The following is a 72,089-nucleotide window of genomic DNA, read 5'->3' as shown; positions in this document are numbered from 1 at the left end:
CCATTGTGCACCTGGAAGTGCATTGGTTAACACAGTTGGAATGTAAGAAAAACAAGTAGTAGCCTTGGAATTAACCACGTCAGACCTTTGAGCTAATTGGTTCTTTCTTTGTTGTAACTCACTGCACCTTTGCTCCGTGAGAATGTAACTCTATTTAGCACTTTCTGAGGCTGACATAGATTAGAAATATAAAGAAAAAACATTTCAAGAGAAAATAAGTTTTCTGGTTGAACAGCCTTTATCAAAAAAGGGTCATAAAATGTCCACAGGCCTCCAAGGCCAGAAGATAATGTACACAACATTGTTTATGGGAAAGGTATGCAGAAAAAAATCCTGGTTTTGATAAAGACAAAACAGATGTAATGTTTGGGCTGACTTTGCATGACTTTGCATCTTTCATTTCCTTCTATGTACAAGTCAAGGTATAAAAAATCCTTTTGAAAATAAAGTTATGGTGAGCTTTGCTCACTGAAGCTTGGTCCCCCTGTGTCATTCTTTCTTTCTTTCCTTTTCTTTCTTTCTCTCTCTCTTCTTCTTTCAGGATGACTCCTTAGGGCACAGGGGCTCTCTGAATTCACTTTTTTGCCTGGGCTTCTAAGAGCTGATTGGGAAGGCACCCTGTGTCTTCACCGGGGAGAGGGCGTCCTGCGTCCTCACCCCACGGAGTGGGCGCCTGTGGCCTCCGTGAACAGAGCAAGTTCTGTGTCAGAAGCTCTATTGGCTTTCTGTGTAAACCAAGGAAGATCAAGCCTCTTTCTCTCCCCTTTTACTTTCCTTATCACCGACGCCGTCATCCCGAGGGATTCCCTGGATCCTGCCAGGGCTGGACGCCGGCACAGGGGGAATATTCTCACTCATTACAAAAGTTCTCAGTATATAAAACAAGACAAATAGAGATTCTCTTCTCATGGTTTTTCATCCTTATGACAAATGACAGAGACAAAGGAAAGCATGATTCTTTCTGGGAGGCTAAGAATCAATAACTATAGGTGTTGATTACCAAAAACAAATTCACAAGAGTCACAGTTTAAGATCTGTTTTCACAACTGTTTTTCTCCTGCCACTGTGAATTTGTAAAGGAAGGCACAAGGAGAAATTTTATCCTCCTCTCTTCACTGTGCACTACAGGCAGAGAGCTGGGAGATGGTTATTATTGTTGTTCAGTCGTTCAGTCATGTCCGACTCTTTGTGGCTGTTTATGGTTGGCAGCACGCCTGGCTTCCCTGTCCATCACCAACTCCCAGAGTTTGCTCAAACTCATGTCCAGTGAGTTGGTGATGCCATCCAACCATCTCATCCTCTGTCATCTACTTCTCCTCCTGCCTTCAATCTTTCTCAGAATCAGGGTCTTTACCAAGGAATGGCTCAATGCATCAGGTGACCAAAGTATCAGAGCTTCAACTTCAGCATCAGTCCTTCCAATGACTATTCAGAGTTGATTTCCTTTAATATTGAGTGGTTTGATCTCTTTGCTGTCTAAGGAACTCTCAAGTGTCTTCTCCACCATAGTTCAAAGGCATCAGTTCTTCGGCACTCAGCGTTTTTTATTGTCCATCTCTCACATCCGTACATGACTACTGGAAAAACCATAGCTTTGACTATAAGGACCTTTGTAAGCAAAGTAATGTCTCTGCTTTGTAATATGTTGTCTAGGTTTGTCTTGCTTTGCTTCCAAGGAGCAAGTGTTGGTTAATTTCATGGCTGCAGTCACCGTCCACAGTGATTTTGGAGCCCAGGAAAATAAGGTCAGTCACTGTTTCCATTGTTTCCCCACCTATTTGCCATGAAGTGATGGGACCAGATGCCATGATGTTAGTTTTTACAATGTTCAGTTTTAAGCCATCTTTTTCACTCTCCTCTTTATCCTTCATCAAGAGGTTCTGTGTTCCTCTTCACTTTCTGCCAAAAGGGTGGTGTCATTGCCATATCTGAAGTTATTGATATTTCTCCCTGCAACCTTGATTCCAGCTTGTACTTCATCCAGCCTGGCATTGCCGGGAGCCAGCGTGAGGAGCTCCACCCATGGCAAAGGTCATGAGGAAGGAGGCTCGGCATACACAAAGGCGGGATTGAGCCTCAGGAGTCCCCCTGGATATTCTCGAGCATCTACCCCCCAAAACCAGAGTCTGCCTACTTTACTGCTTTGTGCTCTTACCTCTGACTTTACTGGGGGCTGTCCCCCACCACCATCTCACTCTCTCTGATAAAGAGTTAACTTACAGCTCCAGTTAATAAGTTCCTGGGCATTAGGAGTGTTTAAATCCAAACCCCTCAGATAGCTCTCTAACTCGCCTGACAAGTTTACTCGGACTCCTACAGCTATGCATATGATTGTTTACAGTCTCTCAGTCTCGAGAGGCACGGGAAGCTTAAGATATTCAAATAGCTTAAAGCCTCTCAGAGAGTTAGAAACTGTCAGAATAAAACTAGTAAAAGATTTCATTGATGAGCCAATGCTTGCTGCCAAGTATCCACATCCCCTGTATTGTATCCTTGAATTAATTAATATAGTTGGTATGTAGAAAAAATAAGTAGTGGCCTTGGTGTTAGCAACTTTAAACCCTTAATGTAATAAATTATTTCCTTTGTTGTAAACCCACTGCACCTCTGCCCTATAGGAATGCAACTTTATCTAACACCTCCGGAGGATGGCACCAAACCTTAAAATAATTACTCTTAGAGAAAATAAGTCTTACGGTTGACAAACCTTTGTCAAGAGTCACAAAATGTTAATAGGCCTTCTGGCCAGAAGATGATGTAAATCACCTAAACCATTTGTATATGATATATTTGCAGGAAAGAAACCCTGGTTTTGATAAGTATCAAAGACTGCTGACTTTGCATGATTTCACGCCCCCTATTATCCTCTATGTACAACTTATGGTATAAAAGCCCCTGTTGAAAATAATGCTACGGGCCTTGCTCACCAAAGCTTGGTCTCCCCATGTCATTCTTTTTCTCAATTTCTGGCTGAGGTTTCCATCTGGAGCACGGAGGTCCTCTGCGACCATTTATTTGCCTGGGCTTCTAAGACCCACTCGAGAAGGTGCCTAAGGTGGGGCATCTTCTGCTATTAGAGAGGGCGCCAGCGGCCTCCGTGGTCAGAGCTAACCTGATGTCACAGGTTATACTGATTTTCTGTGTAAACCAAGCTACTCAGCCTCTTTTCTCCGCTGAATTTTCCTACTGAGCTATCCTCATTCTATTACTCTTTATATCTTTGATGAATATTTAAATAAAGCTATTGTATCCAGTGAACTCGCCGAAGCTGTCTCCCCTTTGAATACCCTGGTTCAGCCAGGGCTGGACCTCGGCATGGCATTTCACACGATGCACTGTGCATGTAAGTTAAATAAGCAGGGTGATAGTATACAGCCTTGACATACTCCTTTCCCAGTTTTGAACCAGTCCATTGTCCAAAACATGTCCACGAGACTAACATGGTTAGAATTCTTACTTTCTGCTGGTCTCTTGTCTGTTATCCTGTATCTCAACTGCAGTCTCCAGGGAGAGTGGAATGTTCCAGTCTTTCACTGTCTCATCCTCATCACTAGAAACTGTACAAGAGGAAACATTTGTTTCCTTTTACCTGGAATGTTAGATTCATGAATCAAGGCAAATTGGAAGTGGTCAAACAGGAGATGACAAGAGTGAACATCGACAGTCTAGGAATCAGCAAACTAAGATAGACTGGAATAAGTGAATTTAACTCAGATGACCATTATATCTACTACTGTGGACAGGAGTCCCTTAGAAGAAATGGAGTAGCCATCATGGTCAACAAAAGAGTCCTAAATGCAGTATTTGAATGCAATCTCAAAAACGACAGAATGCTCTCTGTTTGTTTCCAAGGCAAACCATTCAATATCATGGTAATCCAAGTCTTTGCCCTGACCAGTAACGCTGAAGGAGCTGAAGTTGAACAGTTCTATGAAGACCTACAAGACCTTCTAGAACTAATACCCAAAAAAGATGTCCTTTTCATTATAGGGGACTGGAATGCAAAAGTAGGAAGTCAAGAGATACCTGGAGTAACAGGCAAATTTGGCCTTGGAGTACAGAATGAAGCAGGGCAAAGGCTAATAGAGTTTTGCCAAGAGAACGCACTGGTCATAGCAAACACCCTCTTCCAACAACACAAGAGAAGACTCTATACATGGACATCACCAGATGGTCAACTCCGAAATCAGATTGATTATATTCTTTGCAGCCAAAGATGGAGAAGCTCTATACAGTCAGCAAAAACAAGACCGGGAGCTGACTGTGGCTCAGATCATGAACTCCTTATTGCCAAATTCAGACTGAAATTGAAGAAAGTAGGGAAAACCACTTGACCATTCTGGTATGACCTAAATCAAATCCCTTATGATTATACAATGGAAGTGAGAAATAGATTTAAGGGACTAGATCTGATAGACAGAGTGCCTGATAAACTATGGACGGAGGTTCATGACATTGTACAGGAGACAGGAATCAAGACCATCCCCAAGAAAAAGAAATGCAAAAAACCTAAATGGCTGCCTGAAGAGGCCTTACAAATAGCTGTGAAAAGAAGGAAAGTGAAAAGCAAAGGAGAAAAGGAAAGATATACCCATCTGAATGCAGAGTTCCAAAGAATAGCAAGGAGAGATAAGAAAGCCTTCCTCAGTGATCAATGCAAAGAAATAGAGGAAGACAATAGAATGAGAAAGACTAGAGATCTCTTCAAGAAAATTAGAGATACCAAGGGAACATTTCATGCAAAGATGGGCTCGATAAAGGACAGAAATCATAGGGACCTAACAGAAGCAGAAGATATTAAGAAGAGGTGGTAAGAATACACAGAAGAACTGTACAAAAAAGATCTTCACGACCCAGATAATCACGATGATGTGATTTCCCACCTAGAGCCAGACATCCTGGAATGTGAAGTCAAGTGGGCCTCAGGAAGCATCACTAAGAACAAAGCTAGTGGAGGTGATGGAATTCCAGTTGAGCTATTTCAAATCCTAAAAGATGATGCTGTGAAAGTGCTGCACTAATATGCCAGCAAATTTGGAAAACTCAGCAGTGGCCACAGGACTGGAAAATGTCAGTTTTCATTCCAATACCTAAGAAAGGCAATGCCAAAGAATGCTCAAACTACCGCACAATTGCACTTATCTCACATGCTAGTAAAGTAATGCTCAAAATTTTCCAAGCCAGGCTTCAGCACTACATGAACCATGAACTTCCAGATGTTCAAGCTGGATTTAGAAAAGGCAGAGGAACCAGAGATCAAATTGACAACATCCACTGGATCACAGAAAAAGCAAGAGAGTTACAGAAAAACATCTATTTCTGCTTTATTGACTATGCCAAAGCCTTTGACTGTGTGGATCATAATAAACTGTGGAAAATTCTGAAAGAGATGGGAATACCAGACCACCTGATCTGCCTCTTGAGAAACCTGTATGGAGGTCAGGAAGCAACAGTTAGAACTGGACATGGAACAACAGACTGGTTCCAAATAGGAAAAGGAGTACGTCAAGGCTGTATATTGTCACCCTGCTTATTTAACTTATATGCAGAGTACATCATGAGAAATGCTGGGCTGGAGGAAGCACAAGCTGGAATCAAGATTTCTGGGAGAAATATCAATAACCTCAGATATGCAGATGACACCACCCTTATGGCAGAAAGTGAAGATGAACTAAAGAGCCTCTTGATGAAAGTGAAAGAGGAGAGTGAAAAAGCTGGCTTAAAACTCAACATTCAGAAAACTAAGGTCACGGCATGCGGTCCCGTCACTTCATGGAAAATAGATGGGGAAACAGTGGCTTACTTCATCTTTCTGGGCTCCAAAATCACTGCAGATGGTGATCACAGCCATGAAATTAAAAGATGCTTGCTTCTTGGAAGGAAAGTTATGATCAACCTAGACAGCATATTAAAAAGCAGAGACATTACTTTGCCAACAAAGATCCGTCTAGTCAAGGCTATGGTTTTTCCAGTAGTCATTTATGGATGTGAGAGTTGGACTGTAAAGAAAGCTGAATGCCAAAGAATTGATGCTTTTGAACTGTGATGTTGGAGAAGACTCTTGAGAGTCCCTTGGACTGCAAGGACATCCAACCAGTCTATCCTAAAGGAACTCAGTCCTGGGTGTTCATTGGAAGGACTGATGCTGAAGCTGAAACTCCAACACTTTGGCCACGTGATGTGCAGAGTGAGTCATTGGAAAAGACCCTGATGCTGGGAAAGATTGAGGGCAGGAGGAGAAGGGGACAACAGAGGATAGGATGGTTGGATGGCATCACCGATGCAATGGACATGGGTTTGGGTGGACTCTGGGAGTTGGTGATGGACAGGGAGGCCTGGTATGCTGTGGTTTATGGGGTCACAAAGAGTCAGACATGACTGAGCAACTAAACTGAAACTGAAGCCCTTTTAGGGTTTTTGGCTGGGGCTCTGTAACAAAAAATTAAGAGAAAAGCAAACATGTTTGTTAACATGTACGTTTCATATATACTTATGTGAAATACAGGCAGCAGTAACTCAAAAACATGGCTAGAGCCGAGATTTACAGATTATCTTAAAAAACAATATATTTTTAGAGTAGCAACAAGACATAGGAAAAGAGTTCTAGCTTCAAGGGTGGCAGATTGTGGGACGATAAATACATTAGAAGCTAAGGAAAGATACTAGCTACTCAGTAAATGTTTTGTCAGTCCTCTAGTGCTGTTTTGGGGCTGATAAGTGTCAATAGTTGTTGGTGATTAATATCTGCACAAATTTATGTTCTGCTTTCAGGAAACTAGGGAGAGGGCAGAGAATTTTTCTTGGATCTTCTTCCTCTCAGTTGCCTTCAGCTCAAAATAATCCTTATGCCAAAGGGGAAGATTTTGGGTGGCATATTCTGATATCCCTCTGCAGGTTTTACTGTTAAGTTCTTTTGCTTTGCAATGACCTTTTATGTTCTAACATGGAAATGTGAAGTAAGGCATTGTCAGAAAGGAGTTAGGAATGTTGTTCTCATGAGCTTACTTATCATAGGAAAATATGGATTTATAAATGAAGAATTTACAATAGACACCAAAAAAGTTGGCAGAGGAATCTGGTTGAACAACATGGTGTGGTGCTACATACCTGTCAGAACACCAGGCAGTGTGTCATGTTGTTTTGTGGAAAATGTATATATATAACAATTTCAAGTGAAAAAATTGAAGACAACAGAGTGAAAGCACATAAAACAATGTAACGAAAAAAAACTTAGTGAAAGATTTGAGCTTATTTTCAGTTGTGTAAAATATTCCGTTTTTTTTTTTCTTTACAGTTGCTCAAATTTATATTTATATAGGAGGAAGTTCCTCTTTGGGCTATAGTGCTAATCCCAGTTCTTCCTGAGCAAGGTCGTTAAGCAACCTCATTTTATTATTTTCTTTCAGGTTAATACTTAGAATATCAGCATATTCCTTTATTTACAGTTGCTCAAATTTATATTTATATAGGAGGAAGTTCCTCTTTGGGCTATAGTGCTAATCCCAGTTCTTCCTGAGCAAGGTCGTTAAGCAATCTCATTTTATTATTTTCTTTCAGGTTAATACTTAGGATATCAGCATATTCCTTTAAACATAAGGAAGAAAACTTTTAAAGTCAGTGGACCAAAACACAGGCCCTGCCTTCCGCATGTCACCAAGGGTGGAGCCCCCAAACTCGTCAGAGAAGAGGGAAGTGAAAAGATGTTAAATACTAAGTCCAGCTCACCTGGTCAACTTGGACATTTGGCTTCTGTCAACATGAAGGCTCTCCTTATTGTGGGGCTTCTCCTCCTTTCTGTTGCTGTCCAGGGCAAGAAATTTCAGAGGTGTGAGCTTGCCAGAACTCTGAAGAAACTTGGATTGGATGGCTATCGAGGAGTCAGCCTGGCAAACTGTAAGTTAACTATTCTTCCTCCTTCCAAATAGTTAGCCAGGTGTGGAACAGATATTAATAGAGGATGAATAATAAGGGATATTGTATGAATGGACTTTTCTTATTTCTTGGCGGGTTTGTACATTTACAATGGTTAAAACACCAATGGTTCCTTTAGAATCAGATGTACTGGGTAAAGGATTGAAGTACAGGAGGGTTAAATTCTATACAATTAGAAGCATGCCAGGTACTGCTATACTCCTCTAGAGCCACTAAATTTGCCAGCTGGCATATGGAAGCGGACTATAAAATATATTTCAGCACCTGGGATATGTCTGTCAAGCCCTTGGTGTTTGACTCTAGCCATTTCCAGTTTGGAACTTGAGCTCTGCAAGCCTGAGTAAGGCAGTAATTTTCTCATTTTTAGTCCCCCTACCATGACACTGGGCAAAGTTTTTATACATTTCATTGAACTCTTAAAACAGGGACAGAAGGAACCTATTTCCCCTCAATCAGTATCTATATAAGGATCCCTGAAATGCAGCCTGAAAGACATTTTATTATTCTACATCCAGTTGATTAATTATTTTTAATTTTCTTCCACAAAATTAAAGATATGTCCTAAGGAAAAGTGACTGTATTTTAGTCCATATTTGTCAGTGTCATTACTGTATTTTTCAGACTGAATTCAGACATTTCCCCTCCATAACTATTTATGAATGAATGAGTGGATAGATGGATGGATGTCTTTCCTATTCTATAACTCTTTTCAGGACTCTAATTTGATATCCAAATTCAACTTTAGGTGTCGTAAGAATTTTTTTTTCCTCTCAAAACCTCCTTATTTTTCCAGGTAAAAGTATTTTTCCATTAGCGTAAGCAGATACTGCTAATTCGGAGAAGGCAGTGGCACCCCACTCCAGTACTCTTGCCTGGAAAATCCCATGGGCGGAGCTTGGTGGGCTGCAGTCCATGGGGTTGCTAAGAGTCAGACATGACTGAGCGACTTCACTTTCACTTTTCACTTTCATGCATTGGAGAAGGAAATGGCAACCCACTCCAGTGTTCTTGCCTGGAGAATCCCAGAGACGGGGGAGCCTGATGGGCTGCCGTCTATAGGGTTGCACAGAGTCGGACATGACTGAAGCGACTTAGCAGCAGCAGCAGCAGCATACTACTAATTGGGCTTCCCAGGTGGTGCAGTGTAAAGAATCCAACTGCTGATGCAGGAGACACAAGAGACATAGATTTAAGACCTGAGTTGAGAAGATCCCCTGGAAGAGGGCATGGCCACCCACTCCAGTATTCTTGTGTGGGAAAATCCCGTGGACAGAAGAGCCTGGCAGGCTACAGTCCATGGCGTTGCATAGAGTCGGACATGACTAAAGCGACTTACTTCACACATATGCAGCTAATGACTGAATCCACTCAACTCTGCTGATTTTTCTATTCTAGGCTGAAATTTACGTGAGCGATGGGACCAGGGGAAGGGTAATAGCAATGAAGGAAACATCTATTTTAATATCTTTTAAAATATGTTAGTTGTTTTATTAGTATTAACAAATGTTTTGCTAACAAAAGAATTCTCTTAAGGGCCCTTTAATACAAAAGTGTTAAAATATTTTACAAGTAAGATACATCTTTATACTTATAAAACAAGTTGTTAGTAAAGTAGAATTAAAAAGAACTAATTATGCTGTTAAGTATAAGTTATGTCATGTTGCTGTTTATTACTAATTTTTTTTCAGGGGTGTGTTTGGCCAGATGGGAAAGCAATTACAACACACGTGCTACAAACTACAATCGTGGAGACAAAAGCACTGATTATGGGATATTTCAAATCAATAGCCGCTGGTGGTGCAATGATGGCAAAACCCCAAAAGCAGTTAACGCCTGTCGTATACCCTGCAGCGGTAAGACAAGATAATGTGGAGTCATGGCACAGGACTCACCTGGTTATACTTGTTGGGTTATCCAAAAAGTTCGTTCAGGTTTTTCTGTAAACATCTTATGGGAAAACTGGAATGATCCTTTAGGTCAAGAGTCAATAGAAATAAAAAGGTCTTGAAGGGCTCATCAGGGACCTTGAAAAATTCCATATTAACTTCCTAAAACTCCTTATTTTGCTCTTCATAATTCCTCAAGTAAAAAATTAAAGAGCTGGTATCATAAAAGATCTGGAGTGACCTATCACTTCATCATAACTGGACATGTTGATGCTTTGTAGAGAACAATGCCATTCCTCCTACTTTCCTTGTTTGTAGAGGTTTAGGGGTAATTTGGTTATAGGGGTTTTTCATTTTTTTTAATCTACACTCCTTTATTGGAAAATGAAAGGATTAGTGGTTAACCAAAGAAGAGAAATATGTGTGGTTTTTTTAAAATATAATTTTTGCTTTTTATTATGAAATGTTTTAATATATGGAAAATTAGAAACATTAGCATAATAAACATCAGTATGCTCATCGTGTACTTTTACAGTTATTTACATTTTATCATATTTACTTCTTTTATGTATATGGGGTTTTTTTTGCTGAGTGATTTTAAACTGATTTAGAAACATTATGACATTTCATTTCTAAATTCTTTGGTTTGCATCTCCAAAAAATACAGTGCCTTTATAAGCATAATCATTCTAACAAGCTAATTTAAGATTTAATTGGGATGAAATAAATAATCTATTGAGTTCCTTTTAAAGTAGAGATAACATATGAATCTTTAGTGCATAAAATATTGAAAAAATATTGAAAAACTGATAGTTATATTTTTAAATATTCAAAATCCTATAGTCTTTAGAATATTATTTTGTATCCAGTTAATTTATTTTAAAAAATATTTTTAAATAATACTTTAAAAATAAAAAATAATATATTTTTTATTTTTTAATAAAGTCTTTATTGAATTTTTGAATATCACTTTTGTTGAATTTGTTAAAATATTGCTTCTATTGTTTCTTATGTTCTGGTTTTTTGGCCATGTGAAGTCTCAGTTGCCAACAGGCAGGATCTTCATTGTGCCAGGCAGGCTTCTCTCCAGTTGGGATGTGCAGGCTTAGCTGCCCTGCAGCATTTGGCATCTTCCTTCCCCACCAGGGATTGAACCAGCATCCCCTGCACTGGAAGGTGCACTCTTAATCACTGGGCCACCAGGGAGTCCCTCGGTCTATCTCTCAGGGTTAAGCACTTAGGCTGTTTCCATTTTCTCCTTTTATATAAACTGCTATGAAACATTTTGTATATACATCTTTGGGTACATACCATGATTTCTTTAGGATAAATTTCCATTAGGAGAATTGCTAAGTAAAAAACTCCTAGACTGTTTCTGCTTGTTTGTTTTGTTTTTACACTGCCTAGTAAAAAGAAACCCTTGTATCACATTAGTTAATAGCTCCTGAACATCCACTGACTTTGGTAAATGAGAAGCAGAATGTTTTATTTCATACCAAATGGGATGGAATGAAGAAAGAGTTTTCCTCCAAAATTCATACAGATATAAGGACTCTTAAAAAATAATATTAGTTGTTCTTTCCTCAGTATAAGAGAATAAAGCTGACTGAACCTAAACTTAAAATGAAATTTCTATGAAGATTGTTTTCATTTCTCACCACTTCTTTTTCAGCTTTGCTGAAAGATGACATCACTCAAGCTGTAGCATGTGCAAAGAGGGTTGTCAGAGATCCACAAGGCATTAAAGCATGGTATGTTTTTTTCCCCCTTCCAGTTTTATTGAGATGTAATTGACATAGAGCACGGTAAAAGTTTAGGGTGTATAGCATAATGATTTGATTTATATGCATCATGAAATGATTATCACAATAAGTTTAGTAAGCATCCTTTATCTCATATAGATACAAAATTAGAGAAAGAGAAGAAAAAAAATTTTGTGTGGAATGAAAAGTCTTATTAAAGTTTAATCTCAGCATCCTTTGTATATGTATAACATATATCAATGTTAATTATATTTATCATGTTGTATATTGTACTGTTGTTGTTTAGTTGCTAAGCTGCATCCAACTCTTTAACGACTCCATGGACTGTTGCCTACCAAGCTCCTCTGTCCATGGGATTTCCCAGGCAACAATACTGGAGTAGGTTGTCATTTACTCCTCCAGAGGGTCTTCCCCACCCAGGGATTGAACCCGCATCTCCTGCATTGCAGGCGGATTCTTTACCACTGAGCCACCAGCATAGGCCTGTGGTACATTGCATCCCTACTGTTATAACTACAAGTCTATAGTACCTTCCACTGCCTTTGTCCAGTTCCTTACCTCTCACCCCACCTACAAGCCCCACACCAGGTAACCACAAATCTGACCACTTTCCTATGAGGTTGTTTGTATGTTTGTGTTTTAAGTATAATGGACCTACAACAGGTGTAGATGAGTCTTTAGGATAAGACTAATCTTATGAGTCTTTAGTTTCTGTTAAGAGCACGGTATGTATTAAACATTAAAGAAGAGGGCTGATTTATCCTGCTGATGTGAGAGAAGTGAGAGAATATTCCAAAGACTACAGTATGCTACTGAAAATTGAAAATTGCAGCTTTAGATTTATGCTAAACAGTGTATTACATAGAAACCATCTATTTTACCTGATTCAGAATCTTTTACTCTTTTACTACTCAGTTTATTTTAGGGAATTTCTAGAGGTTTTGAATTCTCTACACAATACCTTGAAACTATTTTTGGATTTAAGTAAATGTGGAATGCACTTTGCAGTGCTGTTGGGGACTTCACAAGACTCAACATTTGTGTCCAGCATTCTGTGCTATAGTCCAGGCTTGTGGAGATGTGATGTCCCTGTATACGCATCTCCAGTTAATAAATAGCAACATTTGCATCTGTCTGTAGCTTGTATTTCATGTACTGATTAACTATTTTGTTCTCGCAAAGGATTTGAAGTATGTATAACGCAATGAAGATATGTTTCAATCTTACTATCATTTGTTTCATCTTTTTCTACAGGGTGGCATGGAGAAAAAAGTGTCAAAACCGAGATCTCAGGAGTTATGTTCAGGGTTGCGGAGTGTAACTGTGGAGTTTTCGTCTTCAGCTCATTTTGTCTCTTTTTCATATTAAGGAAGTAATCGTTGAGTAAAAGATTATACTATCACTCTTTCAAACAAATAATGTTTTTACCGAAGCAGGAGCATATGGTCTTTCTTCTAAGAGGCTGACGTTTACCTCACGTGTTTATTGTTTGATATTAGGCCTACATTTTTCAGCTTGCTAACAGAACTAATGCTGGTGAATATTTGTCTAAAATTTTCATTATCAAATGTATCTCTGATACATTTAGTTCTTCAAAGAGATAACCCAGACTTAATCTTGAATGATATAAGTACTCCCTAATATTCAACAAAATATAACAAAAGAATATCTCTAAGCAAATTGATCTTAGGCAAAGCCCCACCTGTGTAGGCATGTGAACTCTCATCTGTTCAGTCAAAAAAAGCAGAACGTCAAATGGCCAAAAATGGAAACAGCCCAAATCAATGAATTTTGTTTTCATAACTGTGACATTTGGTTTAAATGTTTTCATAGAAATGTTGCATGAACACAGAATTTTAAAAATAAACTTACAATTTATACATCAACCTATTTTAGCCTTTGCAAAGAACTCATTTATGCATCTTGCTGATCCTGAAGGAATATAAAGAAGGATTAGATGAGCTGTTGATTTTCCTTAGTTTTATTAGCTTAAATTCATCCATTATGACTAAATTCAGAGGCAGATAAGTTTGTAAGCATTGAATTAATTGCTATTAAACCGATGTGAATTTATGCATGTTGTAAAAGAAAAACATTTTCATTAAAAGCTTTGCAATTCATACCTTGTCTTCCTTTGTTTAGAGCCATTTAATGTCTCTGAAGAAATACATATGTGTATATTTGGGAAATAATGATCTGACAATTAGTATTTCCTACATCCTCACCTGTACTGAAACAGGTGGATACTGCTAGAGAAATCCATAAGCATGCTGATTCTCATTGTTTTAAATTTTTAATCTGTTTTTGGCTATGCCACACAGCTTCTGGGACCTTAGTTTCCCACTTCAGTTCAGTTCAGTCACTCAGTCGTGTCTGACTCTTTGCGACCCCATGAACCGCAGCACGCCAGGCCTCCCTGTCCATCACCAACTCCGGGAGTTTACTCAAACTCATGTCCATCAATTCGGTGATGCCATCCAGCCATCTCATCCTCTATCGTCCCCTTCTCCTCCTGCCCCTAATCCCTCCCAGCATCAGGGTCTTTTCCAATGAGTCAACTCTTCATATGAGGTAGCCAAAATATTGGAGTTTCAGCCTTAGCATCAGTCCTTCCAATGAACACCCAGGACTCATCTCCTTTAGGATGGACTGGTTGGATCTCCTTGCAGTCCAAGGAACTCTCAAGAGTCTTCTCGAACTCCCAAGAGGGCTTGAATTCTTACTCTTAACAGTGAAAGCAAGGAGTCCTAACCATGGAACCACCAAGGAATTCCCCTCACTTTACTTTCATAAACATAAATCTCAAATGGGCCCTCAAGTCAGCCTAATCATCTTAGTCACTTCTCTTCAATCCTTCTGTATTGGTGTCCCCACTCTCCAAAATGACTGTCACTATTTACTTCTCCAATCTTTTCAAACTCCCAGTAAACATGCCCAACCACTGGTATTTGACATGTGCTCTCAGTAGATGACCTGGCCTCATACTACAAAGACAGAACAGAAGCAACTCATACAAAATTTTCCTCTGCTGGCCATCAAAACAGAATTCACATCTTTCCCTGGGCCCACCTTCCCTTCCTTCCCCTTTATTACTAGGATGCAGGGCCTCTGCTCCAGCCAGTGGCAGTGTCTCCACATGCAGTCCATCACCATACTGCCCTGGCAACCTGGCTTATTCTATAGAACTCTCCGGGGGCTCTACAGAACCCTCCAACTACAACATCATTCTCTGCTCCCTTTCCAGTAACACTTCTGGGGTGAGATATCTATGTTAACCCACTCCATGCTCTCACCTCCCTTTGTCTTTTCATCTCTTCTTAATCTGACTGCTGTCCTCACTCAGCTGAAAACGGCTCAAACATGACTCCTCCCAGGATGCACTGGGGCCAGTTCTAGTGATCACCTGATTTCTGTTCAATCTACTTGATCTCTCAGCAGCATTTGACAGAGTGAACCACTTGCTACTTCTGAAAACTTTTTCTTCCTCAGCTCTCCTCCTTTATATTGTGTCATTGATGGCTCCTTCTCAGTCCTTCTTGGCTGACTGTTTCTCTGCTGATTGATTTTTTAAGTGTTGGAGTGTCCCAGGACTCAAACCTGTAACCATTTGATAGACATGTTTTAATTATTCTTTTAGATGAAGTATAACTTTCAAAAGAATAGAGTTTTTCCCACTTTTTAAAGAGATTGAAATAATCTAAATCTTTCCCCCAATTTGTAAGTACAGTACAGCCTTTTATGTTTTCGGAACAGTTTGAGAAACTGGTGCCCATGGCTCCGAATCCTTCAGTGTGTAATTTCTATAGAACCTTGAAACATCATCCATATCAGGAGATAAACACTGACAAAATTAGGACCACCTAGTCATCAGATCTATACAATTTCATCAAGTATCCCACAAATTCTAATTAAAAGGTCTAATTCAGAATCACATTATATTTGGTTGTTACATTTTTCAGTTTCCTTCAATCTAGGTAACTTCTTCATGTTTCCATGACTTTTATGATTTTAACCCATTTGAAGACCTCAACCACCTATGGTGTAAAATGCCTAAGGTTTTTCTGATGTTCCCTGGAGTAGATCAGGTTACGCATCTCTGGCAGGGATGCCACGGACGTGATATTGTCCTCTTCTCATTGTGTATTTTCAGCTGACATGCAGTTTTGAAATGTTCTGTTATGGGTGATGTTCACATTGATCGTTTGATTAATGTGATATCTGTAAGTCACCTCCACTGTGAGGTATTTGGGACAGGATGAGATACTTTGAGAAATTTTCTTCCTCATCAAAATGTCAATTTTTGCATGCACTTATTATATCAGTATGGACCCCTAGCTTCCTACTTGATTCTAATTATAATGAGTCATAATCCATTGCTATCATTTATTTTTATGTTCTCATTGTCCCTGATTTTTCTCCTTTCAGAGAGACTCTGCAAGCTAGCTTCTGTGTCATCTTGACATGACCTCATCATTCTTTGGGTACTTTTTTGTTTTCTGGCACAAGCTGTCCTAATGCTCACCTTGTTCGTTTTCTGCTTCAGCCTAGAATCAGCTATTTCTCCAAAAGCTCTTAGCCCTCACAGTGGATAATAGTATTTAAAAAAACAATTCTGGGCAGTAGAGTGGAACTGTTCCCATGTCCCATCAAAGGACAGAGCTAGAGGATGTATGTATTTACCTAACATTTATCTACTCAAATTGAGTTCATAGAATACCTCCAATTCCAATCCCATACCACAAGGTTAATGGTAGGGTTTTTTTTTTTTTTTCTTATGTTGATAACTTCCTTGTTATACAGTCAGAAAGCAGGTACCCATTTTCCTAAACATTCTTAAAATGTGTCCTGAGCACATGCACATACTTGATCAGTTTGCCTGTATGTAACCAGTCTCCCAACACTGCCACACAATGGAATAGATGGTCTCCACTCAGGCTTTGATACCCCTCAGGCAGTCAGCTCTTCTTCCACATCGGGACATCTTTACTGCATTTCATCTCTGACATACCATGCTGGGACACTGTTTTTACAGCAAGGAGGGAAGAAAGTTTTTCCTCTTGTTTTATGCCCACATTCCCAATACCTAGAACAGTGCCTGTAACATGATATATGGTCAATAAAAACCAGCTGCTTGAATGAATCTCCCTGAGGATTTAGTATATTCCCCCACGCTGGGCATTCTGAGAGTTTTTTACTCTCCAATCTCACATAATTCTAGTACAGCAGCTTCTGTGGCTCCAAGGGTCAGGTCTCAAATCTATGTGACCAGTCCCCTGGAGGACAGCAGAGGGGCGCAACTCAGGTGCCTCCTCAGATTTCAAGATTCTGGGGCCATTTTGATATGAATCAACAGGAAAGAATGTGGGGTTATTCATAACAGGATATCCAGAGGTGTACAAAGAATGAGTCAAGGTAGGGGAGAGAGGCTTGAAGAGTAAGAGCTCAGATGCAGAGATTGGATATATCTAAGAAGCACCAGGACTGATGCATAACAATGGCTGACTGAAGAAACAACCAGAGATTAGCAAAAGTTGGCCTAAGAGAGAAAGCAATTCTTGTTGGAGATTTTGCTGTGTTTTTGATAAATGTCATGTCTTACTTATACCTGTTATTTTAATACAATCAAGTTCCCAAACCAAATTTTCACCCTTATTCAGAGGACAAAGTAAAAATCAATATGAAAGTTTCATCATTTTTAAAAGAAGTTCAATTCCAATGTTGCTTACCTTCACATCAGGATATTATTTGAAACACAGAGTGATATTCCAGATTAAAACTGGGCTTTCATGTGGCACTAATTATAACTGAGCCCTGAGCATATTTCTTCCATTTGTATTTAGCAGACTTACTTAAAAAAAATTTTTTTTTAAGTTGTTAAGGGGCATCCCGGAGAGGGCAATGGCACCCCACTCCGGTACTCTTACCTGGAAAATCCCAAGGATGGAGGAGCCTGGTGGACTGCAGTCCATGGGGTCGCTAAGAGTCGGACACGACTGAGCGACTTCACTTTCACTTTTCACTTTCACTTTTCACTTTCATGCATCGGAGAAGGAAATGGCAACCACTCCAGTGTTCTTGCCTGGAGAATCCCAGGGGACGGCGGAGCCTGTTGGGCTGCCGTCTATGGGGTTGCACAGAGTCAGACACGACTGAAGCGACTTAGCAGGAGCAGCAGCAAGGGGCATCCCAGGTGGCGCTACTGCTTAAGAAACTGTCTGCCAGTGCAGGAGATGTAAGAGATTCAGGGTCAATCCCTGGATTGGGAAGATCCCCTGGAGGAGAACATGGCAACCCACTCCAGTATTCTTACCCAGAGAACCTCATGGATAGAGAAGCCTGGCAGGCTACAGTCCATAGTGTCGCACAGAGTCAGACATGACTGAAGCGACTTAGCAGGCACAAAGGGAATTATGAAAAGTTATAGTCATGAGTACCCATTCCAGTGTTCTTGCCTGGAGAATCCCAGGGACGGGGGAGCCTGGTGGGCTGCCGTCTATGGGGTCGCACAGAGTTGGACACGACTGAAGCGACTTAGCAGCAGCAGCAGCATAGTCATGAGTTAATAATTATCATTCATAGATAAAATATTTTTCATTTAAATACATGTTTATTATACAAATTAATTTTAAATCATTTAAAATTTTTACGAGGTTATAAATTCTCAATGTTTACAGTCAATACTTCTACAAGATTTTTTTGTAACTCCCCATTTTTCCCTCTTCACATGCAGCTGTTTTCTACTTTTTTAGCTTAATGTTAGGAATTCTAGGCAGCAGGCACCACAACTACTGAACGCCACAGCTGTAACCACTGAAGCCCATGTGCCCTAGAGCCCATGCTCTTCAACAAGAGAAGCCACCGAAATGAGAAGCCTGAGCACAATTAGAGTGTAGTCCCCGCTTGCTGCAACCAGAGAAAGCCCCTGCGCAGCTCCAAGACCCAGTGCAGCCAATAAAGAAATTTAATTAAATTTAAAAACGAATCCTAGGAAGTTCCCTGGTGGCCTACCTTTTAGGTCGGTACTTTCAGTGCCATTGCCTGGATTCAATCCCTGGTCTGGAAACTGAGGTCTCAGAAGCTATGAGATATGACCGAAAAAAGAAAAAATTTATATTTTCTCCCATGGTTTAAAGTGTCAGACTTGTATTGTTCCTGATGTTGCTTCCTACAGTGGAAGTTAAGGATTAAGTTCTATCTCCTCCTTCTGTATCTCATCACACATGGCACCTTTCCCTAAAACCCATCCTTCCAATGTAATTACATATACTTTTTAAGATCAATACTCAGTATTTACATAGCAATGGCACCCCACTCCAGTACTCTTGCTTGGAAAATCCCATGGATGGAGGAGCCTGGTAGGCTGCAGTCCATGGGGTTGCTAAGAGTCTGACACAACTGAGCGACTTCACTTTCACTTTTCACTTTCATGCATTGGAGAAGGAAATGGCAACCCACTCCAGTGTTCTTGCCTGGAGAATCCCAGGGACAGGGGAGCCTGGTGGGCTGCCGTCTATGGGATCGCACAGAGTCAGACACGACTGAAGTGGCTTAGCAGTAGCAGCAGCAAATACAATTACTTTCTTCTCTTATGCAAGATTTTATTTTCCCTAGAGCCAGTAACTACATAATTGTTATACTAGCTTACCTTTATTTGTATCTATCATTAGTTCAATTCCCAAACTCTAGGTCTCTTTTTTCTTTATTGAGGTATGGCTCATGTACAATACTACTAAGTTTGAGGTGTACGACACAGTGATTCACATTTTTATGGGTTATATTTCATTTAATTATAAAATATTGGGTATATTCCCTGTATGGTACAATATATCCTTGTAACTTATTTATTTTGGACTGTGCTGCATGGCTTGTGAGATCTTAGTTCCCAAAGCAGGGATCAAACACAGGCACCCTGCTGTAGAAGTGATGAGTCCTAGCCACTGGATGGCCAAGGAAGTCTCAGTTTATTTTATACATGCTAGTTTGTACCTCGAAATCCCCACTGCTCTATGTCTTCCATTTAAATCTCCTCCCAGGTCTTCAGAGGCAGTGAGAACTTCATTAGTCTAACCTTGCTCTGAGGTTTTTTTTTCCATTTCTGTTATATTTTTAATTTCCAACAACTCCTTTTCATTTTTGAATACTCTTTTCTCCTTGTTTTGTGTCATGCTTGCTATTTCTTATTCTGTATATAGTATTAATATATTTACTATATAGTAATAATATGTAATAAATATATTTACTCTATTTTGGATATAGTATGATAAAGGCTTCCCTGGGAGCTCAGCTGGTAAAGAATCCACCTGCAATGCAGGAGACCCTGGTTCGATTCCTGAGTCAGGATGATCCCCTGGAGAAGGGATAGGCCACCCACTGCAGTATTCTTGGGCTTCCTTGGTGGCCTGGATGGTAAAGAATCTGCCTGCAATGTGGAAGACCTGGATTCAATCCCTGGGTTAGGAAGATTCCCTGGCGGAGGGTATGGCAGCCCACTCCAGTATACTTGCCTGGAGAATCCCCATGGACAGAGGAGCCTAGTGGGCCACAGTCCATGGGGTCAAAGAATTGGACATGACTGAGCAACTAAGCACAGCACACAGCATATTAATAATAACAGTTTGATTGATTTTGATTTTAGTTGACTTCTCTGTTTCCTCTAATCTGCCATTTTGCTTGTTTACTTTGGATTATATCTTTCATACTAGAGGAGTTTCTCTGTTATTTGGCAATCCTTGGTTATCTACTTAAATTTATGATTGGGAAACTTTAAAAGTCCTTTGAGGTTCTGAGGGCCTATGTGGATTTGACCATATGTACTTCACTGAAGGATGACCTGGTGGGTTGAGTCAGTTTCACTGAGGCTCCTTAGATCTCTCCTCTTGGACTGGACACATCCCCCAGGGCAGCCTCTCCCTATTCTCTACTAGAAAAAAAAAGGCCTGGTTGCCAGTATTTTAGAGTTAACTGACAGATGAAGTCTTGGTACTGCCTATTTTCTGTAGGATATTTCTCAGGTCAAGAAGCAACATATAGAACTGGACATCGAACAATGGACTAGTTCAGAATTGGGAAAGGAGTACATCAAGGCTGTATATTGTCACCCTGCTTATTTAACTTATAGGCAGAATACATCATATGAAATGCCAGATTGGATGAAACTCAAGCTGAAATCAAGATTGCAGGGAGATACATCAATAACCTCAGATATGCAGATGATACTACCCTTAAGGCAGAAAGTGAAGAGGAACTAAAGAGTTTCTTGATGAAGGTGAAAGAAGAGAGTGAAAGAGAAGGCTTAAAACTCAACATTCAAAAAACTAAGAACATGGCATCCGGTCTATCACTTCATGGCAAATAGATGGGGAAAAAATGGAAACAGTAACAGACTTTGTTTTCTTGGACTCCAAAATCATTGTGGATGGTGACTGCAGCCACGAATTAAAGATGCTTGCTCCTTGGAAGAACAGCTAGGACAAAGCTAGACAGCATATTAAAAAGCAGAGACAAAACTTTGCTGACAAAGGTACGCCTAGTCAAAACTATGGTTTTTCCAGTAGTCACGTACAGATGTGAGAGTTGGACCATAAAGAAATCTAAGCACCGAAGAACTGATGCTTTTGAACTGTGGTGCTGGAGAAGACTCTTGAGAGTCCCTTCAACAGCAGGGAAATCAAACCAGTCAATCCTATAGGAAATCAACCCTGAATATTCATTGGAAGGACTGATGCGGAAGCTGAAGCCCAATACTTTGGCCACATGATGCAAAGAACTGACTCACTGGAAAAGACCCTGATGCTGGGAAAGATTGAGGGCAGGAGGAAAAGAGGGCAACAGAGGACGAGATGGTTGGATGGCATCATCGATTCAATGGACAGACGTTTGAGCAAACTCCAGGAAATAGTAAAGGACAGGGAAACCTGGTGTATGCCACCCCATGCCATGGCATAGAGTCAGACATGACTGAGCGACTGAACAACAAACAACAAAACTTGCCAAGTAGTTAGTACCACAGGAGGGACAAAGGAGGGGAGGTCTGTTGTCACGTTAGGGATCTTAGAATCGAACCTGAGCAGAAAAAGGAAGGAAAGAGATGAAGAAGGCAGTAAATAAATTATAATAAACAAATAATAAAAATAAATAAATTTAAATAAATAATAAATAAAATATAATAATAAATAAATTATCGATGCAACCATGGAAGTCTGAGACTGCTCAGTTCAGTTGCTCAGTCGTGTCCGACTCTTTGCGACCCCAAGAACTGCAGCACGCCAGGCCTCCCTGTCCATCACCAACTCCTGGAGTTTACTCAAACTGATATCCATTGAGTCGGTGATGCCATCCAACCATCTCATCCTCTGTCGTCCCCTGAGACGCTTGCTGCAGCTGCTAAGTCGCTTCAGTCGTGTCGGACTCTGTGCGACCCCATAGACGGCCGCCCACCAGGCTCCCCGGTCCCTGGATTCTCCAGGCAAGAACACTGGAGTAGGTTGCCATTTCCTTCTCCAATGCATGAAAGTGAAAAGTGAAAGTGAAGTCGCTCAGTTGTGTCCGACTCTTAGCGACCCCATGGACTGCAGCCCACCAGGCTCCTCCGTCCATGGGATTTTCCAAGCAAGAGTACCATTGGAGTGGGGTGCCATTGCCTTCTCCCCTGAGACGGCTAGTTGAACGCAAAGAAAAGTGGTGAGTAGACGAGATTCCATGAACATAATTTCAGAACTGTAATGCTTTGGCGATGGCAATATATCACCTCCAACAGCCAGTTTTTCTGTCATTGCGAAGCCAAGTGGTCTGGGCCGGCGACATTTTGATTAGAAATTCCCGGCTTTCTCTGACACTGGCAACAGGGATTGGTCCAGCGACACCCCACCGCAACGGCCCTGCGCGTGCGCAGTGTAAGAGAGCTCGTCGCGCCTGCGCACAACGTCGCCGCTGCCGCCCACTCCAGATCTGACCTCACCGAGAGCGGAGCTGAATGGGCTTCCGGGACGCCGTCAGCGGCGAGGAGTTGGCGCTTCCTAGGCGATCGGAGTCCCGCTGACTCGTCCTCCTTCGACTAGAAACCCTCCTCCTGGGCCCGCGCGGGAGGAGTGGGGTCTCTGAGGGAGCGGCGAGCCCGCCGGCCCCGGTCTCTTTCCCTGGCGGCGGCGGCTTCTACCGTAAGACAATATGTTCAAGAGAATGGCCGAATTTGGGCCTGACTCCGGCGGGAGAGTGAAGGTCAGTGCGCGGCCGGTGCCTCCCCTCACGGAATATCTTTCTCGTCCCGGCTCTTTCTAGCGCGGCCTGGGGAGGGTCAGCTTGTTCCCTCTCGCTCCTTCTTGCCTCAGGCTGAAACCGGGGTTTTTAGGAGGACGGCGACTCAGAGCCCCAAAGGGAAAATCGTGGTTTCATTGGGCCCCAACTTCAGGTGTAACCCCCTTCCTTCCATCCCAGCCAAAATAAACTGACATAATCCTTGGTGCCTGGGGGAGAGATGGACGTCGTCGCCAAGGAAGAAGCCACTTGGAGGGCTGGCAGATCCTGGCTTGGTGTTCATCCGCTGCCAACCCAGGTCACCTGTAAATCGGGGTCGGGGGGCACCCACCTATTGTGGGATAACAACAGCCGATTCCGTGCTAAGGAAGCACGTGGGTGAATGCTTTACCGGATTCTCTCAGCCCCTATTGCAGCCTTAAAAAGCAATGTTACTCCCAGTATTTACGAGTGTGATAACGATAGAGCTGGCGGATAGAAAAGTTCCGAAGACTTCCCCAAGTTAGTAGTGTTCATAAAGCTTCAAGGCTACGGCCAGGATACTAATTAATCAAGCAAAGAAGATGCCTGGCACATAGGCAACATTAAGTACGTTAGTTTCTTAGTTGGTAATTAAAGTTATAATCGAGCTTAACATGATGTTTGACACCGTGACAAATTTCCCTCCCACTTTAATGTGTTACCTGGCACATTAACTTTTTATGTCATGACTGGCTGGTTCCTGATATAACATTGGTTTTTACCCCCTTCAGATTTTTATTTACCACAGAAAGAAAAATTTTTTCAAAAAGAAACCACCCAATTTTTGCACCAATCTAGTTGCTCTAGGTTTTAAGAATCCTTCTCCATATCATATTGTTCATATAAATTTATGCTGTATATGCAGTTGTCATACACAGTGCTTTAATGTTTCTTATAATGTGAGAGCTCTTTGAAAGTTTCAAAAGCTACTGAAATTAAATGGAAGGGGAAAGAGATGGCCAGGTAAAATTTATAGTAGCAGGAGTTTCATAAACATATTTTCTCTCTGCTTTGGGGCCAGATTTTGGAATGATAAGAAAGTACTACAGAAAGGAGGATTATAAAAAGATTGAAAAATAATAATAAAAAATAAGGGAAAAAAGAGAAAACAGAAAAGAGGATTATAAGATTAGCTTTCAGAGAACTTACAGAGCTTTCTCAATTTGTAATCATGTTAGGTTCTAAAAGTCTTTTTAAGTCCAAAATGAAGTGAGGAGATTAGACTTGTAGTCCTCAAATGCTTTTCCACCAAAAATGGATGTGAGTTAGTCATTTAAAACTTAAAATTAGGGACTTGTTTCTTCTCCTTGCTGATTATTACCTGATCTTGTAAGCACCTTTTTCCAATTTAGATAAATTTCATCCTAGTAGAAAGTCCACTGGCAAATGAAAGCCCTTTAAATATTTTAAGAACTCTACAAGTTCCTGTCAGCACTGGCGCTGTGGAATCTGTTACCTACTCACCTTGTCAGTGTTCCTTTGTGTTTATTCGTTCAGTCCTTAAAGGTGAGGCCCTATCTTTGTGTGCCCCAAAAGTGCACTTGCTGTGAGTTTTTTTTAATTCCCATACAAACTGCTTGCCTTCTGAATTAATTTTAGGCTAATAGGTATTGAATTTATTTGAGGATTACCTAGTCACAATGATGTTTTTCTCTTTATGACCAACCTACTGTATAGCAGGTGCCACTTTTGCAGCCTGGATAGGAGGGGAATTTGGGGGAGAATGGATACATGTGTATGTATGGCTGAGTCCCTTTGCTGTTCACCTGAAACTATCACAACATTGTTAATTGGCTATACAATACAGAATAACAAGTTTGAAAAAAAAAACGAAAGAAAAAGGTTTTCTATTTGTTCAGCGCTCTTCCTCTTCTTATTACTTCTTGATTACATTGGCCCAACACTTTTCACATATGATATATCTTGGTCTTGACCTTCAGGTACATTCCTACTATTCAACAGTTAGTCTCAAATTCATGTGCAACATTCAGCATTTTCTCCTGAAATTTTTTTCTCTTTCCTTTTCATCAGAATCTGCCTTTATAGTTCTAAGATGTGCGCAGAAACATGTACATGTATCACAGAACTGTGCACAAATGTAGCAAACATGCCATCAGTCAAGTGTTTATCAAGCTTGAGTCCTCCAAGTGCCTCTGCCATTATCTGAATTCAAATGTAATATTTAACTTGTTTGTTTAAATCTGATTTTTAAAGTCCCTTCCTAAGCATTATTGTTCTTGAAATTGTGATTTGAATTGCTAGTTGTAGTTTTGGTTTTTCTAATATAGATTAAGCACAAGTAATAAAAAGAAAATGCTTCCCTTATTCTACCAAAAAATTCTCTTCCAAACTGCCTTTAATTTTTGTACTGTGCTTTGGAAAACCCTGCTGTAAGCTGATTAATAAGGACATTACCATCAGGTGATGACAATCAAAGATAGTGACTATTAATTGCTGGTTGTTCTTTAAAGTTTGTAAATAAAGAACCTTTTCTGTTTCTTTATTTTAAAAAAAAAGCAAAAATAGAAACTCTCAAAGTAATATGAATTGAATAGATGTTTTCAAAGTGGGAACATTGTAATTACTGTGATGTTTAGTTCAGTTCAGTTCAGTCACTCAGTCCTGTCTGACTCTTTGAGACCCCGTGAATTACAGCACACCAGGCCTCCCTGTCCATCACCAACTCCTGGAGTTCACTCAGACTCAAGTCCATTGAGTCCGTGATGCCATCCAGCCATCTCATCCTCTGTCGTCCCCTTCTCCTCCTGCCCCCAATCCCTCCCAGCATCAGGGTCTTTTCCAATGAGTCAACTCTTTGCATGAGGTGGCCAAAGTACTGGAGTTTCAGCTTTAGCATCATTCCTTCCAAAGAAATCCCAGGGCTGATCTTCAGAATGGACTGGTTGGATCTCTTTGCAGTCCAAGGGACTCTGAAGAGTCTTCTCCAACACCACAGTTCAAAAGCATCAATTCTTCGGTGCTCAGCTTTCTTCACAGTCCAACTCTCACATCCATACATGACCACAGGAAAAACCATAGCCTTGACTAGACGAACCTTTGTTGGCAAAATAATGTCTCTGCTTTTTTTTTTTTTTTTTAATAGGTGCTTAAAACTTAGCTCAAAGGACACGGTCAAAAGCAAAAAGCACGCTAGGTATAGACGGAAATGCAAAGATACCCATCTGTCTCTGCTTTTTAATATGCTATCTAGGTTGGTCATAACTTTCCTTCCAAGGAGTAAGTGTCTTTTAATTTCATGCCTGCAGTCACCATCTGCAGTGATTTTGGAGCCCAGAAAAATAAAGTCTGACACTGTTTCCACTATTTCCCCATCTATTTCCCATGAAGTGATGGGACCAGATGAGGCTAATTGTCTGGAATTGATTTTTAAGGGAAATCCATGGTATATGCAAACCTAGGTTGTTAGGCTGCCTGCCATTTCTTTAATCAGGCTTTCAAAGCTTTCCTTCTGTTTATTTAGGTAATGATACAATGTTAATTTATGTTGAAATTGTTTTTCTTTTAGGGTGTTACTATCGTTAAACCAATAGTTTATGGTAATGTTGCTCGATATTTTGGAAAGAAAAGAGAAGAAGATGGGCACACCCATCAGTGGACAGTATATGTAAAACCATATAGAAATGAGGTAAATATTTATTTTTCCTAAAACCTTTTTGAAGCTATGGTTTGTTTTGCTTGAAGATAAATTGTAGTATCATTTTATAGTAACATAATAAAATTGTCCCATTGTAGGATAACCAGGGTCCTACTGTGTAGTGCATGGAACTCTGCTGAATGTTATTGGGAGGGGAGTTTGAGGAGAATGGGTACACGTATATGTATGGCTGAGTCCTTTCACTATTCACCTGAAACTGTCATAGTATTGCTAGTCAGCTTTACTGCAGTAGAGAATAAAAAGTTTTTTTTAAAAAAAAGGTAAAAAAAATTGCCCATTATAGAAATGTTACCCCAAAAGTTGAAAGAATAAAGTAAGAGCTGTCATCTTTGTATACTTGTTAGTAGAACTCAATTTTCCAAAACTGTTTTCTAATTAAAATTAAGTTATGAGCTTCCCTGCTGGCTCAGTGGTTAAGAATTCACCTGCTAATGCAGAGGAGATGGGTTCAGTCCCTGGGTCGGGAAGATTCCCTGGGAAAGAATTGGCAACCCACTCCAGTATTCTTGCCTAGGAAAGCCCATGGATAGAGGAGCCTGGCAAGCTGTGGTCTGTAGGGTCGCAAAAGAGCTGGACACAACTTAGCGACTAAACAACAACAATGGTAGCAAGAACTGTCCTGTAAACATAGTATACATAGTATGTCTTCTAATCACCACCTCTTAAGGTAGCCTAGTGTATAATCACATGTTTCAGGAATGACAAATTTAAGTTATAATTTGATAATCAGAGAAGGTGAAAGACAAAACTGCTACATAATCTGGCTGCTGGTAGTTTGGTTTTGTGGCTGAATCTCTAATGCCTGGAATGTAGTCACTACATAGTAGGTATTCAGTAGGTACTGAATGAATAAATATTCCTCTGTTTAAAACCCTTCATTCTGTATGTCAGCTGTTACTGATCCAATATAGTGGAAGCAATAAGGCAAGTGAGAATTTATGTTATCATTCTAATCATTTGTTACCATCTGGAAACATCTGAAAAAGCATTTAGAGGCATCATGAAGAGATGTTAACTTCTGAAAAGTTGAAAATGGTGCCCAAAACCACAGGATAGATTCATAGCTTGATAATGATAAAGATATCCTGCTTCAAATATTTTTACCACATGTAATCGAGAAGAATTTTGGACTTATACTTTATCAAGGAGAGGGCACATTTTGTGAAGTAATCTAGTAACTATTCAAAATAACTTTATAGAGTCAGTTTTAAGGGTAGTCTTCCCATGTAACCCCACACTGTGTTCAGTCATGTTTAATAAATTAAGAGATGACCAATTTAGAAGTAAATAAAACACAATATGCCACACATTAAACTGCCATGTAGGACAGTTTATAGTGACTCAGCTCAGCGCGTGCATGCTAACTTAATTCTGTCATGTCCGACTCTTTGCAGCCCTATGGACTGTAGCTGTCCAGGCTCCTCTGTCTGTGGGATTCTTCAGGCAAGAATACCAGAGTGGGTCGCCATGTCCTTCTCCAGGGGATCTTCTGCACAAGGATCAAACCCACATCTCTTATCTCCTGCACTGGCAGGCAGGTTCTTTACCACTAGCGCCACCAGGGACGCCCACATAGAACTCAGTGCAGCCACAATTTAAAGGTGACTAGTTGAATGTAGGCCGCTGGAGCTGAAATTGAGCAAAATACAGCACAGCAAGTAGTGATGCCACCCAAAGTTATCTTAATTTCAAGGGCAAAGAAGATTCTAGTTGACCTTTGATTTCTGTTTATCTTTTCTTGGTATATTTCACCAAAAGACTGAATTAAAATAGTGAAACCAACTAAGCTTGATAATGTTTCTTCTTCAGCATTTATACTATCATGTATTAAACAAAATTAAAAGACAAAAAACTTTGAAAGTCCACACAAAAACTTGTGTGTAAATATTCAGTGACATTATTCATAATTGCCCAAATGTCTCCAAACTGATAAGTGAATAAATAAAATGTGGTGTATTCATACAGTGAAATATTATTAAGCAATAAAATGAAGTAATGATACATTCTACTACCACATGGAAAAAATGTATTTGCTTTTATGGAAAAATCAGAATCGATTTTGGATGTTGTCAGCAGAGATATATCAAACAATACTCAGAGGTACATAAACATAAGATTTGCAACACAAGTGAATAGAGACATATATATTTATATATATGATGAATTATGAAAGAATCTGGCACAAGCTTCCTTTGTTTAAAATAAAAAACAAACCTCCAGGTTGTAATTCATATTTCTTAGGCATTTCTTGTCTATAAAATTAGTACATATGTTCAATATATTTCCCTCCTAATTTTTATATGTAGATGGCAGAACTAATTAATTCTCTGTGTTTTAGGATATGTCAGCATATGTGAAGAAAATCCAATTTAAATTACATGAAAGCTATGGCAATCCTTTAAGAGGTACAGTAGTTCTGTGATTCATAACATACAAAATATAAAAGAACTAGGAAACTGTATCAGCAATTTAAAATTCCTAATTGTTTTCTTTTTTCTTTCTTTTAGTTGTTACTAAGCCTCCATATGAGATTACTGAAACAGGATGGGGTGAATTTGAAATAATCATCAAAATATTTTTCATTGATCCTAATGAAAGACCTGTGAGTAATGTTACTCTTTGTAGATATAAAATTGATTTTTTTTAGTAATTGTGAAAATGTAATAGTACATTAGACAACATATACAAGCTGTATGTTGACATTTTTTTATTCAGGTATAGTTTATATAAGTTTATGTCTTGCTATATCTTGCCATGCATTAATGTTTTTCTTTTTTAAATGAAGTGCCTTTCAAAAATCTTTTATTTTCTAAGTATAAAAAGAAGGAATACAATACAAACAGTTATTTGAAAGAAATCATGGAAATTATATGATTACTACAGCAAAAAAATGTCTAAAATTCATTAGTATTTTTTGGTTATTAGTAATGAACAAGTTGAGTCCATACAGTCTCTGAAATGGGAGTGTCCCGTTTTTTTAGTTAAAAACCCTAGAATGCCTTTTTACTTTTCATACTGTCATCAGTACTAGCAGCTTTATCTTATTCATGATTCCTTATTATAACTACTGACTTTTTCATCATTTGCTCTCTTCCGATTGTTGCTAGCTAATGTAAAAAGTCCCAAAAGTTTTCACTTTGAGCCCTCAGCAACTTGGTGAGGTTGGTGAGATCCTTTTTTTTAGAGATAAGGATACTAAGGCTCAGAGATAAAGTCTTATGCTCAAAAATACAGTTAATTGTGGTAGAGCTAGTTTTTGAACCTGTATATTTGCATTCAGATGTCATACTCTTTCCTTTACTCTTTTGACTAAAACCACTAAGCCTGTTTTATTGTTAAACACAAAGAGTTACAACTCAGGCTATTTCATTGCACATTTGTATGGTCAGTGTTTAACTCCACTTTCAGGGTTTTAACATTCATCATCATCAATTTTCTTCTTGACAGATTGAGTTCATTCCTTCAGCACCAAACATTTACACTTTAATTATCTGATTACATTTGTAAAACTGTGCTTTTAAAGGAGTTGAATAGCACCTGGGCCAGTGATAGAATTAGTTCCTAACTAACTATGCCAGAAATGCCTGAGGTATTTTTTAGAAGTTCAGATACCTAGTCCCCATTCTCTGGATGGTGATCCATAGGTTTGGAGAGAGGCCAGCACCCCCAGGTAATTTTGATGCACAGTAAGATTTAGGACCAGTTGACGAAGACCACTCCATAGAAGTTTCCTTTAGCCCCTCCAGCATAGTAAGAAAAGAAGACTAGCTTCCATCATGAAGTGAAACATCCTGTTCAGATTTGGAGAAGTTCTGGTTTTCAGAAAGTTCTACTTTATATTAAGCTTCCTTGAACTTTTTCCTGATAACTATTCATAGATTAGTTTGTTTTTATTTTCCTCCTGAAGAGCCATCTAAATGGTTACTTAAATATCTTCCATGTGGTAATGTTTTGGTATCTCCTACCAGTCTTGTCTTTCTGAGATACTCTCACAGATACTCTATTTGGCAAAAAATTATTAAATATATTTGCAACATACTTCTCAGAGGGCAGGATACAAAGATTAGACACTACCTATCCTTGATCAAAATAGTCTATTTGGGAATATAGAGCACAGAATATGGCAGATACTGAGATAGGGGAGAGGGAGAAATTGTTAATGTTATTAGAGCTGAGGTTCTTGTTAACTTTGTAAGGTTGCTTTGAATTCATTTTATTTTGAGAATGTGCTGCTTTAAACTGTCTGCCGCCTCATCTGTCTCCCCCATCTCACCTCCCTGCCCCTCCTTGGAAAATACATCTCTGAAAGAAATCATTATATCATGTAACCTCATTATGAGACAGTTCTCAAAGTCTACTCTTGGGAAGGGAAGGTAATACATTCTTTTGCACTTCTGCAGTGATTGATGTATTGATAGGTTTTCATGTAGATCTACATGAACCTGAATTTTATCCACTCCAAACTATTCTCGTGTTCTTTCAGTGTAATGAAACTATTATAGTTTTTCAGTTGACTCTTATAGAAAATAAGTCATATGAAGATTTACTTAAATTATAAAAGAAAGACATGGGTAACTTGTGATTTGCTTCCATTATCTGGTAAGCTATTACAGGTCAAGCCACTATGTAAAAGGAATGATTGTGTGTAAAAATAAAATACTAATATTAGAGTTTTATTCCTAGAAATATTGCCAGCAGGTATAGGCATTTTCATTGCTCTAAGAATCTTCAAGCATCAGTGTAAATTAGAGACATATGTCTAGAAATTTTTCATTGTCTGTATCTGCATGCTGCTAAGTTGCTTCAGTCATGCCAGACTCTGTGTGACCCCATAGACAGCATCCCACCAGGTTCCCCCATCCCTGGGATTCTCCAGGCAAGAACACTGGAGTGGGTTGCCATTTCCTCCTCCAATGCATGAAAGTGAAAAGTGAAGTCTCTCAGTCATATCCGACTCTTAGCGACCCCATGGACTACAGCCTACCAGGCTCCTCCGTCCATGGGATTTTCCAGGCAAGAGTACTGGAGTGGGGTGCCATCGCCTTCTCCGTGGTATCTGCATGAATGCCTTGCAAAATCTGAATAAGTTTGGGAAAGGACAGTTTTATGATGTAGTTTTCAATACTGCTCAAATTATAAAACACATAATATATAGTTTTTAAAAAGATTAAAAAATAAAATGTGCAAGCTTCCTGTATTGGGTTTCTATGGCTGCCATAACAGTATCACAAACTGAATGGGTGAAAACAACAGTTTATTCTCTTGTTCTGGAGACTAGAAGTCCAGTTTGAAAGTGTTGGCCATGCTCTCTCCAAAGCCTCTAGGGGAGGATCTTTTCTTGCCTCCTCTAATTTGTGGTAGCGCCAGGCGTTCCTTGGCTATGGCAGCATAACTCCAGTCTCTGCCTCCACTGTCACATGGCCGTCTCTCCCTCCCCATCTTTGCGTCTCTTGCCTTTTTATGAGGATATCAGTCATATTGGGCTAGGGGGCACACCTCGCCCCGTGACTTCATCTTAACTTGATTACATCTGCAAAGACTCTGTTTGCAAATATGGTCACATTCACAGGTACTGAGGATAAGTATAGATTCTTCACTATCTTTGGGGGGATATAATTTAACCCCATAACATAGAAGTTACCCCATTTCTGACCCCTTCTTGAGGAAAATGACAGTTACTGTTTTCAGTTCCTCTAGGAATTAACTCCCATGTATCTGATGTATTTAAATCCCTAAGTTTGGATTTTTCAATTTTAGATAGTGCCTCCCAGCTCCTGAGGATGGCACATGATCCTTTATCTTCATATTTCTTTTCTTTTTTCATTTTGCTGGAGGAATTTCTTCAGAAAGGATGCCTAAGAAATAATTTTCAGAGTAAATGCTCTCTAAAAATATCTTTATTTTTACTTCATACTTGATTGATTGGGTGAAGAATTCTAGGATCCACAGGAGGATATGCTATCTTGTCTGTGAGTAAAAGGAGAAGAAGGAAGATTAACCAACCCAGCCACCCAAAGCATTCTTGATTTCTACACCTGCCATCTTTGAGCTTCCAGTCTCTCTTGGGCTCCACTGGGGCCACCGTCTCTCACCTCTGATGTAGTTTTCTTCCCTAAGTTTTTAGGTTATAGATTTCCCCATTATGGTTTATCTATTGGTGTAGTCTCATCTGCTTTCTGTCATCCTAGAAATTTGTCAAATTATCTGCTTTAAATATGATGCCTGCTTTTTATGATGATTTTAGCTGACTTTTTGGGAAAATTCTTCAAGTCCTCTCAGTTGCTTCTCCAACTTCAGCATGAACCCTTGATGTTTTACCTGCTAGAATTTGTTTTGTTCAAATAATCATACCTTGTGCTGCAAAGCTTTTCCATTGATGTCTTATTATATGTTTCCAAGTATTTTGAAGAGAGGTTGCTCTTGCCGAAGTGAATTATCAGTGGCTAACTTTTCGTTTATTATGCTACTTATGCTATAATCTTATTATTAATATTACACCAGAGAAATTAACTTGTCCTCTAAAACTTGAGTATTTTAGGATTGATCATTCCTTTTGAAATAAAATCTTTTTTCCTCACAGTGAATTTGTAAACTTTATCTGTCACAGTTAAGCAAATTTCATATGTATCAGTAAAAGACTTTTTGTCTTGGTGATTTCCCAGTTTAATTTGCATAGCTGTATCTTGTATTGTTTTTATATATGGTCACTCTCTGGAATGGTTTGTAGCCAGTCTTTACTTACCCTCTTTGTAGCATACATATTGAATAGATGTGGATAGATGTTAATACCTAATAGGAAAATAAAAGTACAGTCAGAGTTTGGATGATCTGCCACTGTAAGTTGTATTTGTGACAGGATCCTGAATTTGATAGGTTTATTGCTTTACTTTAGTAGTTATTTCTGTAACTGTAAATCAGTTAGAGAAATGATAATCTCACATGATGATGATAAAAACCATCCACGGATGTCGTATCTGTTTTTGTTTCACAGGTAACACTGTATCATTTATTAAAGCTGTTTCAGTCAGACACCAATGCAATGCTGGGGAAAAAAACAGTGGTTTCAGAGTTTTATGATGAAATGGTAAGATTTTTATAATGAGAGTTTTTAAAGCATTTTCAGTTTGTAGATTTTGAAGTTACAGGGCTTTTTTTTCCATTCTGTCCCATTAGATATTTCAAGACCCAACAGCAATGATGCAACAATTATTGACAACATCTCGTCAGCTTACCTTAGGAGCCTATAAGCATGAAACAGAATGTAAGTGCCATGAGTTTATAATTAATCCTGAATAATAATACTTTGGAAGGAATGATGCTAAAGCTGAAACTCCAGTACTTTGGCCACCTCATGCGAAGAGTTGACTCATTGGAAAAGACTCTGATGCTGGGAGGGATTGGGGGCAGGAGGAGAAGGGGACGACAGAGGATGAGATGGCTGGATGGCATCACTGACTCGATGGACGTGAGTTTGGGTGAACTCTGGGAGTTGGTGATGGACAGGGAGGCCTGGCGTGCTGCGATTCATGAGGTCGCAAAGAGTTGGACACACTGAGCGATTGAACTGAACTGAAAAATGTATTCAGTGATGGTGAAAGGATTGTATGATAAGTGACTATTAAATTTTTTTATTATGTATAGGTAAAATTTTTAGGAGGAAACAAAATATGTATTACTAAAGAACAAATAAGAAGGATGTTTTAAATAGTTCTCAGAATAGGCCAACTTTCAAAAAGGTAAAAGACAGCTGCTCACACACTCTGAAATATTGGTTGTCTTTTATTCACTAATTCCATTTAAGTGTAGCTTGTCATTAATCTCGCTTAACCTATCACTCAATCGTTTTCTGTGTGTACTAGTCTTTGCTAACAATTGGTGTGAAGAACCTTACAGAACATTATACTTTAGTGTACTGTGGTTAGTGTCTCTCTGTCTCTACACAGCATTTCATGCAGCTGTATCAGTCATTTGCATTTGTCATTCAAGATGAAACCTATTTACCAACCCCATGTTGACATTTATTCAGTTGTTCCTTTGATCTTTCATTTATTTGCTTCCAATATATATTGAGCATCTGTACTATGCCAAGCATTGTTCTAGGTTCAGAAGATAAAGCAGTGTCTAAACCAGACAAAAGCCCTGTCCTCATGGAGCTTACATTCTAGTGGAAGGAAGAGAAATATTCAATAAATAGAACAATAAAACGTTAGGTAGTGATTGGATGGCATGGAGAAACCTAGAGCAGGTGAGGGAGTGCTTCTGGTGCAAGGAGATTGTTAGAGTTTTAAGTATCAGGTCAGAGAATGCTTCCTGAAATTGTGGCGTTCCAGCAAATACCAAAAGGAGTGGGGAAATGAGCCATGAGCTGCATAAGGGAGGGATGTTATGTGTGGAGGGGCAGCAAGGGCAGGAGCCCTGAGGTAAGGGCAGGAGCCCTGAGGTAAGAGCAGGCTTGGCGTATCCAAGGAACAACAGAAAAGCCAGTGTGACTGGAGTAGAGGGAACACGGAGTGGGAGACGAGGCCAAAGAAGTAAGTTAATAGAGGACCAGGTCAAACAGGGTCTTAGGGGTAACTTATAGGACTTTAGATTTTTAAACTGAAGGAGATGTGAAGTTTTTTTGTGGGTTTTGAGCAGCAGAGTGACATTATAAGAGTAACATTTACAAAAGGTCAATCACCCTGGTTACTATGTTGAGTGTAGACTATAAAGCAGAAAGAGTAGAAGCAGAGTAGTTAGGAGGTTGTTGCAATTGTCCACCTGTGATAGAGTTGTGAGTAGTACCAATGGGACAGCAATGGAGGTTCTGTTTTAAAGATAGGTACAATAGGATTGCTGATGGTTTAGTAAGATGTGAGAGAAGGAGGTGTGTTAATACAAAGCATGACTCTTAAGGTTTGGAGCCCGAAAAAGGAAACAAACAAACAAAAAATTATTGTTGCTTTTCATAGAGATAGGAAGTCTGGGAGGGGCAGCTTTGAGGGGAATGATTAGGAGTAAGTTTGGACATGATGGGTATGAAATGCCTGTAAGACATGTAAGTGGAGATGTTGAGAAGGGAATTGTACTCAAAGTCTGGTATTCAAGGAAGGGTCTGGGCATATAGGTGGGTTTATAAATTGTGAGGCCATATGGTATCATTGATAGGGTAAGTGAAGATAAACAGAGGTTCAAGGACTGAGCCCTAGGCTTTCCCAAAATTTAGAGATTAAGGAGATAAACGGCTAAGGAAATTAGTTAAAAAAAAAAAAAGATAAACATGAATGTGGAGGGAGTAAAGCTAGGTGCACATAATACCCTAGAGCCAAGTGAAGAAGGTTCATCAGGAAATAGTCGTTAGCTGTGTACCTCTTATAGAGCAAGTAAGATAAGAGCCAAGAAATAGGCGATGGCAACATGAAATTCCTTTTCACGGACCTCAGCGGGGCAGTTGAAGGAGAATAGTAAGAACAGAATATCAGTTGAAGTGGATCCAGAGAGAATGAGATGAGACACTGGAGACAGGTGCTATGGATAAGCCTGTCTTGGAGTTTGACCTGTAAAGGGAAAGTAGCTCTAGAAGCAGTAGGAAAAGCAGGATTTGGGGTCCAGAGACCAGTGTTTTCCGGGGGAAGTAGACCAGTAAGTGTAGGTGTAGGCTGAAAGAAGTAATCCAGTAAAAGAAAAGGGTGAGGGGGTGAAAATGCCCTGCTGGGGAAAGAGATGGCTGTTTAACCATTAATGGTTATAGGAGTGTTTTGTTTGTGTTTTCATGAAACCCATGACTGGGAGTTAAATGATCTGAATACTGATTAAAATTGCCACTTGGTAGTCGTTATGGCAACCCTCTCCAGTGTTCTTGCCTGGAGAATCCCAGGGACGGGGAAGCCTGGTGGGCTGCCGTCTATGGGGTCGCACAGAGTCGGACACGACTGAAGCGACTTAGCAGCAGCAGCAGCAGCAGTCGTTTAAAATTTCAAATCACACTCATTAAAAGGATTTATGCTTCATTTTCTACATCTGAAAATATGGCCTACTTTTTTGTGAACATAAAACAGAAATGTATATGATCACTTCGAAAAGGTAAAAATCACAGTAATATGCTGTTTTAATTTGTTAATGGTCATTTTCTCTTCATTATAAATCTCTCCCATTTCATATTCATAGAGGAAAATTCTCTTTTAAAATTCAAGTGCCTGCATTTCTGTGTTTTCAACAAGACTAATATCATTAATTCATATGTGTGTAATGGTAAAAACAAATGTGTTTTATAAAAAGACTTTTCCACAAACTACTTTTGCTATATTAAAGCTTATATGTGGAGCTTTATAACCTTGGAAAGTTTCTTTTTTTAATTTATTTAGTTTATTTTTTCAAGGCGGTGGGTGGCCAACATTATCACCGCTCACCCTGTGCACTTGGTTCGCCAACTGGCGTGCCCTGAAACCCCCCAGGCATAATCCGCTCCAACCCCCACCTCCCCGCACGCCTGGCTTTTGTGCAGAGCCCCTGACTCGCGCACATGTTAGACTCCTTGGTCCATGTTTCAAATTTATTTTTGGCTGCACTGGGTCTTTGTTGCTGCAGGAAGTCCTTCTCTAATTCCAGCAAGTGGAGGTTACTTTTCATTGCAGTGCATGGACTTCTCATTGCAGTGGCTTCTCTTGTTGGGGAGCAGAGGCTCTAGAGCACAGCCTCAGTAGTTGTGGAGCATGTGCTTAGTTGCCCCACTGCATGTGGACTCTTCCCATACTAGGGGTCTACATGTGTCCCCTGCATCGGCAGCTGAATTAACCACTGGGCCACCAGGGAAGCCCCAACCTTAGGAAGTTTTTATTAGTAAACTGCACCTGGACTGGCGATTCGTTTCATATATGATATTATACATGTTTCAGTGCCATTCTCCCAAATCATCCCACCCTCTCCCTCTTCCACAGAGTCCAAAAGACTGTTCTATACATCTGTGTCTCTTTTGCTGTCTCGCATAGAGGGTTACTGTTACCATCTTTCTAAATTCCATATATATGTGTTAGTGTATTGGTGTTTTTCTTTCTAGCTTCACTCTGTATTATAGGCTCCAGTTTCATCCACCTCATCAGAACTGATTCAAATGTATTCTTTTTAATGGCTGAATAATACTCCATTGTGTATATGTACCACAGCTTTCTTATCCATTCATCTGCTGATGGACATTTAGGTTGCTTCCATGTCCTGGCTATTATAAACAGTGCTGTGATGAACATTGGGGTACATGTGTCTCTTTCAATTCTGGTTTCCTTGGTGTATATGCCCAGTAGTGGGATTGCTAGGTCATAAGGCAGTTCTATTTCCAGTTTTTTAAGGAATCTCCACACTCTTCTCCATAGTGGCTGTACTAGTTTGCATTCCCACCAACAGTGTAGGAGGGTTCCCTTTTCTTCACACCCTCTCCAGCATTTATTGCTTGTAGACTTTTGGATCGCAGCCATTCTGACTGGCGTGAAATGGTACCTCATGGTGGTTTTGATTTGCATTTCTCTGATAATGAGTGATGTTGAACATCTTTTCATGTGTTTGTTAGCCATCTGTATGTCTTCTTTGGAGAAATGTCTATTTAGTTCTTTGGCCCATTTTTTGATTGGGTCGTTTATTTTTCTGGAATTGAGCTGCAGGAGTTGCTTGTATATTTTTGAGATTAGTTGTTTGTCAGTTGCTTCATTTGCTATTATTTTCTCCCATTCTGAAGGCTGTCTTTTCACCTATCTTGAGGTTATTTTCTTAACAGCATCAAATCTATAAGGAATAAAAAGATAATTCTGTAAATGGTATTGGCACAGTTGATAACTTTTGAGAAGAAAACTTAATTTAGATCATTGCTTCATGGCACTTAATCAATTCCATGTTAATTAATGGTAGTTAATTGTTTTTTGAGTTTTTTTTCCATACCATATGCATATGGCCAAGCAAGGATCACACCTGTGCCCCTTGTATTGGAAGTGCAGAGTCTTAACAATTGGACCACCAAGGAAGTCCCTAAATTTTTTTTATATCAATTAACCTGTTTAAAAAATTAGAGAAATGACTGTCTATCCTGGCTATGGAAGACTTTGTAAATTTGAAGTGTTAGAAGAAATTACATTGAAAGACAAAAAGATTTTTTTGCAAAAGATATGTAACTTATGCATTTCAAAAGGGCAAAAAAACAAAAAATAGATTTTTGGAAAATATGACGAAGGATTAAAAGCTGTAAAACTCTAAAATAAAAAAAATAGAATATAGTTTTAAACTTCAGTTGATAAATGGACAATGGAGTGGACAGACAGAAGAAACATGGTTAGTAAATAAAAAGTAAAATATTTGACCCTGCTAGTAATTTTTAAAATGCAAACCAGTAATAATGGATGGCTATATTTGTATCAAATATGCAAAAGAAATCTTTCATAGTTGTACCTAGTAAGGATGTGGTGAACACTGTGTTCTCATGAATTGTTTATGTGAATAGGCCTTTTAGGAAAGCAATTTGGTAATATTAATCAAAGGTGTAAAAAAAGATAGATGCACTTTTACCAGTTTGAGAACATTATACTCAATATTTGGTAATAATATCAGATTTGTTGAGTACTTACCATTTGTACTTTTCTAATCTGTACATGTAAAAGCTCATTTATATCTATAATAACTTTGTTAGGTAATCCGTTTAGAAAAGGAAACTGAGGCACACATTGGTAAGAAACTTGCCCAATTAATATGAGTTAGTGGTACAGCCCAGTCTCCTAGGCAGTCCTCAGAACTTAGGGTCTAAAAGCATTGTAGATAAGAGTAATAGGATAGAGGTTGCTCATTATAAAGCACATTAAAAGTTTATAAAGGTATTTGCGAAGAGTTGACTCATTGGAAAAGACTCTGATGTTGGGAGGGATTGGGGGCAGGAGGGGAAGGGGACAACAGAGGATGAGATGGCTGGATGGCATCACTGACTCGATGGACGTGAGTCTGGGTGAACTCTGGAAGTTGGTGATGGACAGGGAGGCCTGGTGTGCTGCGATTGATGGGGTCGCAAAGAGTCAGACACGACTGAGCGACTGAACTGAACTGAAACCTGCAGAAATTGACTTAAGCACTAATGGTCTAGCTTTTAATAGAAGTTGCTTCTACAAGGAATGACTAAACTGATATTGGATACTTAATAGAGCTTACATGTACTAGATAAGTGCTTTACATTTCTAAAGTGAAGTGAAAGTTGCTCAGTCATGTCTGACTCTTTGCAACCTCATGGACTATACAGTCCATGCAATTCTCCAGGCCAGAATAATGGAGTGGGTAGCCTTTCCCTTCTCCAGGGGATCTTCCCAACCTAGGGATTGAACCCAGGTCTCCTGCATTGCAGGCAGATTCTTCACCAGCTGAGCCACAAAGGAAGACCTTAGGAATTCCCTTGATAGCCCTCAGAGGGAGGTACTACTGTTAACCCCATTTTGCATAGAGAGTTTTGATCTTGCCCCAAATCACTCAGCAGAGCCAGGATTTAAACCCACACAGAGTCTGTGCTGTTAACCAATAAGTTGTTTCTCTTTGTAAAAAGCCTGTGCTTCTAACTGGTGCATTACATTTGCTTTGCAAAACTAATAATTCTTCTTTGGATTAGTTTACTGTAAATTAAGGCTTCATTTGGAATTTAAAATAGAAATTTTATGTATATTTATATATGCTATAGCCCATGGAATTTCAAAGAGTCGGACACGACTGAACACACACACACACGTACATACATACACACACATGTGTACATACATACATATACACACGGACACATATATGCACATATATATCTTAAATGTGTGTGTAAACATTTAATATATAGGAAGCAGAAAACTAGAACAGGCTAAAACAAGTTTTTAAATGTTTTCTTCTAGGATCTCCTCATTAATTAACCCATTTCACCAATATATGGTACCCTTGGCAGTTTTATGATTTGTCAAAAATACAGTATGGTGACTAAATCAAAGAACAAAGATCTATATCTACAATGAATGCTGTCCTCTAACAGATGAGTTAAATTAAGTCTTCCTGACTAGATGTACAACTACCTGTTACAGTCATAAAGTCCTTGTTGTTTCCCAAATCTTTCTGTACTGTTTCCAAAGCCTGCTGTATCCCACTTCATCTAATTCTTATCTTATTCTTTAAAACTCAGTTCAGATTTTACTTCTGCCAAGAAGCATTCCTTGATATATATATATATACACACACACACACACACGCGTACTCTTTCCCCTTGTTATGAATCCTGTCTGCTTTATAGCTCCCTAATTACCTCATGACACTGTAATGCATTTTCTTTCTTGTCTATTTCCTACGTCTGTGTCCCAGCCTCTGTCAATGTGCCTTTTACTCTGCTGTTGTTTAGTCGCTCGGTCGTGTCCAACTCTTTGTGGTTCCATGGACTTTAGCCCGCCAGGCTTCTCTGGAAATCCATGTATGTGCTCAGTCACTTCAGTTGTGTCTGATTCTTTGCAGTCCCATGGACTAGCCCACCAGGTTTTTCTGTCCACGCGGGTTCTCTAGACAGGAATACTAGAGTGAGTTGCCATGCCCTCCTCCAGAGGATCTTCCCAACACAGGGATAGAACCCAGATCTCCCTCATTGCAGGCAGATTCTTTGCCGTCTGAGCCACCAGGGAAGCTCAGAAGTCCATGGGATTTCACAGGCAAGAATATTGGAGTGGATTGCCATTTCCTTCTCGAAGGGATCTTCCCAGTCCAGGGATTGAACCTACCTGTCTTACATCTGCTGCATTGCAGACAGAGCCTTTACCATTGAGCCACCAGGAAAGCTTGCTTTCACTCTGTGTATGTCTTTTAATTGATATGAAGAGAGAAGGGGAGCAAGGGGGTAAAAATTTCTGCATTGTCAACCAAGTCTAAAGACAAGCCATGAAAAGAAATATTGTACTTCTATCACAGATGACTTGTTTCTTTTGTATATAAAGAGCTCCTGCACATCATTTTAAAAGGCCAATAACCAGTAATTAAAAAGCTTCAGAGCAAAAGAAACCAACCACAAAATTAAAAGGAAACCTACTGAATGGGAGAAAATATTTGCAAATCATGTATCTGATAAAGAGTTAATTTCCAAAATATATACAGAACTCATACAGCTCAATGACCAAACAAAGCATACAATTCAATTAAAACTGGACAGAAGAGCTAAATAGATATTTTTTCAAAGAAGACATGCAGATGGCTAACAGATATCAAAAATATGTTCAATATCACTTATCATCCGGGAAATGCAAATCAAAACCACAAAGTATTATTTGATGTCTGTTAGAATGGCTGATCGGAGAAGGCACTGGCACCCCACTCCAGTACTCTTGCCTGGAAAATCCATGGACGGAGGAGCCTGGTAGGCTGTAGTCCATGGGGTCACGAAGAGTCAGACACGACTGAGCGACTTCACTTTCACTTTTCACTTTCATGCATTGGAGAAGGAAATGGCAACCCACTCCAGTGTTCTTGCCTGGAGAATCCCAGGGATGGGGGAGCCTGGTGGGCTGCCATCTGTGGGGTCACACAGAGTTGAACATGACTGAAACGACTTAGCAGCAGCAGCAGAATGGCTGATATCAAGAAGACTAGAAATAACAAGTGTTGGCAAGGATGTGGAGAAAAGAAAACCATTACTCAATGTTGACTGGTGTAGCCACTATGGAAAACAGTGTGGAGTTTCGTCAAAAAAATAAAAGTAGAACTACCATATGATCCATCAATTCCACTCCTGGATATGGCTCTGAAGGAAAACAAAAACATTAACTTGAAAAGATAATATACACCCCATTTTCATTACAGCTGCTGCTGCTGCTGCTAAGTCACTGCAGTTGTGTCTGACTCTCTGTGACCCCAGAGACGGCACCCCACCAGGCTCCACCATCCTTGGGATTCTCCAGGCAAGAATACTGGAGTGGGTTGCCATTTCCTTCTCCAATGAATGAAAGTGAAAAGTGAAAGTGAAGTCGCTCAGTCATGTCTGACTCCTAGCGACCCCATGGACTGCAGCCCACCAGGCTTCTAGGTCCATGGGATTCTCCAGGCAAGAGTACTGGAGTGGGTTGACATTGCCTTCTCTGGTTCATTTCAGCATTATTTACAATAACCAAGATAGGAAAACAACGTAAGTGTCCATCAATAGACGACTGGATAAAGAAGTGTTTTTTATACACACACACATACATACATACATACATACATACATATGTACACATGCACACACAAACATAATGGAATAATATTCAGCCATTAAAAAGAAATCTTTCCATTTGTATCAACATGGATGGACCACAAGGGCATTATGCTAAGTGAAATGAATCAGAAAAAAACAAATACAGTGTAATCTTATTTATGTGTAGACGCTTAAAAACAAAAGCTCAAAAATAACAGAGAACAGATTAGTGGTTGCCAGAGGTTGGGGTTGTGGCAGGCGTGGCCAAAAAGGTGCAAACCTCTAGTTATAAATAAGAGGTGATATGATTTACAGGATAGTGACTATAGTTAATAATATTATATTGCATGTTTGAGAGTTGCTGATAGTAGATTTTAAAATTTCTCCTTACAAGAAAAAAATTCATAACTATATATGGTTCAGTTCAGTTCAGTCGCTCAGTCGTGTCCGACTCCCTGAGACCCCATGAACTGCAGCACACCAGGCCTCCCTGTCCATCACCAACTCCCAGAGTCCACCCAAACCCATGTCAACTGAGTCGGTGATGCCATCCAGCCATCTCTTCCTCTGTCTTCCCCTTCTCCTCCTGCCCTCAATCTTTCCCAGCATCAGGGTCTTTTCAAATGAGTCATTTCTTTGCATCAGGTGGCCAAAATATTGGAGTTTCAGCTTTAGCATCAGGCCTTCCAACGAACACCCAGGACTGATCTCCTTTAGAATGGACTGGTTGGATCTCCTTGCAGTCCAAGGGACTCTCAAGAGTCTTCTCCAACACCACAGTTCAAAAACATCAATTCTTCAATGCTCAGCTTTCTTTATAGTCCAACTCTCACATCCAAATATGACCACTGGAAAAACCATAGCCTTGACTAGACGGACCTTTGTTGACAAAGTAATGTCTCTGCTTTTCAATATGCTATCTAGGTTGATCATAGCTTTTCTTCCAAGGAGTGAGCGTCTTTTAATTTCATGGCTGCGATCACCATCTGCAGTGATTTTGGAGCCCAAAAAAATAGTCTGACACTGTTTCCACTGTTTCCCCATCTATTTCCCATGAAGTGATGGGACCAGATGCCATGATCTTCGTTTTCTGAATGTTGAGCTTTAAGCCAACTTTTTCACTCTCCTCTTTCACTTTCATCAAGAGGCTCATCTTCACTTTTGGCCATAATGGTGATGTCATCTGCATATCTGAGGTTATTGATATTTCTCCCAGCAGTCTTGATTCCAGCTTGTGCTTCATCCAGCCCAGCGCTTCTCATGATGTACTCTGCATATAAGTTAAATAAGCAGGGTGACAATATACAGCCTTGATGTACTCCTTTTCCTATTTGGAACCAGTCTGTTGTTCCATGTCCAGTTCTAACTGTTGCTTCCTGACCTGCGTATAGGTTTCTCAAGCTGCAGGTCAGGTGATCTGGTATTCCCATGTCTTTCAGAATTTTCCACAGTGTATTGTGATCCACACAGTCAAAGGAGAAAAAAGCAGAATAGATGTTTTTAAAACTGGAACTCTTGCTTTTTCGATGATCCAGCGGATGTTGGCAATGTGATCTCTGGTTCCTCTGCCTTTTCTAAAACCAGCTTGAACATCAGGAAGTTCACGGTTCACATATTGCTGAAGCCTGGCTTGGAGAATTTTGAGCATTACTTTACTAGCGTGTGAGATGATTGCAATTGTGTGGTAGTTTGAGCATTCTTTGGCATTGCCTTTCTTTGGGATTGGAATGAAAGCTGACCTTTTCCAGTCCTGTGGCCACTGCTGAGTTTTCCAAATTTGCTGGCATATTGAATGCAGCACTTTCACAGCATCATCTTTCAGGATTTGAAAGAGCTCCACTGGAATTCCATCATCTCCACTAGCTTTGTTCATAGTGATGCTTTCTAAGGCCCACTTGACTTCACATTCCAGGATGTCTGGCTCTTTGTGAGTCATCACACCATCATAATTATCTGGGTCGTCAAGATCTTTTTTGTATATATGATAACAGATGTTAACTTCAGACTTACTGTGTTGATCATTATGCAATATATACAAGTATTGACTCATATGTTGTACACCTGAAACTCATATGTTGTATGTCAATTATACCTCAATTTTGTAAAAGGCAGGGGCCAGTCAAGGGAAAGGATAAATAGGCAATTCATAGAAAGAAAGGGAGAAATATCCCCTAACCATATTAAAAGATTATCAATCTCAGAAGTAATAGAAGTGCAAATTAAAACTATTCTGAAATATAATTTTTAACCTTCCAGATTATTTAAGACCAAAAAGTTGATGCAGTAGGGAAGCAGACATACTATGCTAATGAGATTATAAATTAATAATAGAACCTCTGAGAGTCACTTGGCATTCTTCCAAAATTACAAGCACAGTTATTCTTCAACCTACCAATTACTATTTACAGGAATTTATCACACGATTTTCCACCTTTTAATTTTGTATCGGGTGTATGTACTACCTATTTTCAAAAATAATTTTAAAAATAAAAGCAATGGAAAATTACAAAGAAAAATGTGGATTGTTTTGGCAGTGTAAAAGTTTAGCTCTGTTACAAAATGTATCACAAAAAGAAAGTCACCAGCAGTGGGCAAAATAAGAACACATTATGTGTTTTAACATGCTGGATGCTTTTTACATGTATTAATCCTAAATCCTCTGTGAAATACAAAGTTTTAACTATATTATATAGAAAGAAGAAATTAAGTGAGAGAGAGATCAGTATTCAGCTAGTAAGGGACAAAAGGTGTATTTGAACTCAAGTCTTTCTGATTTTAAAGGGTTTTACTTTTTTTTCCTTCAATCCATACTGCTTCCAACTAGTGATCATTTTACATTAACAAAAGTACAACTGTGCCTTAACAGTCATCAGCAGCAATTACCTGAAATGTCTACAAGGTGGAAATGTTGGGTGATAGTAGACATTTTTTTCTCTATAAACATGGTACTACACTATCCAAGTGGAATATTTAAATAAATATAGTCTATTTTGCAGTAATGATATTTTTCTTTAGTTATTTGTTACATAGCCAGCTAGAATGTTTTAAATATTTAATGTTCCTCTGTTATAATAGTACTTAATATGTTTTTATGTGCCAAATGATATTCATTTTAAATCTTTTAAGCAAATAATATCACAGGTGTTTGCAATTATAATCTGTATTTTAGAAATGAGGAAATGAGCATGGGGATTAAAACAATAGTTTATTCAGAGTGGTACAATTAGTAGAGCTAGAATTCAAGCCTAGATAGTTACTACTCTGTTTTGCAAAAAGAAACAGGTTTACCAGTGTGATTTTGTTTATGTAACTTTTAGCTACACATAAATTTAAGAATCCTCTTTTTAGTGAAGTTTTATTAGTTGGAAGTCTCTTGGACTATATACTCCCTAATTTCCAGATTAATATGTAAATACAGAAAAACAAGGACATTATGTCTTAAAATCTTAAGTGTGAATTAAAATACTAGTGGCCCGAATTTTATTCTTTGCAATAGAAAACATCTTAGATCCTCTCTTGAGAGTTCAAACTTTCTCACCCACCCTCCTGTGTTTAAAGTTACATATCTTAAGTTGTTTGCATTTCATCATGGAAACATTGACCTTAACGGAATGTCACGTTTATTTCTCTGTGACATATCTCGGACATATGAGAAAAATGGAATAAATTAGTAACAGTCTGTTTTCTTTAGTTGCAGAACTTGAAGTGAAAACCAGAGAAAAATTAGAAGCTGCAAAAAAAAAAACAAGCTTTGAAATTGCAGAGCTTAAAGAGAGATTAAAAGCAAGTCGTGAAACCATAAATTGTTTAAAAAATGAAATCAGGAAACTGGAAGAAGATGATCAGACAAAAGAAATATAAACAGTTCTGAAGACAACTTGATAGTATGCTAAGCTGAAAATAAGGTGGGCTTTAAAGGAGAGATGGACTACAGATGCCATGTGTTTCTAAGAGGAAGTTTGTATATAGTTGTCGAGCATAGATTTTTCAGCAATAGGGTCAAAGTATTTGTACTTTACCAGCAATCTTTAATGTGAAATATATGTGTATAATAAGAATGAATGGTGTATAGGTATTTTACCAACCCATTTTGGACTAGTTCTGTGATGTTAAGCACAATTTTAAAACATTTTTATTGCATTGTATGTATAGCTTATCCTTTTGACAGGCATTGAAATTTCATTATAAAGTATAACTTATACAAATTTTGTACTTCCCCTAGTAGTTAGAATTAGTCGTAAAATTAACATGTATATTAAATTTTTACCTCCCCCATCCCAGCTCTTTTGTATCTGATGTGCCCAGTGTCCAGTAAGCACTGAATAAATGTAGTCTGCATATGCTATTTCCGCCTCTTGGGTTTCTTTGTCTTGAAGCCCGTGGAACTCTCTCATTACGATTAATGCATCTCCATAGTATTGTGACCATGTATCTCTGATTTGCAGTCATTGTAACATACCAAAGCTCTCAGATGGCCAAGATCATATCTGAAGTATTGTTCTGCCTAACTACCGCAGTGTCATTAGTGTTCACATAGAATAATATTCAATCCCTTGTGCATGTTCCAAAGACACACAGGATGCATCTATGCAGCAATTTCGTATACTACCCCTGCTTTCTCTACCTTCTCTCTCAGGCTGTCTTGTTCAAATCCACATGGTGAGTCCTCTACTTTTTTTTTTTTCCCCTGACTGTGCTGGGTGTTAGTTTTAGCATAAGTGATCTAGTTTCCTGACCGCGGATCAAACCCAAGGCCCCTACCCTGGAAGCACAGAGTCTTAGCCACTGGACCACCAGGGACATCCCAGCCCTGTACTTCTGAGTCATCTAATTTGAACACTAGTGGTACTTAATATTTAAGGCCTTTTTGGCTAACCCTAGGAACAACAGTAAGTAGGAAAGTATTTTGGAAAACGTAATACTAATATGTTACAAGTTCCTAAAAATGGAAGCTATGCCTGTGCCTAATGCAGATTCTTTACCTTCTGGAGAGTGATAACTAGGCACTAGTATTTTAAGATACTTTTAATCTATCTGCCTTGGTGGACTGGTTACTTTTTTACCTTATTGCTTTATTTTTTTAGGTTGTGATATTTATAAACATTATGGAGGTATGCAAAACTCTCTGTGGTCTGAAATTTCTGCCAGGGGATCTGGTTGGGGGTGTTGAAGATGGCACTTCTAGTTATGCCAGGCATCATTCAACTTTACCCTACTGCTAGCCCAGTGCCCACAGTGTGGGGTAGGCTTGGGGATAGATCAGAAGAAAGAACGGGAAAGTCCCATTCTACTTGAACCCTGACATGGGAGATCATCCCTCCATTATTCCATTAGATTAGCCCCTAAGAATGTATTCATAAAGCTAAAGTTCATAGAGGTAATTCGGACTTTATGCATGGATGAATACAAGAGTTTAAAATACATAATCATGAGTCGATCTAGCCCTTTGTCAGGTCTTATTTCTGTTTTGGCTTAAAGTAAGATCTTCCATAAGTATGCAAAGAATCCTTATAATCAAAATAACAAGAACAACCCAGTTTTTGAATGAACAAAGGATTAAATTGACATTTATCCAAAGAAATACAAATGGCTAGTAAGTACATGCGGAGAAGGCAATGGCACCCCACTCCAGTACTCTTGCCTGGAAAATCCCAGGGACAGAGGAGCCTGGTGGGCTGCAGTCCATGGGGTCACACAGAGTCGGACACGACTGAAGTGACTTAGCAGTAAGTACATGAAGGGATGCCCAGCATCTTTGGTCATTACGTAAATGCAAAGCCAAACCGCAACAAGAGACCATTTTACACCCACCAGGATGCCTATAATTTTAAACAAAACCAAAAGCAAGTTGGTGAGGATATGAAGAAATTATGAAACTCATACATTGCTGACAGTAATGTAAAATGGTGCAGCCACTTTGAAAAATAGTTTGGCTATATCTCAAAGAGTTACGACTGGTTACTCTAATGCCCCAGCAGTTACACTCCTAGATGTGTACCAAAGAGAAATGAAAACATTAAATGAAAACTTGAATGTACATGTGTGTTCATGGCAGAATTCTTTATGACAGTCAAATAGGAAGCAACACATACATTCATTAACTGATGAATGAATGAGTAAAAATAGTATATCTAAACCATGGAATAGTATTCAGTCAGAAGAAGGAAATAAGTATTGACTGTGCTACAGAATGAACGAATCTTGAAAACATATGCCAAGTGAAAGAAGCCAGACAGAAGCCACATACTCTATGATTCCATTGATATGAAATGTCCAGAGTAGGCAAATCTGTTAAACAAAAAACAGTTGATTTGATGTTGCCAGGTGATGTGAAGGGGATTTCCAATTTGGGGTGATGAAGTTTTCTGGAATTAGTGATGATGATTGCACAATCTTGTGCATATATTAAATCCTCAATTGTACATTTTTACAATGATTTCAGTGAGTACTATGTGAATTTTATTTCAAAATATTTTTTAAACATTTAAGTAGCAAATTCTGTTTAGAATGATAAAAACTTTAAAAATATTCTACCATGTCTTGATTTCTACTTCCTCATTCTTCTACAAATAGAAGAGAATATTTACCAAAGATTAAAGTGAAAGTCATTCAGTCATGTCCAACTCTTTGCGACCCCATGGACTATACAGTCTATGGAATTCTCCAGGCCAGAATACTGGAGTGGGTAGCCTTTCCCTTCTCCAGGGGATATTCCCAACCCAGGGATCAAACTCAGGTCTCCCACATTGCAGGTGGATTCTTTACCAACTGAGCCACAAGGGAAGCCCCAAAACAGTGGAGTGGGTAGTCTATCCCTTCTCCAGGGGATCTTCCCAACCCAGGAATCGAACCAGTGTCTCCTGCCTTGCAGGCAGATTCTTTACCAACCAAGGTATCAGGGAAGCCCACCAAAGATTAATTCATTGAGATAAACATGAAGAATACTTAAAGGAAACTCATCTAATTAGGCAGCTCACTTCTTTAAAGATCAAAGTATAAGTCTCATTGTTCTAAGAAGTGTGGTAGGCGCTGCTATCCATATTTTATAGGTAGGAGATTAAGGGACTGTAGCTAGATGCTGAGTCGACAATGAGACCATCTTTCTGCCTCAATAATACTTCTTATATTCAGTCTCAGCATTTTTAATTGCTTGAGGCTCATGTCTAATACTCCTCAAATCTCCTTTCTTTACTAAATGGAGTAATTTAAGACTTTATGAACATCAGGTGGCATGAATGTGAAACTGAGATAAGAAACAGGTAAGAAAATTCTGGTGTTTAAAATTAGTAATGTAAGAAAATCTAAGATATCCCTTAAAAGAAATGGAGTAGCCATCATGGTCAACAAAAGAGTCCTAAATACAGTACTTGGATGAATCTCAAAAACGACAGATTGATCTCTGTTCGTTTCCAAGGCAAATCATTCAATACCACAGTAATCCAAGTCTATGCCCCAACCAGTAATGCTGAAGAAGCTGAAGTTGAACGGTTCTATGAAGACCTACAAGACCTTTTAGAACTAACACCCAAAAAAGATGTCCTTTTCATTCTAGGGGACTAGAATGCAAAAGTAGGAAGTCAAGAAACACCTGGGGTAACAGGCAAATTCGGCCTTGGAATATGGAATGAAGCAGGGCAAAGGCTAATAGAGTTTTGCCAAGAAAATGCACTGGTCATAACAAACACCCTCGTCCAACAACAAAAGAGAAGACTCTATACATGGACATCACCAGATGGTCAACACCGAAATCAGATTGATTATATAGTTTGCAGCCAAAGATGGAGAAGCTCTATATAGTCAGAAAAAACAAGACCGGTAGCTGACTGTGGCTCAGATCATGAACTTATTGCCAAATTCAGACTGAAATTGAAGAAAGTAGGGAAAACCACTAGACCATTCTGGTATGACCTAAATAAAATCATATGATTATACAATGGAAGTGAGAAATAGATTTAAGGGACTAGATCTGATAGAGTGCCTGATGAACTATGGATGGAGGTTCGTGACATTGTACAGGAGACAGGGATCAAGACCATCCCTTTGGAAAAGAAAGGCAAAAAAGCAAAATAGCTGTCTGGGGAGGCCTTACAAATAGCTGTGAAAAGAAGAAAAGTGAAAAGCAAAGGAGAAAAGGAAGGATATAAGCATCTGAATGCAGAGTTCCAAAGAATAGCAAGGAGAGATAAGAAAACCTTCCTCAGTGATCAATGCAAAGAAATAGAGGAAAACAACAGATGGGAAAGACTAGAGATCTCTTCAAGAAAATTAGAGATACCAAGGGAACATTTCATGCAAAGATGGGCTTGATAAAGGACAGAAATGGTATGGACCTAACAGGAGCAGAAGCTATTAAGAAGAGGTGGCAAGAATACACAGAAGAATTGTACAAAAAAAATCTTGACGATCCAGATAATCACTATGGTGAGATTACTCACATAGAGCCAGACATCCTGGAATGTGAAGTCAAGTGGGCCTTAGAAAGCATCACTATGAACAAAGCTAGTGGAGGTGATGGAATTCCAGTTGAGCTATTTCAAATCCTAAAGATGATGCTGTGAAAGTGCTGCACTCAATATGCCAGCAAATTTGGAAAACTCAGCAGTGGCCACAGGACTGGAAAAGGTCAGTTTTCATTCCAATCCCAAAGAAAGGCAATCCCAAAGAATGCTCAAACTACCACACAATTGCACTCATCTCACACACTATCAAAGTAATGCTCAAAATTCTCCAAGCCAGGCTTCAGAAATACGTGAACTGTGAACTTCCAGATTTTTAGGCTGGTTTTAGAAAAGGCAGAGAACCAGAGATCAAATTGCCAATATCCGCTGGATCATCGAAAAAGGAAGAGAGTTACAGAAAAACATCTACTTCTGCTTTATTGACTATACCAAAGCCTTTGACTGTGTGGATCACAATCAACTGTGGAAAATTCTGAAAGAGATGGGAATACCAGACCACCTGACCTGCCTCTCGAGAAATCTGTATGCAGGTCAGGAAGCAACAGTTAGAACTGGACATGGAACAACAGACTGGTTCCAAATAGGAAAAGGAGTATGTCAAGGCTGTATATTGTCACCCTGTTTATTTAACTTATATGCAGAGTACATCATGAGAAATGCTGGGCTGGATGAAGCACAAGCTGGAATCAAGACTGCTGGGAGAAATATCAATAACCTCAGATATGCAGATGACATCACCCTTATGGCAGAAAGTGAAGAGGAACTAAAAAGCCTCTTGATGAAAGTGAAAGAGGAGAGTGAAAAAGTTGGCTTAAAGCTCAACATTCAGAAAACGAAGATCATGCCATCTGGCCCCATCACTTCATGGGAAATAGATGGGGAAACAGTGGAAACAGTGTCAGACTTTATTTTTTTGGTCTCCAAATCACTGCAGATGGTAATTGTAGCCATGAAATTAAAAGACGCTTACTCCTTGGAAGGAAAGTTATGACCAGTCTTGATAGCATATTCAAAAGCAGAGACACTACTTTGCCAACAAAGGTCCGTCTAGTCAAGGGTATGGGTTTTCCAATAGTCATGTATGGATGTGAGATTTGGACTGTGAAGAAAGCTGAGCACCAAAGAATTGATGCTTTTGAACTGTGGTGTTGGAGAAGACTCTTGAGAGTCCCTTGGACTGCAAGGAGATCCAACCAGTCCATTCTAAAGGAGATCAGTCCTGGGTGTTCTTTGGAAGGCCTGGTGCTAAAGCTGAAACTCCAAAACTTTGGCCACCTCATGCGAAGAGTTGACTCATTGGAAAAGACTCTGATGCTGGGAGGGATTGGGGGCAGGAGGAGAAGGGACGACAGAGGATGAGATGGCTGGATGGCATCACCAAGTCAATGGACATGAGTTTGGGTGAACTCCGGAAGTTGGTAATGGACAGGGAGGCCTGGCGTGCTACAATTCATGGGCTTGCAAACAGTTGGACACAAATGAGTGACTGAACTGAACTGAACTAAAGAAAATCTAAGAAAATTATGGTGTTAAGTCCTGTTTGATGGAATATCAAAGAGGAATTTGAAATCTCTAGTGAGGACATTTCAGGTACTTACTTCTTAGCATTACCCCAAATGTCCCCAGCTGATTTTTGTCTTTGGTTTAAAAAAATGAAAAAAAAGTTGTAGACTTCAAGCTCTTAAGGTTGAAACCAGAGAAAATGAGATTATACAGGGACTAGCTAGAAAAACGGAGAAGGCAACGGCACTCCACTCCAGTACTCTTGCCTGGAAAATCTCACGGATGGAGGAGCCTGGTAGGCTGTAGTCCATGGGGTCGCTAAGAGTCGGACATGACTGAGCAACCTCACTTTCACTTTTCACTTTCATGCATTGGAGAAGGCAATGGCAACCCACTCCAGTGTTCTTGCCTGGAGAATCCCAGGGACGGGGGAGCCTGGTGGGCTGCCATCTGTGGGGTCGCACAGAGTCGGACACGACTGAAGCAACTTAGCAGCAGCAGCAATAGCTAGAAAAAACATGAGTAAAAAAAAAAAGAAAAAACATGAGTAAATATTTTCCTGGAAAGAACTTGTAAAACACAATCGGAAACCTGAAATCCTGAAGTTCTGGATCTCAAATGAGTTTAGGAATCTCTTGGGATGTGCTTTGAATCTGGGGAACTGGGAGATGGTAGAGGGAAATCGGGCACATAGGTAAAGCAAGATAGACCATATGTTGATCATTTTTGAAGTTGCGCAATGGGACATGGTAATTACTCTCTCTACTTTTATAAGTGCTTAAAATTTTCCATAATAATGGGGACTTCTTTAATGTTAGGGGGAAAAAAGTTAAAAAATTTTTTTCTTCTCCCTAAAGTCAAGAACTGATAAAGAATAGTCATTTTAATCACAGTGCACTCTCTCAGAAGATATAGCTTCCGATCACATTGTTTGCATGTTTACCTCTATTTTAATTCTAATAATTCTAGAAAATTTTTTACTCTTGATCTCTAAGTAAAAGTCTGGAAGGATGGGTGGGAAGTAAGGAAGAAGGAAAAAAGAAAAGAAGGAGATAGAAAGAAACCCCCCAACAGAGATTTTTAAGTACAGAGTCCCAAGTTTTATTCCCAGAAATTTGATTGACTACATCTAGAACCCATTCTAGACGTAGGAATTTGTATTTATACAAAACATCCAAGTGATTTGAGAAACTGTCATAGAAGTATAACTTCCCAGGTGGCTCAGTGGTAAAGAATCCACCTGCCAATGTAGGAAACACAGAAGACTCTGGGTCAGGAAGATCCCCTGGAGGAGGAAATGGCAACCCACTCCAGTATTCTTGCCCAGGAAATCTCATGGACAGAGGAGCCTGGCGGGCTAGTCCATGGAGTCTCAAAGAGTTGGACAGAGCTGAGCACACACATTAGTTCATAGTGATTTGGCTTGATAAACTGGTACACACAGTACTTCTAGATGGGGGATAAAACAAAAATAGTTAAAAGGAAAACAGTTATATATGTGTCTGATTCCTTAATGATAAAAACATTCTTAGAAATCATTAAGGAAGACAAATAAACCACTGGCAAAAGGAACAAATATAAAAACAGGTAGTGCACTAAAGAGGATGTGAAAGCGGCCTATACTTACACCTGCTCTCACTAAGGCCTACTAGATTTTTTTTTTGGGGGGGGGGGCTGCACCATGTGGCATGGGATCTTTATTCCAAGACCAGCAATCAAACCTGAGTCCCCTGCATTGAAAAGCACAGTTTTAATTGCTGGACTGCAAGGGAAGTTCCCTTGATCCCACTAAGTCTTAAGAATATGCACATTTAAATAGCAAGTTTTCTCATCCATTTAGGATGAAAAAAATGTCTACGATAAGTGTTGATAATTAGAGAAGATGATCACTGATGATACCAAAGGAGAGACCAGACATGGAAGCCCGTTCACAGATGAAGATGCTTGATCTTTTATCTGAATTCAAATTTATCTAGACATTCTACTTTTTTTTTTTTCTAAAGTTAAAATTTAAACTTTTAATTTTATTTTATTTTTAAACTTTACATAATTGTATTAGTTTTGCCAAATATCAAAATGAATCCGCCACAGGTATACATGTGTTCCCCATCCTGAACCCTCCTCCCTCCTCCCTCCCCATACCATCCCTCTGGGTCGTCCCAGTGCACTAGCCCCAAGCATCCAGTATCGTGCATCGAACCTGGACTGGCAACTCGTTTCTTACATGATATTTTACATGTTTCAATGCCATTCTCCCAAATCTTCCCACCCTCTCCCTCTCCCACAGAGTCCATAAGACTGTTCTATACATCAGTGTCTCTTTTGCTGTCTCGTACACTGGGTTATTGTTACCATCTTTCTAAATTCCATATATATGCATTAGTATACTGTATTTATGTTTTTCCTTCTGGCTTACTTCACTCTGTATAATAGGCTCCAGTTTCATCCACCTCATTAGAACTGACATTCTACTTTTTACTTGCTAAATCTGACATCTCCATCTATATAAGATGAGAAAGATTTTTTAAAAAAACAAAGACTGCCCAGTGCTAGCTAGTGAGGAAGCATCTGCTTTCGTACACTGGTGAGATTATAAATTGGTTCAACATTTTGGAGAATAATTTGGCACTGTCTACTAAAATACTCTTTGAGCCAGCAATCTTACTTTTAAAATTTACATTTGTACACCTAACTTTTTATTGAAGCAGTTAGTTTTAAGAAGGTATTATTTAGAAACATTTACCCAAATATGCAAGATATATACAAGGACGTTCACTGCAGTATTGTTTACATATCCAAAAACTGGAAACAAGGTAAATGCCCATCAATAGGAATGGCATAAATTATGATATCGTGATATGATGGACTCCCCTGTAGCTGTCAAAATGGATAAAGCACATGTGTATTCTGTGACATGAAAAAATACCTGGATTATAGTGGTTGGTTAGCAAAAATTCATGTCGATGTATGGCGAAAACCGCCACAATATTGTAAAGTAATTAACCTCCAATTAAAATTAATAATTAAATTAATTAAAATAAATTAAGTAATTTAAAAGAAAAAAGAAAACAAACAAAAAGACAATTTGCAAAACAGTGTTCATGATTCCATTTTTTGTAAATAATATTACATTAGTGTATAGAGAGAAAGCTTGACTTGGAGGAGACAATAGGAAAAGGAATGGGATTGTCACTATCTACATTATGTGTGTGCATGTTAGAATTTTTTACAATAAGAGTGCATTTTATTTGCATTAAAGAGAATTTTAAAGTAGTTCAAAACATATGAAAAGGAAAAATTGATGTGTTTTTAAAATTTTTATTGGAGTATAGTTGATTTACAATGTTGTGTTACTTTCTGCTATACAGAAACCGTTATCTTTTCATTATCAGAACATTGCTTTCTATGAACCAGATTATTGTGAAGTGTCATGTGACATTCAGAGAAATGAAATGTGACCTGTGAATGAAGCAAGAAGCTCTTGGGGCAGGGCTTCTGGAACTTTGCTGAAGGAGCTTATGGGTAAGGTCCTTGCTCTTCACTACATCATCCAGTAAATGAGATAAATAATATTGTGATCCTGATGTAAAAATAGGTAGTGGGGTTTATCTGTCTTCTGTCCCAGCCTGGACTCTCTGATCTGGATTTTTAATTTCTTTAGTTATATTTAAAATGTATTTATTTATTTAATTTATTTGGCTCACTGGATCTTAATTGCAGCATGCAAACTGTTAGTTGTGGCTTGTGGAATCTAATTCCCTGACCAGGGATTGAACCCAGTCCCCCTGCATTGAGAGCATGGAGTCTTAGCCACTGGACCACCAGGGAAGTCCTTCTTTAGTTATATTTAATTAAAACAGTTTTTAATGACTTAACTACCTAGATTCCAGTAGCCTGTGTAATATGCCCCATGACATCCCTAACTCTGGGTAGCCTCCCCCACCCCAATGTGTTTACTTTCTCACTTTCACTTTCTACCCTCCCTAGCTTACCTGCTCTCTGTTCTCCACCAGGCTTCATTGCTCTTCAGTAATTCCTTATCTACCCCTAGTGAATTCCTCATCCATGCTGTTTGAAAATTTTTAGTCAACTGAATCACCACTCCGCTTATTCACCAAATTAATAGAGTCCTAAAACTGGAAAGGTAGCTTAGAAAACATCTAATTCAATTCCCTCATTTGGTGAAAGAGAAAAACTGGCTTAAAACTCAACATTCAAAAAAAGAAGATCATGGCATCCAGTCCCATCACTTCATGACAAATAAATGGGGAAACAATGCAAACAGTGACAGACTTTAATTTTTTAGGCTCCAAAATCACTGCAGATGGTGACTGCAGCCATGAAATTAAAAGACGCTCCTTGGAAGAAAAGCTATGACCAACCTAGACAGCATATTAAAAAGCAGAGACATTACTTTGCCAACAAAGGTCCGTCTAGTCAAAGCTATGGTTTTTCCAGTAGTCCTGTATGGATGTGTAAAGCAAGCTGAGCACTGAAGAATTGACACTTTTGAACTGTGGTGTTGAAGAAGTCTCTTGAGAGTCCCTTGGACAGCAAGAAGATCAAACTAGTCCATCCTAAAGGAAATCAGTCCTGAATATTCATTGGAAGGACTGATGCTGAAGCTGAAGCTCCAATACTTTGACCACCTGATGCGGAGAGCTGACTACTTGGAAAAGATCCTGATGCTGGCAAAGAGTGAAGGTAGGAGGAGAAGGGGACGATAGAGGATACGATGGTTGGATGGTATCACCAATTCGATGGACATGAGTTTAAGTAAGCTCTGGGAGTTGGTGATGGACAGGGAAGCCTGGTGTGCTGCAGTCCATGGAGTCTCAAAGAGTCAGATACTACTGAGTGACTGAGCTGAACTGAAAGTCTTGCATATATTAAATGACTTGCAAAGTAACACAATCCACTGGGGCCAGAGGTAGAATTTGAACTCAGTATCCATTGACTGAGGAGTCATGGTACATCACTGTATAGCTCCATTAAGGCTTAGAGGGGAGGGTATGAATTGATAGTTTACTTGGAGCGAAGTTTCTCAAGAAAGAAGGAATCTAAATTGCAGTATACACTGATACTGATACAGTCAAAGCCCTGTCATCAATTTTTTGGTTTATTCCCCTTCCAGTTTATCTGGCCAAATCATGATCTCGAAATTAATGAGAATTGTCACCCCTACTTAGTTTAATAATATGCATGAATTGAAACCACAAGTCTATTTACTCTTATTGTGCACATCAGCAGATGACCTCAATTCTTATGTCATCGAGATCATGGATGCCATTCAAACTGATCCCGTAAACTTCTAGCCATACAAAATTTCTCTTTGTTATCACCAAATCCTCCTTTCTTTCATCTCCCTAATGTTCTTCTCATCTGTAGTTGTGGTTTCAATTTGTACTATGTACTACTGCAAATTTACAATTAGGGGAAAATCACTTCACTTTCCTGAGCCTCAGTTTACTTCAGTGTGAGTATGACTGGACTATTCACCTCATGCAATTAAGTGAAATAGCACATATAAATATACTTTGAATGGTGGGAATAAAGACCATAATAATGTTAGTAGCTGCTCATAGAAATCCTCAACAAAATACTAGCAAACTAAATCCAGCAACATATAGAAAGAATTAAGTGATCTCATGATCAAGTGGAATTTATTCCAGGAATACAAAGTTGGCTCAGCATATAAAAATCAATCTGTGGCCGTCAGGGGACCAGTCTGGGTGTCTCGCAGGCCCCAGAGGGTGCAAAGTTGGGGCAGCGATTGAGGAGCAGGCACAGGGCCAGCCTGGAGTGTACCCCTGGAGGACTGGGGCTCCCCGGAACCACCTAGTGGAGACACGTGGGTGCCTTGGGGCCGATCCCCTGCAACAGCCACAGATATGTGGGTGTACTGGGAGGGAAGGAACTGAATGTAGTGTGAATGGGGGTCCCCCCAACTCCCGGTTGGGGCAGCCAGTCTGTAGCCAGATAGGGTCTGGACTTTGCAGAAGGGGATGGGTGGGAATTGACAAGCAAAGCTGGGGACTGGGAGGGTTGGAAGGGCAGGTGGTGAGCAAAGGGGCTGTACCCTGGCTGAGGTGGCCTCCCCAGAAGCTGCAGATCAGAGTCAAGAAATGAGTAGATCACTGTCTCATCAAATAGCGCAAAAGGTACATCCTGCACAGGCACTGCATGGGAAAGCTAGAAGATGGAACGGAGTTTGACAGCACCCTGCCCTGGAACCAACCATTTGTCTTCTCTCTGGGCACAGGCCAGCTCATCAAGGGCTGGGACCAGGGGCTGCTAGGGATGTGTGAGGGGAAAAGCAGAAGCTGGTGATTCCATCAGAGCTGGGTTATGGAGCACAGGGAGCTCCCCCAAAGATTCCAAGTGGTGCAGCCTTGGTGTTCTAGATGGAGCTGCTCAAAATCCAGCAATGTTCAGAACTGTAGCCAAACTGGAGAGGGGAGATGGAGAGGCCCCCATCAGGGACCAGGCTGTTTAAAGAAAGAAAAAAAACCTTAACCCCCTCCTCCCCAAAAACAGTCTGTGAAATACACTGTTACGGGCTGAATGGTATATGAACTCAAAGTTCATATATTGAAGTCTTAACCCCTAGGACTTGTATTTGGAGATCAGGTCTTTGAATGGGGTAATTAAATTAAAATGAGTTCATTAGGGCGGGTCTAGTCCAATATGACTGGGTTCTTGTAAAAAGAGATTAGGAAGACCATGGGAAGACACAGGGAGAAGATGGTCATCTGCAAGCCAGGGAGGGAGAAAGGCCTCAGAAGAAACCAACCCTGTCAACAGCTTGATCTCAGGTGTCTAGCCTCCAGAAGTATGAGAAAAATTTCTGTTTTTTAAGTCACTCAGTCCATGGTAATTTGTTATGGCAGCCCTAGCCAACTAATATATACACCATATTAATAGAATAAAAGACAAAAGCCACATATGATCATCTGTATAGATGCAGAAAGAGATTTGACAAAATACAATACCTTCCTAAGATAAAAACTTTCAGCAAACTAGGGATATAAGGAAACTTCCTCAACCTGATAAAGGGCATTTATGAAAAACCCACAGTTAATATCATACATCATTGTGAAAGACTGGATGCTTTCCCCATAAGATCAGAAACAAAACAATGATGTTTGCTTTCACCATATCCATTCAACATTGTACTACTGGAGATTCTAGCTGAGGCAGTTAGGTAAGAAAATGAAAGAAAAGGCATCTAGATGAGAAAGGAAGAGGTAAAGCTACCTCTATTTGCAGATAACATGTTCTCGTACCTAGAAAATCCTAAGAAATACACATATATACATGGTATTAGAGCTAATAGATGAGTTTAGCAAGGTTGCAAGACACAAGATCAATATACAAAAATCAGTTATATTTCGATATACTAGTGATGAACTGAAAATAAAATTAAGAAAACAATTTCATTTATAATAGCATCAAAAAGATTGAAATACTTAGGAATATGACACCTAAAGCTTAACTAACTAAAGAAAAAAAAATAGATCAATTGGACTGTATCATTAAAAACTTTTATACTTTAAAGGACACTATCAAGAAAATAAAAAGACAACTCTTTTCTGGGAGAAAATACTTGTGAACTATATATCTGAAAAAGACACCAATTAAAAATTGGGGAAAATATTTGAATAGGCATTTCTCTAAAGAAGAAATAAAGATGGCCAATAAGTACATGAAAAGGTGTGCTTTTTGGGGTAATATATATTAATCATTTATCATTAGGGAAATCAGAACCAAAATGATGTATCAGTTCATAGTCACTAGAAACACTGTAATAAAAAATCAGGCAATAACAAGTGTTTGCAAAGGTGTGAAGAAATTGAAACTCTCATGTACTGTTGATGAGAATGTTAAATGGTACAGCTGCTAAGGAAAACAGTTTGGGGGTTCCAGAAAATTAAACATAGTGTTGTAGCAGTTCCACTCCTTGGTATATGCTGCTGCTGCTAAGTCGCTTCAGTCGTGTCCGACTCTGTGCGACCTCATAGACGGCAGCCCACCAGGCTCCCCCATCCCTGGGATTCTCCAGGCAAGAACACTGGAGTGGGTTGCCATTTCCTTCTCCAATGCATGAAAGTGAAAAGTGAAAGTGAAGTCGCTCAGTCATGTCCGACTCCTAGCGACCCCATGGACTACAGCCCACCAGGCCCCTCCGTCCATGGGATTTTCCAGGCAAGAGTACCGGAGTGGGTTGCCATTGCCTTCTCTGTCCTTGGTATATACCTAAAAGAATTGTAAATACAGGTCCACACAAAAACTTGAACCTGACTATTTATAGCAGCATGATTCATAATAGCCAAAAGTGGAAACATCCCAAATGTCTATCAGCTGATGAATGAATAAATCAAACATGGTATATCAATATAATGGGTTATTATTCAGAATAAAAATGAATAAAATGCTGAAACCTTCTATAGTATGGATGAACCTTGTTACATTATGCTAAATGAAAGATGTCAGGCACAAAGGCCACATATTGTATCATCCCACTTATATGGAATGTCCAAAATAGGCAAATCCACAGAAGTAGAAAGTGATTAGGGGTTACCAGGGGAAGGGGTATGGGAGGTGGGGAGTGATGGAGAAAGGATTTCTTTCAGGGATGATGAAACTGTTCTGGTATTAGATGATGGTGATGGTTGTACAAACTTGTGAATAAAAGTTACTGACCTGTACACTTTATGGTATGTGAATTATATCTCAATTTAAAAAACTAATAATGCTAAGTGTTACCATTTACTGAATGCTTCATGGCCCCACACTTAGCTAAGACAACCTAGTGAGCGCATGTCTTTCTTCCTATTTAACAAATAAGAAAACCTAAGTTTCAGGAGATTAAGTGTTTTGCCAAGGAAGCACCTGAGCTGAGACATCTGAGCTGAGACTCAGGTCTAATTCCGAAGACCCAGCATTTAATCACTCCCAACACCAGGCTGCCCTGATCAAAGATTAATAGTTCCCATTACAGAACTCTGCTCAAGTGGCAGCCTGGAGGGGCAGGGAGTTTGGAGGCGAATAGATACATGTGTGAGTGTGGCTGAGTCCCTTCACTGTCCACCTGAAACTATCACAACATTGTTAATTTGCTACATACCCCAATACAAAATAAAAAGTTAAAAAATAATTATAAGGAAAGAATAAAATCTGTGACTCACCAAAAAAAAAAAATAGTTCCTGTTACATATCTGATAATACTCAAAGAGAATATTTATATGTGTGCATATACATAAACATTACTTCAATATATATGTGTCATACCAATATATAGAAAATATGCAATAATATAGATGTAGTATATATATGCAATAACATGTATACTATTATTATACTATATAATACAAAGTATATATTGATATGTAGTATATAATATATGTTCTATAATAATATTTATTACCCACAAATTAATCTTAAAAAATCAAGTCAATGCAATAGAAAAATGGGTAAAAAATATGATCAAGTAATTCACAAAAGGAAAAGTGCAAATGGTGTGAACTCAGTAGTATTCAGAGAAATACAGATTAATATAAGGCTGTCCTCATTTATTATAATGACAACATTTAAAGATTTTTAATATACAATGTCACGGAGAGTGAAGGGAAATTGGTATTCATACCTTGTTCAGTTCAGTTCAGTTCAGGACCACCCTGTCCAATCTTCTAGAACAGGGCTCCACAATGTTTTCTGAAAAAGACTAGATGTAAATATTTCAGGCTTTGCAGGCTATATACCCTCTGTCACTGCTGCTCAGCTCTGCTGTTATAGCATGAAAGCATTTATTTTGAAACAGATGAACACTGTCTTCCAATGAAAATGTGTTTAATGACATTGAAATTTGAATGTCATATAAATTTTATATCACATAATTCTTTCCTTTTTTTTCAGACATTGAAAAATGTGAAAAAAACATCCTTAGTTCACAGGCCATACGAAAAGAGGCAGAAGACCAGATGCAGCCACAGGGCCGCAGTTTGCTGATCCTTTTAATATTTGCAAGATGAGGAATATACAAGAGTTGCCAACCCCAAGAGGGAGCTCTAGGATTTGTTCTGTGAATTCAGAGTAAAAACCTGAGATTGGGCCTTTGTAAGTGTCCCCAGTTAACTAAGTTAGTCCAAGTTACTCTATACAGTACAGATTTGCTGAAGAATTGTGAATCAAAAGCACATGAACTTATTCCTTCCGTTTAATTTCACCAATGCTTGTCACCTTGCTGTTCCATGAGTGGCTACAAAAGTATTAAATCATGAGGAATTCATTTCCTAACCTCCTAAACTCACTGTCATTTAGAGTTTTCCTTCACTCTGATGTCCATCATCAGAACCTTGGGGCCATAGCCAGCTGGGAGATTTTCAGAGTTTATCTTGTCCAGTAGAATTGACCACTTTATTTTCTTTATGATTTTGACTATGTTGTTTCTTTCTTTTCACCAATCCTTTCAGCAGTGTTCTTCAGTCTCTTTTAGTGTTTCCTCTTACTGTGTTTATTCTGTATTTTCTATTTTCTGTGGTTCTGTCTTAAACTAGCAATTTTTTTTTTCTCGCTTACCCATAGCTTCAAACACTTTTAATGCTGACTGTCTTAAGCCTGGATTTCTAGTCCAAATTCTCATGCTGAACTCCAGACTTTACATTCATTTCCTAAAGTATATTTGGGTGTTCTGTGAACATCTCTTTTGAGCACGTCCAAAAGTGAAGTTATCATCTTCCATCCCTATCTTTACCCCGTCATGAACTCCCTGCTTTCATAGATTGCATCAGTACCAGTCTAGTTTCCTAAGTTGTTAAGGGTAGACAGGCTTTTCCCATGGTAGGTTCCTCTGGTGAGTACTGCAATCTCCACTCACAGAGGTGAGTCCTGTGGCCCTTGCCCATGGCTAGAAAGGATTGGATTTATCTGACTCAGATTATCTCCTGGGATTATCTTCAACCATTACTGGTGCTTGAACTATAGCTCGTGCGTCTATGTGCATGGAGAGGAATTTGAAAGTTGGTCTATAGACAGAAGTTGAAGTTGATACACAAAGAAAAGCAGAAAGAGTAGGAGAAGTGGCTTAGATAATCTTGATTTGATCAAGACCATTCCAAAGAAAAAGAAATGCAAAAAGGCAAAACAGTTGTCTGAGGAGGCCTTACAAATAGCTGAGTAAAGAAGAGAAGCGAAAGGCAAAGGAGAAAAGGAAAGATCTACCCATTTGAATGCAGAGTTCCAAAGAATAGCAAGGAGAGATAAGAAAGCCTTCCTTAGTGATCAATGCAAAGAAATAGAGGAAAACAATAGAATGGGAAAGACTAGAGTCTCTTCAAGAAAATTAGAGATACCAAGGAAACATTTCAGGCAAAGATGGGCACAATAAAGGACAAAAATGGTATGGACCTAACAGAAGCAGAAGATTAAAAAGAAATGGTAAGAATACACAGAAGAACTATACAAAAAAGATCTTCATGACCCAGATAATCACGATGGTATGATCATTTACCTAGAGCCAGACACCCTGGAATGTGAAGTCAAGTGGGCCTTAGGAAGCATCACTACAAACAAAGCTAGTGGAGGTGATGGAATTCCAGTTGAACTATTCAAATTCTGAAAGATGATGCTGTGAAAGTGCTATACTCAATATGCCAGCAAATTTGGAAAACTCAGCAGTGGCCACAGGACTGGAAAAGGCCAGTTTTCATTCCAATCCCAAAGAAGGCAATGGCAAAGAATATTCAAACTACCACACAATTGCACTCATCTCACAAGCTAGTAAGGTAATGCTCAAAATTCTCCAAGCCAGGCTTCAACAGTATGTGAACTGTGAACTTCCAGATGTTCAAGCTGGATTTACAATAGGCAGAGGAACCAGAGATCAAATTGCCAACATCTGCTGGATCATCAAAAAAGCAAGAGAGTTCCAGAAAAACATCTACTTCTGTTTTATTGACTATGCCAAATCCTTTGACTGTGTGGATCACAACAAACTGGAAAATTCTTCAAGAGACAGGAATACCAGAGCACCTGACCTGCCTCCTGAGAAATATGTATGCAAGTCAAGAAGCAACAGTTAGAACTGGACATGGAACAACAGACTGGTTCCAAATCAGGAAAGGAGTACGTCAAGGCTGTATATTGTCACCCTGCTTATTTAACTTATATGCAGAGTACATCATGAGAAACACTAGGCTGGATGAAGCACAAACTGAAATCAAGACTGCCAGGAGAAATATCAATAACCACAAATATGCAGATGATTCCACCCTTATGTCAAAAGTGAAGAGGCACTAAAGAGCCTCTTGATGAAGGTGAAGAGGAGAGTGAAAAAGTTGGCTTTAAGCTCAGAATTCAGAAAACTAAGATCATAGATAGCATCTGGTCCCATCACTTCATGGCAAATAGAAGGGGAAACAATGGAAACAGTGACAGACTCCTTTTTTGGGCTCCAAAATCACTGCAGATGGTGACTGCAGCCATGAAATTAAGACACTTGCTCCTTGGAAGAAAAGCTAATACCAACCTAGACAGCATATTAAAAAGCAGAGACGTTACTTTGACGACAATGGTCCGTCTAGTCAAAGATATAGTTTTTCCAGTAGTCATGTATGTTTGTGAGAGTTGGACTATAAAGAAAGCTCAGTGCGGAAGAATTGATGCTTTGAACTGTGGTGTTGGAGAAGGCTCTTGAGAGTCCCTTGGACTGCAAGGAGATCCAACCAGTCCTTCCTAAAGGAAACCAGTCCTGAATATTCATTGGAAGGACTGATGCTGAAGCTGAGACTCCAATACTTTGGCCACCTGATGCAAAGAACTGACTTATTTGAAAGACCCTGATGCTGGGCAAGATTGAAGACAGGAGGAGAAGGGGACAACAGAGGAAGAGATGGTTGGATGGCATCCCCAACTCAATGACATGAGTTTGAGTAAGCTTGGGAATTGGTCATGGACAGAGAAGCCTGGCGTACTGTAGTCCAGGGGGTTGCAGAGTCAGACCTGACTGAGCGACTGAACTGAACTGAACTGAATCTTGATTTTGCAATTAATTCCTATGTTAAATTCCCTCTATTGAGTTATCTGAGGTGACTTTGGTGCTCCTGGCTGTACCTTGAAACTAATGTAAATGTCTCTGCAAATAAGCACATAGAACTCTAAATCATTTACTTTGACAGCTACCCATGTTTCATTTTTTGAATGTTCAATTTTTTGCTATTACAATTAGTGCTATAATGAACATCTTTGCATATATATGTATTTCTATAAGACAAAGTAAAATTGTTAGAAGTAACATTGCTAGGTCCAATTTTTAAATTTTAATATTAATTTTATGTTTTAATTTTAAATTTCAATATTTTGAAATTCTACTGATAGTACCAAATTTCTCCCCAAAGTTTATCAACAAGTTTATATACTTAAAACAACTGTGTATTAGGGTGTTTCCCTATCTTTTGATCAACTCTTTGCCAATCATAGGTGAAAAATATTTCATTGTTTTGAATTGCACATCTTTAAATTCTGAGTGAGATTGAATATCTTTCTATATACTTACTGGCCATTTGAGGGTTTTTTTTGGTGAACTGCCTTGCAAGTGGTTTTATTTTTTTGTTTTTTTCTCTTAATATTGTATAGCGTGAACTTTATCTAGAACAATAATAAATAAATAATAATAAAAAGTAAAGTCCTTGCTTATGGACTTGACTATTATCCCATTCTATGACTGAGCCATATTTTTCTTTTTTGGCCACACTGCACAGCTTCAAGGATCTTAGTTTCCTGACCAGGGATTGAACCCAGGCCCTGGCAGTGAAAGCATTGAGTCCTAACCACAGGACCACCTGGGCCCTCCTGGGGACCATATTCTTTTCTTACTGGATATTTAGATTGTTTTCAATTTTTTTCTTAACACATAAATTCTTAGATGAGGAATTATCAGGACATAAGGGTGTGTATGTATAAGACTTTTGATACACATTGCCAGGTTGCCCAATGAAAAATTCTTCCCGGTTTGCATTTGCACCAGGAGTCTATGAGGGTGACCATTTCCCCATACAAAAGAACTCAACTGAAAGGTAACTTCTAGAGTTTGTATCAATAACTCCACATGCAAGATGATCCCCTGACCTGCAACCCAAGTGATCTCCAGAATTTCAGGTTTGAGGCATCTCAGGTCTCCAGCATAGCAGATTTCTTTGTCCATCACTGTGATGTTAAAACCACAGACCAGCCCCTTTCGATATCTTTCCATTCATTCCACAACTATTTATTGAGCATCTGTTGTGTGCCAGGAAGCTTTTTCTTGCTCTAGAGATCTCCTATCAGAAACAGTGAGAACCACAGTCACACATAATTAGAAATACCATAATATTTAGAAACAGCTTGGCTTTTGAAGAAAGCCCAATTACAGACTGTCTGAATTGGGGCAGTTTGCTTAATTTCCTTGAGCCTCAGTGTTCTCTTGCATAATTGAAATTATAAAACCAATATCAGAGGAATGATTCAAAGGGCCTGATTGCTCAGCACATTTGTTATCACAAGGATTAAAATCATGGGCTCTAAAGTTGGACTACGAGGTTTGAATCATGGTTCCATTGCTTACTGGCTTTGTGACCACAGGCAAATTGTTTAACTTCCCTGTATCTAACTTTTGTGAAAGTGTTAGTTCCTCGGTTGTGTCCCACTCTTTGTAACCCCATGGACTGTGTGTAGCCTGACAGGCTTCTCTGTTCAAGGAATTCTCCAGGCAAGAATACTGAAGTGGGTTGCCATTTCCTTCTCCAGGGGATCTTCCTGACCCAGGGATCAAACCCATGTCTTACTTTACTCATGATTCAGGTGGGCATGATTATGCTTACCTCATAGTGTTATTGAGAAGATCAAATGAAATGATTTATGTAAAGTACTTGGCACAGAACCTAGAACCTAGTAAGTGGTTGATTGATATATTAATGTTTTAAAAACAGCTTTATTGAAGCATAATTTACATGTTGTTATGGGATGAATTGTGTCCCCATTACATCACCCTGTAATTTCATAGGTTAAGTCCTAATCCCCAGTACCTCAGAATGGAACTGTATTTGGAGATAAGGTCTTTAAAGGTGTAATTAGATTAAAATGAGGTATTACTGTAGACCCTAACCCACATGACTGGTGTCATTATAAGAAGAGGATGTTGGATACAGGCATATAGAGGGAAGATGGTACAAAGATAAAGGGAGAATATGGCCATCTGCAAGTCAAGGAGAGAGACTCGGAGCAGCTTCTTTCCTTACAGCCCTGCCAAGAAATCCACTCCCCTGACACCTTGTTGTCAGACTTCCAGCTTCCAGAACTATCAGAAAATAGATGTCTATTGTTTAAGCCACCCAGCCTGTGGTATTCTTGCCTTAGCAAACTAAGACACATGCCATAACATTCACCTATTTTAGTGTCTAATTCAGTGATTTTTAGTAAATTAACAGAGTTGTGATGAGTATTTTCATCACTCCTAAAAGAAACCTTGTCCCTACTCGCAGTCACTCCCCATTCCCACGTTTGGCCCCACGTAACTGCTAATTTCCTCTCTGTCTCTATAGATTTGCCTTTTCTGGACATCTCATATAAATAATCTCCAATGATTAAGAAATGTTTTATATTAAGAGTCAGCCCATTCTATACTTAACCTGTTTATTATATCTTCTTATATTGAACCCAGATCTGCCCCGTAAACTCTATACAATAACATATTCCTGTTACAGTTTATTTGCAATATAAGTAGGACAAAAATTATTGCATGTACCACAGAATAGTTAGAATAGGACTGAAATACTCAGTCAAAATGAGCATTGTAATCATGACTTAAGAAATGATCGCTTTGTTCTTAGTAATCAATAGGGAAAAAGATTGACCAACTATGAGGGAGAATGCTCTTTTGAGCCGCAGGAGGACAGAGACAGCCTGAGGAGGATTTCAGTAAAACTGCCAGTGTGAAACCGTTTGTCTTTGGTGAGACTTAAACTAAAAAGCTAGTCCCCAGAGCGACTGGGCATATCTGATAACTAACCAGGACGTTCCATCAAGACCAGATGTGGGGGCCTCACTAGGTGGCAGAGCATCCAAACTGCCAAAGATAATGTCGAGCTTCCACAAACATGGGGCTTTTACCATGCCCCTTCTGTTGAAAAAATCCATTTAGATGAAATCTGTCTATCTAGGGTGTTCTGTGAAGTCTTTGCTTTTCTCACCCGGAAGGGTTGGTCTGCTGTTAACCTTACCATCCCATAGTAACTACAAACTAAGACTATACACAGCTGTACATATGCGTGCATTTGGAACCATTGATTCAAGAGTATTTATTGTGTGTGCCATGTGGTACTGTTCTAAGCACTTGGGAATATACCAACGAATAAACAAAGGTCCTTCTGCTAGTGACATTAGCATTCTAAAAGAGAAAGTCAGAAAATAAACACTAAGCACAGTAATGATAAATAAGTTAACTAGAGCTTTAAGTCAGGTGTTAAGTTAGAAAAAATCAGGGCAAGGTAAGGGGGTTGGGAGTGTTGGGGGTGCACGTGCATAAGGTAGCAATTTTTTTTTTTTGCTTTTGAAAAAACTACTTTATTGAGGTATAATTGACATACAAAAAGCTAATCATATTTAAGTATGAAACTTGATGAGTCTGGAGATATGTATAGATCAATGAAACCATCACTGCTTTCAATATCATAAATGTATCTATCACCTCCAAAAGTTTCTTCCTGTCCTCTTTCTTTTTTCTTTCCTCTCCTTTTTTCTTTCTTTCTTGTGGTGAGGTGGCCATTTTAAATAGGTGATCTGTGTAGGCCTTGTTGAGAAGGTGGCATTAGAGCCAGGCATAGAGGAGGAGATGGATTTAGTTAGCATTTGTCTCTGGAAATAGTGGTCCAGGCAGAAGGAACAGCTATGGTAAACTCCCTAAAGCAAAAACATTCCTGGTGTGTTCAAGGGGACCCCAGAGGTCACTGTGGCTGGAGCCGATGGAGCAAGGGGAAAGGAGTGGAAGATGAGGTTAGGTGGATAATAGGGAGCCAAGCCATGTAGGGTCTTGGTGTCCCTTACAAGGTCTTTAGTTGTTATTCCAAGGGACATGAAGACCAGACAAGCAACCTGATCTGACTTATTTTTTGAAAAGACCCCTCTGACTGGACTGCAGGGGAGAAAGGAGAGAAGCAGGAACATTGATCAGGGGCTTATTTTGGAATCCAGACAAGAGATGATGGTGGTTGGGTTTGGTGGCTGAGGATGTGCTATGCTTGTCCAACTGGAGATTTATTTTATTCAGCAAACATTCATAGATACTGGCTGTGTGCCAGAATGCTGTGGTGACCAGCCTAGTAACAGTCCCTCCCCTACTACTGTAAACAGCTAATGGTAATCGTTAACATGGACAGAGGGCTTGCTGCAAGTCAGGTTGGCTCTAAGCTCTCAAGAGGTATTTTCTCAGTTAATACGGACGTACCTCAAGAGCTCAGGTGCCACTGTTGTCCCCATTTAAAGGTGAGGAAAGTCAAACACTGAGAGGGTAAGTGAGTAGCCCGAACTTGCACAATCAAGCAAAATAAGAATTCAAACTCATGGGGTTGGGCTGCAGACTGCCTCCCTTAGAGATGGTGGGCATGATGGGGATGTTATATAAAAGGGTGATAGAGACATACGAAAGGATGAAAGGAGAAAGTGACACTGAAGCTGATTCATTTTGTTAGAGGTGGGATGCATTATAAAGTTAGGTAAATGGAGTTTTCCATTATCAATCTTCTTTTCCAGCTATTCCTACACATTAACAAACAAGTTATCTATATAGTTTCTTTAATACCTTATCCAGATGTGATCCCTGCTATGCAATCTCATTTAAATCAGTAGTGCTCAGAGACTTCCCTGGTGGTCCAGTGGTTGAGAATCCACCTGCCAGTGCAAGGAACACGGGTTCAATCCCTGGTCTGGGATCTAGGATCCCACATGCTGCAGTGAACTAAGCCAAAATACTGCAATTAGAGAGAAGCCCGAGCAGTGCAATGAAGATCCCAAGGGCCGCAACTAAGACCCACAGCCAAATAAATTAATTAAAACAACAACAACAACCAAAGGACTCGTTTCCCATCCAATTCACATCTGAGCATGAAGTTCTTCTCATGAGTGTCCCCCAAAGAGAGTCACTTCACAAGTCAAACTACTGGAGCCCATGCACCTAGAGCCCATACTCCACAACAAGAGAAGCCACTGCAATTAGAAGGCCTCGCACTGCAGCTAGAGAGAAGCCCTTGCTCTCCCCAACTAGAGAAAGCCTGCGTGCAGCGACGACCCGGCAAAACCAACCCCCTTCCCCCACCACAAAAAAGAAAATACCATTGTTGTTTAGATTTTTGTTTTTTGACTTGTGAAGTGATCCCGGAATTCCTCTCCACTGTACCTATCCTTTATTTTGGGGGGCTCCAAAGTCACTGCAGATGGTGATTGCAGCCATGAAATTAAAAGACGCTTACTCCTTGGAAGGAAATTTATGACCAACCTAGATAGCATATTCAAAAGCAGAGACATTACTTTGCCAACAAAGGTTCGTCTAGTCAAGGCTATGGTTTTTCCAGTAGTCATGTATGGATGTGTGAGTTGGACTGTGAAGAAAGCTGAGCACCAAAGAATTGATGCTTTTGAACTGTGGTTTGGAGAAGACTCTTGAGAGTCCCTTGGACTACAAGGAGATCCAACCAGTCCATCCTAAAGGAGATCAGTCCTGGGTGTTCATTGGAAGGAATGATGCTGAAGCTGAAACGCCAAAACTTTGGCCACCTCATGCGAAGGGTTGACTCATTGGAAAAGACTCTGATGCTGGGGGTGGGGCGGGGGATTAGGGGCAGGAGGAGAAGGGGACGACAGAGGATGAGATGGCTGGATGGCATCACTGACTCGATGGACATGAGTTTGAGTGAACTCCCAGAGTTGGTGATGGACAAGGAGGCCTGGCGTGCTGTGATTCATAGGGTTACAAAGAGTCGGACACGACTGAGCGACTGACCTGAACTGAACTGTACCTGTCCAATGTAACATGGAAGTCTGGTATATTCTGATAAACAGTGCATTTTTGATTGTCCTACAAATTGAACAAATGATTTAGTCTTAAGTGATACTGGAATAGAAAAAGATTCAAATGTTTGAGTTCCACAAACTCAATCCACTTCTGTCCAGAACTTTCTATTTGGTTTACTTCGAAATAAGATAGGAATGTCTTGGCACATGATGTCTAAAAGTAGGTGAATGCAATGACTTCTTGAGCAGATAATGCCCCAGATTTCCAGGGTCAGAGCTAGCTTGGGCCACTGAGAAGTGACCAGACTTTGAAGCCAGACTAGCTTGGGATTAACCAGGGTGATGCAGTTGATTGCTCTTCAGCGTCACTGGGAATGAATT

At 39.4% G+C, this 72,089-nt stretch overlaps 2 protein-coding genes, 1 long non-coding RNA gene and 1 pseudogene across 6 annotated transcripts; all 4 read left to right on the top strand.

Moving 5' to 3' along the window:
• The first annotated feature begins 7,736 nt into the window (after nucleotides 1-7,736).
• LYZ (lysozyme) lies at nucleotides 7,737-13,701 on the top strand. Its single transcript, XM_086400029.1, has 4 exons — nucleotides 7,737-7,893; nucleotides 9,621-9,785; nucleotides 11,491-11,569; nucleotides 12,836-13,701. The coding sequence occupies exons 1-4, from the start codon at nucleotides 7,758-7,760 to the stop codon at nucleotides 12,900-12,902; spliced, it is 447 nt and encodes a 148-aa protein (XP_086256155.1). The 5' UTR covers nucleotides 7,737-7,757; the 3' UTR covers nucleotides 12,903-13,701.
• An 8,818-nt stretch (nucleotides 13,702-22,519) lies between these two features.
• On the top strand, nucleotides 22,520-55,763 carry YEATS4 (YEATS domain containing 4). Of its 4 annotated transcripts, XM_086400024.1 has the most exons (8): nucleotides 22,520-22,798; nucleotides 26,382-26,501; nucleotides 28,870-28,936; nucleotides 29,039-29,133; nucleotides 33,523-33,615; nucleotides 33,705-33,792; nucleotides 42,339-42,436; nucleotides 46,400-47,053. In XM_086400024.1, exons 1-8 carry the CDS (start codon nucleotides 22,748-22,750, stop codon nucleotides 46,415-46,417), a joined length of 630 nt encoding a protein of 209 aa, XP_086256150.1. In that variant the 5' UTR covers nucleotides 22,520-22,747; the 3' UTR covers nucleotides 46,418-47,053. The 4 variants fall into 4 exon arrangements, with proteins under 4 accessions (XP_086256150.1, XP_086256151.1, XP_086256149.1 ...); XM_086400025.1 differs by lacking the exons at nucleotides 42,339-42,436; nucleotides 46,400-47,053 and adding an exon at nucleotides 54,511-55,763; XM_086400023.1 differs by lacking the exon at nucleotides 42,339-42,436.
• A 14-nt stretch (nucleotides 55,764-55,777) lies between these two features.
• Nucleotides 55,778-66,382, top strand: LOC147371834 (uncharacterized). The gene is made up of 3 exons (XR_015163788.1): nucleotides 55,778-56,192; nucleotides 56,684-57,374; nucleotides 62,586-66,382. It is a non-coding gene; the product is annotated as an uncharacterized LOC147371834 (long non-coding RNA).
• Nucleotides 58,713-59,245, top strand: LOC147371835 (peptidyl-prolyl cis-trans isomerase FKBP2 pseudogene; annotated as a pseudogene).
• Nucleotides 66,383-72,089: the final 5,707 nt, after the last annotated feature.

The sequence above is a fragment of the Bos grunniens genome, chromosome 5 (genome assembly GCF_055505025.1).
Source record: "Bos grunniens cultivar Pamir isolate PY7600 chromosome 5, Bosgru_T2T1.0, whole genome shotgun sequence".
Classification (NCBI taxonomy): domain Eukaryota; kingdom Metazoa; phylum Chordata; class Mammalia; order Artiodactyla; family Bovidae; genus Bos; species Bos grunniens.
The sequence above is the reverse complement of the archived record's forward strand: the minus strand, read 5'-3'. Positions and strand labels throughout refer to the sequence as shown.

Coding starts and splice junctions, on each gene's coding strand:
- YEATS4 (XM_086400026.1), top strand. CDS start 23,055: ATGGACGTCGTCGCCAAGGAAGAAGCCACTTGGAGGGCTGGCAGATCC. Junction 23,133..26,381: donor TTCATCCGCTGCCAACCCAG/GTCACCTGTAAA, acceptor TTTTTCTTTTAG/GGTGTTACTATCGTTAAACC. Junction 33,793..46,399: donor CTATAAGCATGAAACAGAAT/GTAAGTGCCATG, acceptor TGTTTTCTTTAG/TTGCAGAACTTGAAGTGAAA.
- LYZ (XM_086400029.1), top strand. CDS start 7,758: ATGAAGGCTCTCCTTATTGTGGGGCTTCTCCTCCTTTCTGTTGCTGTC. Junction 7,894..9,620: donor AGGAGTCAGCCTGGCAAACT/GTAAGTTAACTA, acceptor ATTTTTTTTCAG/GGGTGTGTTTGGCCAGATGG. Junction 9,786..11,490: donor CTGTCGTATACCCTGCAGCG/GTAAGACAAGAT, acceptor CTTCTTTTTCAG/CTTTGCTGAAAGATGACATC.